Source organism: Lethenteron reissneri, chromosome 1 (genome assembly GCF_015708825.2).
Source record: "Lethenteron reissneri isolate LAM-NWPU_2019-01 chromosome 1, ASM1570882v1, whole genome shotgun sequence".
NCBI classification, from domain to species: Eukaryota; Metazoa; Chordata; class Hyperoartia; order Petromyzontiformes; family Petromyzontidae; genus Lethenteron; species Lethenteron reissneri.
Genome location: NC_083779.1, coordinates 5,514,124 through 5,583,786, shown reverse-complemented (window position 1 = coordinate 5,583,786; position 69,663 = coordinate 5,514,124). Strand labels below are relative to the sequence as shown.

The 69,663-nt window shown below is 51.3% G+C and overlaps 2 protein-coding genes across 8 annotated transcripts in view; one reads left to right on the top strand and one right to left on the bottom strand.

The window, feature by feature from the left end:
• The first annotated feature begins 20,188 nt into the window (after positions 1 to 20,188).
• On the top strand, positions 20,189 to 50,558 carry ZFR (zinc finger RNA binding protein). Of its 6 annotated transcripts, none has more exons than XM_061553104.1 (21): positions 20,189 to 20,312; positions 20,621 to 20,699; positions 26,362 to 26,674; positions 27,243 to 27,353; positions 27,479 to 27,593; positions 28,297 to 28,557; positions 29,442 to 29,680; positions 32,075 to 32,260; positions 32,798 to 33,080; positions 34,982 to 35,139; positions 35,910 to 36,029; positions 37,014 to 37,159; positions 37,302 to 37,437; positions 37,777 to 37,979; positions 38,432 to 38,624; positions 39,093 to 39,246; positions 42,217 to 42,314; positions 44,413 to 44,508; positions 46,000 to 46,111; positions 46,231 to 46,328; positions 47,538 to 50,558. In XM_061553104.1, the coding sequence occupies exons 1-21, from the start codon at positions 20,276 to 20,278 to the stop codon at positions 47,694 to 47,696; spliced, it is 3,297 nt and encodes a 1,098-aa protein (XP_061409088.1). In that variant the 5' UTR covers positions 20,189 to 20,275; the 3' UTR covers positions 47,697 to 50,558. The 6 variants fall into 6 exon arrangements, 5 of the variants coding, with proteins under 5 accessions (XP_061409088.1, XP_061409000.1, XP_061409244.1 ...); XM_061553016.1 differs by having other exon boundaries at positions 27,476 to 27,593; XM_061553260.1 differs by lacking the exon at positions 27,243 to 27,353.
• A 17,738-nt stretch (positions 50,559 to 68,296) lies between these two features.
• The window catches only part of LOC133349926 (synaptotagmin-11-like), a 28,769-nt gene continuing 27,402 nt past the window's right edge, over positions 68,297 to 69,663 (bottom strand). For both annotated transcript variants that reach the window (XM_061563851.1, XM_061563929.1), the window contains exon 4: positions 68,297 to 68,947. In XM_061563851.1, coding sequence (XP_061419835.1) covers positions 68,616 to 68,947 — 332 coding nt within the window. In that variant the 3' untranslated portion in view covers positions 68,297 to 68,615. The remainder of the gene's footprint in view (positions 68,948 to 69,663) is intronic.

The window sequence follows — 69,663 nt, the reverse complement described above, 5'->3', positions numbered from 1 at the left end:
CACCAACGCTGTGTGCAAAAATCCCAGTGGGATGCAAGTCAAACAACAACAACAACACAAGACAACTTAGATTAAGGCCATCAGTCTAAATCTGTCCTACAACAAACAAAGAGTGTGGGTTGCGTGTGTTGACAGGTCTCTGCGATCAGCAACCAGAGGTCGCAACCGGTTACCCGATACCCGTACCCTACCCGATACCCGGCTACCCGTACCCAACCGGGTACGGGTAGCCGTTTGCGACCCTGGTGCGGCCGGGTACGGGTACGGGTAGGCCGTGAGTCACTGGTGAGTAACCGTTTGTCACTCATTTCGGGTAGGGTATGGGTACGGATAGGGAACGGGTACCCGTACCCGGCCGGGTATGGGTACGTACGGGTACCCATTTGCGACCCTGGTGCGGCCGAGTACGGGTACGGGTAAGGAATCAAAACCCGTTTGCGACCTCTGTCAGCCACCACCCCGCCAAGACGCTCCAAGTTGACTTGGTCGTGGGTTTTCACTTTGCAATGTTTCGGCGTCGAGGGAGCGTAAACAGGAGTGGCTAGATCGTATATCTTCGTGTGTTGCGTGGAACTTTTAAGTGGCATTTTCCATTCGCGTTGTGCCCCGAGCCCCGGGTGGTACATGTTGTTTACATCGTTTATTGTGAAATTCGGTCACAGTTCCTATGACCACTGTTTCATTGCTTTTATGACTTTATTTTGGTGATTTTCGATACGTTTTTTGGTTTGGCCATGTTTGTTTATTGTAGTACAGCGTTAGACTGATGGCCTTAATCTAAGTTGTCTTGTGGTTGTTGTTGTTGTTGTTTGACTTGCATCCCACTGGGATTTTTGCACATTTTTGTGTACGGTGCTTTTTCTGCAATATTTTACTGTCTTTTCTTGGATTTTCTGTTTGCACTCAGTCACATATTCACTTTAAGATGTTTTATGTTTATGTTTTTTGTTTGTTGCGGTTGCACCCGATTCAAGAGCGGAATGGCTCACAGGGCTACACCAAATAAATGAGCTTGAACTTGAACTTGATCTCTGCGGTCTCGTAGTTTTGCGGGTTCACGGTGTCCCGTGGCTGAGACACTGACCCAGCCAACACGCCGAGACGCGACTGCGTTCAAGCCCTGAGGCTGGACGGGCACTCGTCTTCTGAGGATGCTCAGACGTGGTCATGATTGGGGGGGGGGGGGGGGCAGTGGTAGGCACCCAGAGGTTCTGTAGCCGCGCGCGACTCACTGAGGACCGCTTCGTTTTAAGTTTCACGTTTTCAAGTTTCACGTTTTCAAGTTTCATTTATTAGGTATATAGCCCTGTGAGCCATGCGGCTCTTAAGTCCGGTGCAACCGCAACAAGCGAAATATGAACACAGAACATCCCAAAGCGACGACGCGCAACAGAAACATCCTGGAATGAAGCAGCAAATATTCCAAAATAAAATAAAAAAACGTATTAAAATGCCGTGTGCAAAAATCACAATGTGGTGCCAACAACAACAACCTTAAGACAATTTAGATTAACCATATGTTTTCGAATCACCAAAATTAAGCTATCAAAAAAATGTAACAACAGTAATCATAGGAACTGTGATCAAAATTTCGTGACGTTAATTATTATAAATCCAAGGGGCCATCGCCGTCTCGTATTCAGCACCTAGGGCAGGGGTGGGGATCCTTTTTTCTGCCAAGTGCCATTTGGATATTTATAACATCATTCGCGGGCCATACAAAATGATGAACTTAAAAATCAGCCTGTGAAATTTGGTCAAACATTTAATTAACTCACCCCTAATGTGATGGCGGGAACTGCTTCTCTTTGGCGAGGCGTGTGATGTTAGCTGGTATTGATGATGTTGCTGCTACTCGCAACTGCTTTTCCAGGTTTGCTCCTAGATTTATTGAATTTCGAGTCCCGCCTGCGGTTGCCTTGGCAGGGCCAGACCCAAATGATTTCGTGGGCCTTATACGGCCCGCGGGCCGGACGTTCCCAACCTCTGACCTACACACACACACGGGTGCGTTGCGGCTCTTAAAAGTGTTGAGTTGTTTGTCTATCTTTCACCGAATTTCTCACTAAATGGCTCTGCTCGTTGGTGTTTTGGTTGCCGATTGCATGACCAGAGCTGTGGATAACGCCGCACAATTTTGTGTCATTGCAGTGTCCGCGGTGCAGGTGAGGAGCGGTGGCGTGGCGGTTAGCGCGCTACGCTGCGCTACGAACCCGGGCGAACCCGAGTTCGATTCCCCGCTCACGGCCAACACCGGTGACGATCATCTGAACCGGTTCGTGGACTCCCTTGGGTCGACTTTCAGCCGTAAATGAGTACCCGGTACGGTCTGTAAACATCTACACTGGGGAGACAAAGGCGGCCGGGCGTGGTGTTGGCCACCCTCGTGTGCCGTTCCGGCCTTAATAGGTGCTGCTCGCTAACAGCACTTTCCCCAACAGTCTGCTAAGGTTATACGGGGGATCTTTGCGTTGCAGGCGGGGAGCGGTGGCGCAGTGGTTTATTGCACTGCAATACAAACCCGGCGACCCGAGTTCAAATCTCCAGCTCACAAACAACGTCGATGGCGAATATCTGAACCGGTCCTGGGCCTCCACTCAGTCGAAGTGCACGGTTTGTAAACAATCAGCACCAGGTAAGGGCCGTCCATAAATGACGTCAGGCGATTTTGAAGATTTTTGACCCCCCCCCCCCCCCCCCCGTCGTCACACGGCGTCACAAAAAGTCAGACCCCCCCTCAAATCTGACGTCACAAAGCTCTGCCCCCTCCCCCCCAAAACCATATTTCCATTTTGAAAATAAAACATGCTTCAAATCGCTTTAAACTATTGTCATTGTAGTGCGTATTTAATGCACACCAGTGTTGGAGTGTCTATCCGTGTGGAGTTTTGTTGTGTTCTCGCTTCCCCTGTCCTGCAACAAAAAAAAATGTTTTAACCGGTATTGGCCAAAATTCCCAAATGACCTGAAAGTTACTCAATTGGGATTCCACATCGCAGCGTCATCCCCCTTGCTACCGAAACACTCGGCAGGACCCGCCCGTAGAAGACTCCGTGAGACCTGCCGAAGATCTCCAGGGTCATCCAAACAACAATCGCGTTTTCTTGGTTCTTTCGGTAAAGTCACGTAGAAGGGAAATAATAAAATAATAAAAATAAAACATAATAAAATAATTCTCACGACGTTTCGCCACAACGCAAGCAGCCGTCCTCAGGTGAAGAACAGGTCTGTCGGAAAGACAGCGTCTGACAGACCTGTACTTCACCTGAGGACGGCTGCTTGCGTTGTGGCCGAAACGTCGTGAGAATTATTTTATTATGTTTAATTGTTATTATTTTATTATTTCCTTTCTACGTGACTTTACCGAAATAACCAAGACGATGAATCCCTGCAGTCACGAAAGCTTTAAATCGAAAACAATCGCGTTCTTTCTGACTTGTCCTGAGATCCACAACAAAAAATCCCCTCGCGATCCACGCGTTGGCCACCGCTGATCATTACAGGATCATGCTTAGGAGAGTATATGTACGGAATGTACTGTGTGTTGAACTTCTTTCGCACCGTACTTAGCCAACCGTGCTAATCAGAGGTGCGGGGGAAGGATAACAAACTCAGCACAAAAAAGCAGTTCTAAAGAAATGAGTTCTCAATCGAGATTTATAAGTGCATAGCTCCAGTGGCTTCGTAATATCCAAATAATAAGTATAGTGCCCCCCCCACCCCACAGCCACCAATCGTTACAGACTGACTGACAGAGCAAACGCGTTCACGCTTTCAACCTTAGGTGGATCGCGTACATTTTTTTTACCGAATCGCAACCCGGAATCACAGCAATTCATCGACGGCTCGACCGCGACGACGTTCGTATGCTACTGCGTGATGAACCTCATTCGCCATTCGCACCGTCACGTAGCCAACCGTGCGAATCAGAGGTTGCGGTTCGTAGCTGCGGGTGACTGCGCGCTCCGCTGCTGGACGGGGTACAGGGGTCCCCTTTGCTGTCCTTGCCTTAGAGGCGATTACAGGCATAGGATGACAAAGGGAAGCCCTCCAACCGTAGACAGTCCTCTGTTCGCGAGACCCGGGGTGGGCGGATTTGGTGGATCGCGTACGGATGGACGACTTCGATCGATCTCCGGCTCCAGCAGCCAGCGGTGGTGCGCGTCGCGATGTCGACCGGCGATCTGTCGACGGTGGCGTCCTTGACGCACCCACCTGCCAGGGCGACGAGGTGGTGCGTTGCGGTAGGGAGTACAGCAAGTGGGTTACTTGGCGGGGCTCGCTGCGCCGCAAGGGATTGAGTGCCCTGTGCTGTTCCGCGTGATGGGTTTTCTCCCGGCATTTCGGTCCGACCTGTGGCACGCGAAGACACTCGAGCAAAGCAAAGTCACCGCAAAGCATCGCAAGCGGAAAGGCCTCTAGTCGTGGTCAACTTTGTCGGCTTTGTGAGCCCAGAAAGGCTTTGATGTTTAACTACAGGTGTTATGCATTTTTTTGTTAAATATAATTTGGACCGCTACTTAAACCACCTTCTAACACCTTACATCACTGATTTGTTAATCATCATTGCAACCTCATTTGCCAGTAAAAATATGATAATTGTTTTTTTACCCTTCTATCTGGCAACAAAACTGACACCTTTTTACAAGGAGTCGTGTTTGCATAGACCACAATACCTGCAGTCATAATGCAAATCATGTTTAATTTTGTTAATCATGTTTCATTTTTAAATTCTTTATATTAAGTTCGCTTGCTTGCTTAGGACCGTGCAAATCTTTCGGTCGTTTTTTAACTCACTTCCCGTGATCCAATCGAGCTTACATTTTGCACACAGACTCGTTGTGCGTGACAATGCATTTTCGTGAAAAAAGAATTTCCAAAATTTTACACTGTTTAGGGAAATTTTTTTAAATATTTCATTACCAATTGTTTAATGCTGCCAGACAATCATCTGACCCATAGGTGGCAGCCATCTCAAGCCAGATGACGAGAGGACTCTAGTCGCCCCGATGCCACGCATATAAAGGATTTATAGTGACGAACGTTTTTACGGGTTTATGTCTCTTGTAGAAAACGGCATCTACCGCCCTACTCATACACTTTCAATCTCACACATTTTACAACCCATGGTCAATCCACTGCTGAACGAAGACTTCTCCACGCCAGTCGTGGAGATTGCTTTGACCATACCTCACCACGATGGTCCTTGAGGGTTGCTGAATTGGGTTGAGGGGGTGGGAGCTGCAGGACTCACTCAGGTATCACTTGCCACTGATGTTAGCCGTGGCCAGGAATCGATCTCAGCTCACCGGCTTCGTAGGACCGTGCGTCAACCGCTATGCCGCCGCTCCGCTCCACACACATTGTCAAAAACGAACCTCAACACGAGATTTAATGAATCAAGCGCTGCTTTCTGTGCTGGATTGAACAGCAAAAACAAAGCAGCCTATCATTAAAACGTTTCTCGTCTAAGATTGAGACTTCATTTAGGGTAGAGTATTTTTTTGTTGTTGTCCATGTGTGATTAGCGTTAGGGGTAGGGGTCAGGGTTACGCATTTAAACTTTGGAGGGAAATCACGAGGTTAGGATCAGTGTCGTTATGGTTACAGACACAGCACGCATCAGCGAGCGATATCATCACGGACCAACACTCGTCGTTCGCTCGCAGCCCGCGTCTTTAAACCTTACCAAAGCATCCACCGCATCGGTGTTGAGCGTCCAGCGGCTTCATCGCTTTTTGACCCGTCGGAGTGAGCGCGCCCGTTTCGACCTCCACCAAATCTGATCCCCTGGGGTTTCACTACGTCTCGAATCCTCCTCTTGGCTGCATTTTGGAAAATAAAATCGAAGATAGTGCAGAATCTCATCGTAATAATTATTATGAAAATCATCTGATCAGAAGTGGAACGCGACTTTACCGAAGTCGGCGGCGCTACGACGTCTTTACGGAGTTGTACCGCCGCGCCGTTTGGGCACGGTGTCCGACGTTTCGCTCCGCACCCGCCGCGGCGGGAGAGAGAGAATTCGGCGGCGACCACCGAGCTCTCGACGCTGGCAGTGCCCTGGCAGGAATGGGCCTCTCCTTTATAAGTGCCCTCGAGTGAGGCTCATATGATCGTCATGTGAGACGTCTGTCTTTAGACAAAGCGAGGCAGTCTCATGACTCGGGGGGCTGGGTGAAAAAAAAATAACTCCTTCCACATTAATCCTTCTTTCATCCCAACGGCCGATTATGGTCAATTAGTGAGAGGGCCCATTTGCCAAGGGGCTTAATATATTATTAATATAATAGTTTGAAAAGTGAAACAAATAAATCTGACACCCTCCTCTCTCCGTGCGGGCGGTTTGTCTCTTCATGGGGTGGCGTTCGCGTTTATAATTTTACGCGCACGAGGGAGGCCCCCGAGTTTCCACCTTCGCGGCATAAAAAAAAAGTAAATTTTCTTGGTTCTTTCGGTAAAGTCACGTTGAAGGGAAGTAATAAAATAATAATAATAAAACATAATAAAATAATATTTTATTAATATTTTATTATTATATTATTTTAATATATTATTTTATTTTATTATTTTCTTTTATTATGTTTTATATTTATTTTTATTATTTTATTACTTCCCTTCTACGTGACTTTACCGAAAGAACCAAGAAGATGAATCCCTGCAGTCACGAAAGCTTTAAATCGAAAAAAGTCATTGTTTGTTTGTTATTCTTGGTTCTTTCGGTAAAGTCACGTAGAAGGGAAATAATAAAATATATTTATATTATGTAAAAATATTTATATTATTTTATTATATCCCTTCTACGTGACTTTACCGAAAGAACCAAGAATATGAATCCCTGCAGTCATGAAAAATGTGTTTGTTTGTTGTTTGTTTACTTGGCAGAAGTCTCACGCGGACTGTTGGGAATTCTCGAGGATGCGAGACGATCGTTGGTCCCCCCCCCACCACCTCCCCCCCCACCTCCCCCCACCTCCCCCCCCACCTCTCCCCCCCACCTTTTCCGTCGGTGGCTCCGTGCCCGGCGCGTCGGTCTCCCGTATGCGTCGCCCTGAACCGCAGACCCATGATGCCGCCACCCCGGGGGAGAGTCATTAGTTCGGAAAAAGTTCAGATGCGATCGGGAGATGCCAAAAGCCGACCCGAAGGCCGAGTTTTGTGAAGGCCAGAGAACGATCAGCGCCCTGAGAACTATTTTATTACTTAAGGGCGCTTTATACATTTCAATTATTCATTATTCGAGTCGTTCTAGATTTGAAGCTTTCGTGACTGCAAGGATTCATACTCTTAGTTCTTTCGGTAAAGTCACGATACGTTCCATTCATTGGCTACCACATTCTGATAAGCTCCTCCCCCCCTCTCCTCCCCCTTAACTTGTATTTAAGAGCTTGCATCTTGGAATCCCTGCCTCACTTGATACAGCAAATCTGGCTGTGACGGTCCCACTTGATGACGGAGACTTGTGTTGCCTCCGAAACGTCGTGATTTTTATTATTTTATTTTTATTAATTTTAATTTTAAATTTTTACCTACGTGACTTTACCGAAAGAACTAAGAATATTCGGGTCGTACCAACCGCACGGTAATCCACTGCCATCTGCACTCCTTCAAGAGAGGCGGAATGCCAAAATGACGCGAACTCTCTCTACTCTTTGGTTCTTTCGGTAAAGTCACGTAGGTATAAAATAAAATATAAAATAAATCACGACGTTTCGGGCGCAACACAAGCGTCCGTCGTGAGGTGGGAAAGCATGGTCTGCTGCTGAGGCAGACTGTTTTAAAGGTTTGAAATGGGTGTAGCCCAAGGGTCATAAAGAAGTGGCCGGGGCTAGTGATGTTAATGTGAGAAATTAGCATGTAACTGTAAGATAGGAGGAGAGCGGCCTCCTCGACGAGGACACGGAAGTGGCTATGTTAATGTGAGAGATTAGCGTGATGTTAACGTGAGAAATTAGAGGGCACGGAAGTGGCTATGTTAATGTGAGAGATTAGCATGATGTTAATGTGAGAAATTAGAGTGCACGGACGTGGCTATGTTAATGTGAGAGATTAGCATGATGTTAATGTGAGAAATTAGAGGGCACGGAAGTGGCTATGTTAATGTGAGAGATTAGCATGATGTTAACGTGAGAAATTAGAGGGCACGAAAGTAGCTATGTTAATGTGAGAGATTAGCATGATGTCAATGTGAGAAATTAGAGGGCACGGAAGTGGCTATGTTAATGTGAGGGATTAGCATGATGTTAATGTGAGAAATTAGAGGGCACAGAAGTGGCTATGTTAATGTGAGAGATTAGCATGATGTTAATGTGAGAAATTAGCATGATGTTAATGTGACACATTAGCATGTAACTGTAGAAAAGGAGGGTGAGCATGAGAGATCTAAGAGAGAGGCATAGAGAGAGATACACACAGAGAGTCGGAAATAACAGCTGACATAGGCAGGTAGGATGGAAACATCACAGTCAGTTAAGACCTTACCTGGTTAATAACGTCCTTCCAATGATTGCTTTGTTCGTACCCATCCTCTCCCGAATCCGCCTCCTCGTATCCAGCAGGACCTCGTCGTTGGCATCTGGCTCCTGAACTCATTGGCACACCAAGGCAAGAACAGAATGGGAACCCCTTCAAGAGGGACAATCCTCTGGACTGTCTGGACCCAGGTGTTGAGTGGGCCGACGAGACACGCGTGTCAGATGGCACGCCTCAATATTCGTGGAATTGCCGCAATTCGCGGGTCGCGGTTTGATTCGAGAATCGATTCTTCTTGGAGGTGGCCGGGTGGCTCAGAGAGTGCTGATCCGCCATCGCCGAGGGTCCTGAGTTCGAGATCAGGTTTCCAGTCAACCGCCCGCTTTTAAACCGGGTCCCCAAGTGGAGTGAGTTCATGGACTTAGCCTGGTCACCGGTCACTTGTGTAGAGACCCATAGACTCACATCGAGACTCACAGACTCACATAGAGACCCATAGCCTCACGTGAAGACCCATAGACTCACATAAAGGCCTATAGACTCGCACATATTCCAATAAACGCGCAGAGAGACCAATAGGTTCATATAGAGACCAATAGACTAGCATAGAGACCCACGCACTCGCACAGAGACCCATAGTCTCACATATAAACCCATGTATTAACATAAAGACCCATAGCCTTGCATAGAGACCCATAACCTCACATATAGACCCATAGATTCATGTAGAGACCAATAGATTCACATAGAGGCATATCGACTCGCACAGAGACCCATATGACTCACATAGAGACCCATATAACTCGCATAGAGACGCATAGACTCGCACAGAGACGCATAGCCTCACATATAGACCCATAGATCCACATAGGGACCCATATATTCACATGTAGACCCATAGACTCACACGGCCTGTTGATGACCGCACAGAAAACAACCCCATCATCCACGTGTGAATTAACCGAGTGCTGGAGATGATGTGCAGCGAGTCAATGGCTGCACGCACAAAGAACGGTCATTAGCAATGACAGTGTGCTTGATTGGGATAAATTCCGGTTTGGCGTTTTCATGCGACAATCAATGCCGTAGCAGAGTGTGCGGGAAAGTGCGCCGCCCCCTTCCCGCGTGAAGGATAAAGAGGCCACTTGAATTCTTCTTGTTTTTTTCCCTCCGTTATTCTCCGACAAATGGGGCACGTGGTTCCCTTGAGACTTCTGAAATGGACCTCCAAAATCTGCAAACAAGACGCCCAGAGCACAATTGGATATTTAAAAGAAAACTGGACGAATCCGTGTTTGCAGAGTAACTCGTGGCTGCAGTGGTCAGTCACATCGTGCAGTTACATACAGGGGTGGGGGGGGGGGCTGGGGTTGGAAGGAGGGAGCGGTGGCGTAGTGGTTAGCGCACTTCGTAGAAGCCTGGGAAACTCTTCGTACTATCACCAAAACTTGGCACCCTGTTCAGAGCCAGATTGAAGTCACTTTGGGACAGGGCAGAAAATACCCCCCGCCCCCCCCAATCTCCAACCACCCCCCCTCCCGTTACACGTACACATACAAAGAAAAAAGATCCCCCATGCAGCCTTAACAGACTTTGGGACAAGTGCTGTTAGCGAGCACCTATGAAGGCCGGCACGGCACACGAGGGGATAGGTGACCAGCACCATGGCCGGCCCCCTTTGTCTCCCCAGTGGCGATGTTTACACACCAGATACTCGTTTGAGGCTCAGTCGACCTAGGGGAGGCCCAAGACCGGTTCAGATAGGTGTCACTGGTGTTGGCCGTGAGTGGGAATCGAACTCGGGAGAGGTTTTCAGAGAGTGTGAGTGAGAAGCTAAGAGAGAGAGAGTGAGAGGGAGGTTGAGAGAGTGAGAAAAAGAGTGAGTGAGTGACAGGCTGAGAGATAGGGTGAGTGAGAGAGACTGACAGATAGTGAGTGAGTGAGTGACCGGCTGAGAGAGACAGAGTGAGTGGAGGAAGCTGATATAGGGTGAGTGAGTGAGTAACAAGCTGAGAGAGAGGGTGAGTGAGAGAGGCTGACAGTGAGTGAGTGACCGGCTGAGAGAGACAGAGTGAGTGGAGGAAGCTGATATAGGATGAGTGAGTGAGTAACAAGCTGAGAGAGAGGGTGAGTGAGAGAGGCTGACACGGATTGGGGTGAGTGGGAGAGGCTGATAGAGAGATAGGCTGAGAGAATGGAGTGAGTGAACGAGGATGAGAGCTGTGTGAGTTTCGATTTAAAGCTTTCGTGACTGCAGGGATTCATCTTCTTGGTTCTTTCGGTAAAGTCACGTAGAATGGAAATAATAAAAATAAAACATAATAAAATAATTCTCACGACGTTTCGGCCACAACGCAAGCAGCCGTCCTCAGGTGGAGAACAGGTCTGTTGAAAAGACAGTCGACCTCGGGGAAGCCCAAGACTATGTCTTCTCAACAGACCTGTTCTCCACCTGAGGACGGCTGCTTGCTTTGTGGCCGAAACGTCGTGAGAATTATTTTATAATGTTTAATTTTTATTATTTTATTATTTCCATTCTACGTGACTTTACCGAAAGAACCAAGAAGCCGTGTGAGTGAGGGGAAGCTCAGTGGCCGGGTGAGGGAGAGAAGCAGGAGACGGCTGGGGAGGGTGAGAGAGAGGCTGGGAAAGAGGGAGGGACGGAGGGAGAGAGAGGAACACGGTCTTGTGCATCGGTGGGGTTTAAATTGGGGACAGCGAGTGCCGTTGTTGTTCAGCCATGAACCGAGTCACATGGCAGTGGCACGAGGTGTTACCCCCCCCCACCCATCCACCCCCAGGGCATCGCTAATCCACCTCGATTTATTCTCTCGTTTTCACCGCGAATTCTTCCCAGAAATGAATTAAAGCGTCAATGTTCGTGGCTTCTTTCCTTTTCCACTTCAGTGCAACAAAGCAGCCGCGCTTCACCAGCTAACCTTACTTTTGACAAAGCCGTTCGTTTATATACAGGAGATATATATATGTGTGTGTTTGTGCGTATATATTTGTGGGGAGCGGTAGTGTAGCGGTTAGCGCGCTGCGCTATGAACCTGGCGACCCGGGTTCGATTCTCGCTCACGGCTAACACCAGTGACGATTATCTATACCGGTCCTGGGCCTCCCCTAGGTCGACTCAGCCTTAAATGAGTACCTGGTGCGGTGTGTAAACATCGCCGCTCGGGAGACAAAGGCGGTCGGGCGTGGTACTGGCCACCCACCCCCTCGTGTACCGTTCTGGCCTTCATAGGTGCTCGCTAACAGCACTTGCCCCTACAGTCTGTTAAGGCTATACGGGGGATCTTTATCTTTATATTTGCATGTGAAAAATAGTAAACGTTTGCTCAATTACGTTCAGAAAATGATGATGATGTAAGGTGACGCTGCTGCTGCTGCGTTGGCAGTGGCGCACAAACAACAACAAGACTCAACGTGTTTAGTGTCAACAAAAACACTGCGTGGGCTTAAGAAGGGGGTGAATGTTTAAGAGGTGGCGTTAGTTTATCACATTTGTTGAGTCGGCTGATGCCAGGAATTGGGCAAAGACTTCTCCCACTTTTTACCCAGACAACTGCAGAGCACAGACTTAAGTGTTACCTACTTAACATACGAAAAACAAATTAACAATCACATATTTAAGAATCAGTTAAAACATGATATACTTTTCGATTTAAAGCTTTCGTGACTGCAGGGATTCATCTTCTTGGTTCTTTCGGTAAAGTCACGTAGAAGGGCAATAATAAAAATAAAAAATAATAAAATACAATTCTCACGACGTTTCGGCCACAACGCAAACAGCCGTGCTCAGGTGAAGAACAGGGCTGTCCGAACAGGGTTGTATTTTATAATGTTTTATTATTATTTTATTATTTCCCTTCTACGTGACTTTACCGAAAGAACCAAGAAGACGTGATATACTATTAAAAAAAACACTAACTTAAAATCTCACCAATGGTCATCATACTATCCGAGACACTAGTGGTCCCACTGCCGAGCCAAGCTGCTATTATTACTTAATTTAAAACAGCATCTAATCGGAGATGCGATTGCCACAAGTCCTCAGCTATTAGGAACATATTCTAATTGTAAACACCCCACATTTCCCGGTGTACTTGCTTAGCTACGACGCGTGACTGCCTGTCTTAACACAAAGTAGTTTTCCAACTCTTATTATGCACGGTGTTAACCAGAGGTGTGGACTCGAGTCATGTGACTTGGACTCGAGTCAGACTCGAGTCATGAATTTGATGACTTCAGACTCGACTTGGACTTGCATAACAATGACTTTGTCCCACCTCTGAGGTGTGGACTCGAGTCATGTGACTTGGACTCGAGTCAGACTCGAGTCATGAATTTGATGACTTCAGACTCGACTTGGACTTGCATAACAATGACTTTGTCCCACCTCTGAGGTGTGGACTCGAGTCATGTGACTTGGACTCGAGTCAGACTCGAGTCATGAATTTGATGACTTCAGACTCGACTTGGACTTGCATAACAATGACTTTGTCCCACCTCTGGTGTTAACTACTCGCTGTTCGCAAACTGTGAGAGCAGATCGTAAACTAGGTTTTCCCCGCTCAATCAAACGGCCAGGGTCAAATGGGGTGAGGTAGGATCCAAACGCCAGATTGGGAAGGATCAATCAGAGGGTCCCACAAGGTGGCCGGGGATTGGACAACCCGGCCACGAACAGGTATAAAAGCCAGAGCGCTGAGAGCTCTGGAGGAGTTCTGCTACACGAAGACCCAAGTCGGCCGAAGACATCTAGGACCCTGGACCAAGCCCTCCAACCCTTATCAGGGCTCGGGCTCAGAGTAACCAGTGGTCGGGGAGAGATCCCCTAGGTCCAGCCAGAGGACGCTGGGAGAGCAGGGAGATTAGATAGCCTGCAAGGTCCGGAGGCTTGTACCTTCTGAGGGTAACGGGTGAGGGGACCATATACCCCTTAGTGTGATAGGGACTGTGTATTAAGATAATAAACAGTGTGTGCCATAAAGAAGTTTAGAAGTCCGTCCTTACAACACTACACATGAACGCAAGTCGTACGTAGCCAAACCGTGCCAATCGGAGGTGCGGGGGGGGGGTAAGGACAACGAACTAAACACACACATAAAAAGCAGTTGGAAAGAAATTGAGTTTCCAATTTAGATTGAAAACCGCAATGCTCCGGTGGCAATTTATACTCTTTGGTTATTTCGGTAAAGTCACGTGGGTAGAAAAATAATAGATCACCACGTTTCGATCGCAACACGAGCAATCGTCATCAGGTGGGACAACCACGGCAAGAACAACCTGCTGAAGGAGGCCTACGTGACTTTACTGGAAGAGCCAAATAGTTTTATGGATTCCTGCAGTCACGAAAGCTTCAAATCCAGTGGTAATATCGGCGGGAAGGTCGTTACGGGTGAAATCACGCCCCTTCAACCACCAACTACTCTAATTCTAAAAGTAACGACAACTTACACCATTGGAACCTCATTTGCCAGTAAAAATCTAATTGGTTTTTTACCCTTCTATCTGGCAACAAAACTGACACCTAGTCTCACATGGGTTGGTCCAACCCATGTGTGACTAGGCTCTAAGGAAAGCTGTCTCGGGTGTGGACCAATCAACTTCAAGGACAGTGCACATTATCAGAGTTATGTTTTTTGTTTGCATTATGACTGCAGGTATTGTGGTCTATGTAAACATGACTCCTTGTAAAAAAGGCGTCAGTTTTTGTTGCCAGATAGAAGGGTAAAAAACCAATTATCATATTTTTACTGGCAAATGAGGTTCCAATGGTAACGACAGCTTGTTGCGCGCGGCTGTCATCACCGCAGTGTCCACTTGCTCTCGAAGAGAGAGAGAGAGAAGACGAGTCCCGAGGCGCGTAGAGGAACAACAGATGAGCCAGGCAGTGAGCGGGGCACCAAGCTACCACTCCAAGCTCTGCAGTCCTCTGCGTATAAAGGTGTTCCTGCCCAGTTAAATGATAGTTTACGCGTGGGCGGAAACTGAAGCACCGGGAAAAAAACCCACGCGCGTGCGAGGGAGCAACGCTCTATCCCGTGCAGACGAAACAGACGGGAGTTACACATGTGTGCTGTACTGCCGTCTCCTGGCGAGCTAAGGTACTAGCTCCTCCTGGACGACCACGGGAAGGGAGTTTCACACCATCTGTGCGTGATCCATCAACCCTCGCCGTTGCCTCCACAGTGCTGGGTTACAGGCAGCGCATAGCGCATGACTACCACCCGGCTAATAAAGAGTATTTGAACAAGGATTATGGCGGAGGGAGAGGGTTTTCTTTTTTTTTGGACCACAAATGCTGCTGATCTGTCACCTGCCACGAGAAATTAGCCGTAAGAAATCCGGATTTACGGATTGTGATTAATAATGTCTCAGCACAAGCAAAATTGCACCACTCGCAGAAAAACGTCTCGCGGCACTGAAACACCGCGCATGGGGACGGGGTTTAGGGGCGCCACGGTGGCTGGGAGATGTTAACTAAACTACTTCGCCTGGTATACAGGAGGTCGTGGGTTCCATCCCGACCCTGATGCCTGCTGCTGCTGTATATTTGGAGTTTGCATGGTGGGCCCCCCCCCCCCAATATTTTGCTTTGTCTCGCAGGGTCGCACCTAAAAGCTTATTATACAGGGTAAGGCCGTAATTATAATATCTATTGGGGGGGGCACATCACCCCCCAATATTCAAATATGCTCAAAATGTGCCCCCCAATATGACGTCACAAAGCTCTACCCCCCCCCCCCAAACCATATTTCCATTTTGAAAATAAAACATGCTTCAAATCGCTTTAAACTATTGTCATTGTAGTGCGTATTTAATGTGGCGCTGCACTCTGATGTTGTAGGAGTATTGCTATAACAATTAGTGTTATAACAATTCTAGATTCATTTAAAGTTGCGCATTTTGATGTGACGTCACATTTCTAAACCCCCCCCCCCCCTCGTCACACATCGTCACAAATATCTGACCCCCACCCCCTAGGTGCGTGACGTCATTTATGGACGGCCCCATATAAGTGTCAACATCATCACGTCGTCGTTACACCCACGGTCTCCAACATTTGACGCTGTAGGGCCACGGGGTGGGGAACGTCCGGCCCGCGGGCCGTATGAGGCCCACGAAATCATGTGGGTGTGGCCCTGCCAAGGCAACCGCAGGCGCGACTCGAAATTCAATAAATCTAGGAGAAAACCTGGAAAAGCAGTTGCGAGTAGCAGCAACATCATCAATACCAGCTAACATCACACGCCTCGCCAAAGAGAAGCAGTTCCAGCCCATCGCATTAGGGGTGAGTTCATTAAATGTTTGACCAAATATAACAACAGGCTAATTTTCCATTTTAAAGCTTTCGTGACTGCAGGGATTCATCTTCTTGGTTCTTTCGGTAAAGTCACGTAGAAGGGAAATAATAAAATAATAAAAAATAAAACATTATAAAATATTTTATTATGTCTAATAAAAAATATAAACAGAATCAAATATTTTATTATGTTTTATTTTTATTATTTTATTATTTCCCTTCTACGTGACTTTACCGAAAGAACCAAGAACAGGCAAATTTTTAAGTTGATGATTTTGTATGGCCCGCGAATGATGTCATACATATCCAAATGGCTCTTGGCAGAAAAAAAGGTCCCCTACTCCTGCTGTAGGGGAACGTTCCGTCTTCTCAACACGCAGCCACTGCAGCTGCGTCGTGTGGTTCTTGTCAAGGGGGGCAGGGGGGGGGCAAATCGTAGCTTTGGTCACCAAGGGGGGTTGGGGGTGGTTGGGAGGTTAAGGCACCCCACGCTGATTACGCTGCTGCTGGGATTAGGAATAAATTATTGGGGGGACTCATTAATGCCTCCCCCCCCCCCGCTGATCCCTCCCCCACTAGATCTGGACCGTACCAACTCAGCCTAAGGGAGGGGAGTTTGGGGGGTAAGGCACCCCCACGCTAATTACGCTGCTGCTGGGAAAGGGAATACATTATTGGGAGGACTCATTAATGCACCCCCCCCCCCCGCTGATCCCTCCCCACTAGATCTGGACCGTACCAACTCAGCCTAAGGGAGGGGAGGTTGGGGGGTAAGGCACCCCCACGCTAACCACGCTGATGCTGGGAATAGGAATACATTATTGGGGGGACTCATTAATGCCCCCCCCCCCCCCCCGCTGATCACCTCCCCCACTAGATCTGGACCGTACCAACTCAGCCCAAACATCGACTCAGAGACTCACATTGTTTCGCCTGTTCAGCAGCGCGCTTGTCAATTATAATACGGCGATGTTGAGTGTAAATTCATTGATTATGTTTTATTATTATTATTTTATTATTTCCATTCTACGTGACTTTACCGAAAGAACCAAGAAGATGAATCCCTGCAGCCACGAAAGAAGCTTTAAATCGAAAAATTATTTATAGTTTACTTATTTATCCAGGAAAGACACTCTGAGTTACAGGAGTTTTTTTTTTGAAGAGGGCCTTGTGGGTTTTTGTTTTACTTTAAGATGTTTTCAACCAATAAGGTGTCAACCAAAACCACCTTCAATCATGATTTGAAGCTTTCGTGACTGCAGGAATCCATCCCATTTGGTTATTTCGGTAAAGTCACGTAGGTAGAAAAAAAAATTAACTCGTAAAAACAAAGTTTTTCACTATAAATCGTTTATATGCGTGGCGGCTAGAGTCCTCTCGTCCTCTGGCTTGAGATGGCTGCCACCTATGGATCAGATGATTGCCTGCCACCATTAAGTAATTGGTAATTAAATATAATTTTTTTTCCTAAAAAGTGCAAAATTTTTGAAAAAAAATTTCACGAAAATTAATTGTCACGCACAACGAGTCTGTGTGCAAAATGTCAGCTCGATTGGATCACGGGAAGTGGGTTGAAAAACGACCGAAAGATTTGCACGGTCGTAAGCGCGCAAGCAAGCAAGCAAGTGAACTTAATATTCAGATTCCAAAGAACACAGGATGAGATGTTACTATCCTTTGTGCAAGCACTTCCAAGAGTTCATGAACAGTGAGCCTGGTGAAATTTGGGGAGCGCATCGTCAGTAGTGACCCTTTGGTTCCTAGGGTGTTTCGGCCTTTCATACTATACACCCTCCCCAAAGGCGGCCAGCGACAGGGTGATCAATCCTACGCTTGCGTCCCATTCCCAATTAGTCATAGGAGTTGCCTTGTTGTTGGTAGCCATTTTAATAAATCACGACGTTTCGGGCGCAACACAAGCATCCTTTTCCCACCTGATGACGTGTTGCGCCCGAAACGTCGTGATTTATTTTATTGTATACCTACGTGACTTTACCTACTTATATACCCTTCGGCGTATTAAACGTTTAGTTCATTGAGTTACATGGGTTCTTAAAATGTATTTATAAAACATGAACAAGAAAATATCTTAAAGTGAATATGTGACTTTGTGCAAACAGAAAATCCAAGAAAAGACAGCAAAATATTGCAGAAAAAACACCGTACACCAACGGAAACAAGTCAAACAACAACAACAACCACAAGACAACTTAGATTAAGGCCATCAGTTTTACTCCGTACTACAACAAACATGGCTAAACCAATAAACTTTTCGAAATCACCAAAATAAAGCCATGAATTTTGATTTAAAGCTTTCGTGACTGCAGGGATTCATCTTCTTGGTTCTTTCGGTAAAGTCACGTAGAAGGGAAGTAATAAAATAATAAAAAATAATCAAAATAAAACATAATAAAATTATTCTCACGACGTTTCGGCCACAACGCAAGCAGCCGTCCTCAGGTGAAGCGCATCGTCAGTAGTGACCAGGTCCGTCGAGGCGACTCTGTCGCCTCGACGGACCTGGTTTTCACCTGAGGACGGCTGCTTGCGTTGTGGCCGAAACGTCGTGAGAATAATTTTATTATGTTTTATTTTTATTATTTTTTATTATTTTATTACTTCCCTTCTACGTGACTTTACCGAAAGAACCAAGAAGATAAAGCCATGAAAGCAATGAAACAGTGATCATAGGAACTGTGACGGAATTTTCACAATAAATTACATAAACAACATGTACTACCAAAACCCATCTACATGAGTCACTCCACAACAGCAGGTAGCATCAATCGGAGTATCCAAATTTTTCAATGCACCTTTAAGATCAGCACACTAAATCAAAACACAGGTCATACTTTGCAGCGATCATCCGGAGCGAAACATTTTATTTTAGGCCACTGAATAGCACTGGCAGCTAGGGGTGTACAACTCTTCTAGAGCAGTTTTGAGTGAAGATCTCATAGGTAGTGACTCAAGTTGCAATTTATTGGCAAGAGCATTCCAGACCCTGGGGGCATCAATAGCAAAGGCCCTTCCTCCAGTTGTTGTGAAACTTCCTCCCCGCGGGCGCGTGGAAGGTTGCAACATCCCGGTCTCGGCAGAAGAAGTCAGTAAACATTGGCAGTCCACTACCAATGAGCCACCCGTTTCTCGATCTGTACTTGGGGAGAAGAGTGTTGGGTCCTGTTTCGCTTTCACTTGCATACACACTCATCGTTAATTAATAATACTTCTTATTCTTTTCGATTTAAAGCTTTCGTGACTGCAGGGATTCATCTTCTTGGTTCTTTCGGTAAAGTCACGTAGAAGGAAATAATAAAATAATATAAATAGAACATCAAATATGACGTCACAAAGCTCTGCCCCCCCCCCAAAAAAAAACATGCTTCAAATCGCTTTAAACTATTGTCATTGTAGTGCGTATTTAATGTGGCGCTGCACTCTGATGTTGTAGGAGAAAACATTTTTTAAAAGTTTATTTAATTAAGTAGAACGTGTTGTCTATATTTATTTAAAGTTGCGCATTTTGATGTGACGTCACATTTCTCAACCCCCCCCCTCGTCACACATCGTCACACATGTCTGACCCCCCCCCACCCCCCTAGGTGCGTGACGTCATTTATGGACGGCTCCCTCTCCACAACGACAATACACGATTGCTGTGTGTGCTGCAGCCACATTGTACATCCCTATAGACATGACGTCATCACGCGGTGGTTTTTAAAAACCGATTACGTCACCGACCTTGCCGCGTCGCGACTTGAAAATGTACGCGCGCGGTGACGTCATCCCGCACAGCATATCGCGGTGACATCACCCTCCGCACACACGGGGGTAACATCATACCACACACATAGACGCGCGGTGACGTCATCACGCACACGCGGGGGGGGGGCGTGGTGACGTCATCCCGCAAAAACGAACGAGCATCGATCGACATCACGCTCCGCACACGCGGTGACGTCATCCCACACACGGAAACACGCGGTGACGTCATCGCGCGCGTGCGCCGACGACGTCATTCCTGCGTACGACCGCGCTTGGTGAACGTCGTTACCTCACACGCGGGGGGGCGGGGTGCGGGGGCGCGGTGACGTCATCCCGCGCAAACCAACGCGCGGTGACAGCGCGCGCGTGCGGCGTTGACGTCATCCCGCGCAAACCAACGCGCGGTCACAGCGCGCGCGTGCGGCGGTGACGTCATCCCGCAAACCAACGCGCGGTCACAGCGCGCGCGTGCGGCGGTGACGTCATCCCGCAAACCAACGCGCGGTCACAGCGCGCGCGTGCGGCGTTGACGTCATCCCGCGCAAACCAACGCGCGGTCACAGCGCGCGCGTGCGGCGGTGACGTCATCCCGCAAACCAACGCGCGGTCACAGCGCGCGCGTGCGGCGGTGACGTCATACCCGCACCTCGCCGACAGAGACGAGGTGGGGGGGAGAGGAGCGAGCGAGAGGGGTCAAAGGTCGCGCCTTCTCTGCCGGAGCCCATGATCCCCATATGCCCGCTTGTGTCTGTCACTTACGGTCAGTGCTCGCCCCCCATCTCGAACTCGCAGCAGCTCGGGACCCCCCCCGCCACGCGTGCGCTCGGCTGTCGCCGCGACGCCTCGGTCGGTCGGGCGGTCGGGCGATCGGTCGGGTTGGTTGGGTGGGTGGGGAGAGTAGTCCATCATCGTTGCGCGATGGCGCATTGATTTGTGACGAAGAGTTTCGCTCGTGTGCCCGCTGCCCTGCTGCTGCTGCTGCCCCTGCTGCTGCCTCTGCTGCTGCCTCTGCTGCTGATGATGATGCTGCTGCTGCTGCCGCCGTGGGTTGTTGTGTGCGTGGTGCAGTGTCTGGCCGGCTCGGGGAAGAGGCGAAAATGGCGGCCAGCAATTACTTCGGCTTCACGCACGGCGCTCCGCAGTACAGGTGACGAGACAACACGCACGCACTCACTCACACTGGAGAGAGAGCGTGTGGTGTGCGTGTGTGTGGGGAGAGGGTGGTGGTGGTGGTGATTGTCGCGACAAGAGGGGGGTGGGGTGGGGTGCCGCGTCACGGTGGTGGGATGCTGGTTGGGGAGGCCGCGCGCTATGCTGAAGGTGCGAGACGCGAGATGCCGCGGCTCTGTGTGTGTGGTTGTTGTTGTGGTGGTGGTGGTTGTTGTGGTGGTGGTGGTTGTGGTGATGGTTGTTGTGGTGGTTGTAGAGACGGAGAGAGAGACGAGTTCGTTGACACATTCGTTCTAATCGCTTTGGTCAATCGACGGTCCGCTCATGCACACACGTTCACCTACCAAATGTGCCTACCTACTCACTCACTCGCCCACCACCACCAAATCACCGACCTAATTCGCCCATCATTCATCTGCACATCTACTCACCTACCCACTCGCCCACCCACTCGCCCACCACCACCAGATCACCGTCCTAACTCGCCTACCTCATTCGCCCACCTCATTCGCCCATCATTCATCTGCACATTTACTCACCTACCAAATCACCTACCTGACCCCACTTGTTCACATTCTTGATCGGCTAACTACTCAGCCTTCCATTCATCCTTACACCCATCTACTCACGCACTCGCCCACCACCACCAAATCACCGACCTAACTCGCCAAACTCATTCGCCCATCATTCATCTGCATATTTACTCACCTACCAAATCACCTACCCGACCCACTCGTTCACATTCTTGATCGGCTAACTACTCATCCTTCCATTCATCCACACACTCATCGACTCACCTACCCACTCGCCCACCAAAATCAACTATCCTGTCGCCAATCCGCTCACCCACTGACCCGTTCATTCACACACACGTTCACGAATCTACGACGTTGCCTGGCTAAAGCATGTATAAAGCTCTTTTAACAGTCATACTTATTAAAGCACAGACATCTACTGACCTACATACTACACATCCATTCACCATGCAAATCATTTGCCTACCCACCATTTCCTGGATAAACTCACATATTCCTACCTTCATTCCTGGAATCACCAAATCCATCACCTAACCACAATTCTCCCATCCACCCAACCGGTCCACCTTCCAAACTCGCCCATCCACGTACACATTCACGCGACCAGCCACTCGTCTTAACTGATCTTCTAGCTTACTCGTTGACATGACCAGTTTGCACATTCACTCTACCATGAACTCGCCTACGCATTCACTCATCCATTTGCTCGTTTTTAACCACTCATCTATTCAACCATCCACCCATCCTCTCACCTACACAGTCGTATCTGCTGTGCATTCACTCGCCTAACCACCAACCATAGCATATACTGTGTACCCATCCACTCATCCCACCCTGACGCTCATCACTCTGCCACCTCGCTCACCGACGGGTTTGTTCGCTCGCCCAACCCAAGCGGTACACGAACTCGGCCACTAAACCGCTCATCATGTGGGTTCGCTCCCACTCGCCCATCATCCACCGTGTAACTGCATAACCGCCTCCATTCACCGAGCCATCAGATCCGCTTGTTGTTGTTGTTCGGAGTAGGGGGCCCCATTGTGCCTAGGCTCATATTGCCACAGGGTATATTAACTGGCGTGTCGCCGATGTTGACAGTGACAGTAAATTGTGTGACCAACGATTGCTGGTAGCAGGCGTCGTATGAATCGCGAACAAATTATCGGTGGCCAAAAACTCTCCTCCTACACCCCATTACGTTGCTTTTATTTTATTTTTGTTTCAAATCAACATCGATTTTCTGTGAATGTTTTTAATAATCATCGTCCGCTTCTTTGACCTTCACGGCAAATTATCTGTTGGTCGGACGTTGTGTTCCCTTTCACGCAAACTCTGTAATTGATTGCAGTCTGATTTGTGTTGTTGTTGTGGCTGTCGGTTGTTTTTTAGAAACCCGGCGATTCAGTGCAGCAATTCAATGATTGCTGCAAAAATTGCTTTGAGCTGCCACTGAAAATCCTGCCCACTGGCACCAAAAGCTTCACAACTGAGTTTAAGTAAAATGTTGTTAATGATGTTGATTTCCTGTTGGAAAGTTTTTTTTTTTAACAAATAAGGATCCGCAACTGTGAAAGGTATTTTTCTCGTCTAGAAAAGAGGGACCCATGCTTTCTCATACTTCATACTTTGTGCCTGTTATATTAGGCACGGTCATGTGTGGCGGTTGGTAAATTGCACGATGGACTTGAGCTTGATTCCCGGTCACGGCTATAACGTCACTGGCAATGAAGCCGGTGAGGAATCATCCCCAGTGGTGATCTTGTATCGGGCTCAAATTCCAAATGGCTCGCATGGCAGAGCCTAAACAGACTGAGAGTGGGTTTCGGCAGATGCAACTCTCATTAAATCGTGGGGCTTCTGCGCAAACCAAATAATGTGCTCGTAAGGAGAAGCAAACCGTGGATCACCTCGTGAGATGCCCTGCAGCGCCACGATGCACTCCTCAAGATTTGCCAATGACAACACCAGAAGCGGTGGCCTGTGCAGAATATTAGTAAAAGACCCATATAGGTTGGACAGGAGACGCGACAAAGAAGAAGATGTCTGGCAAGTGATAGCGGAACCATTTTTGGTGTTGCCCTTGACCAGCCCGAACTGACCCGCTGGTGCAGTATGGTCAGACCACCCCCATTCAGTACGGTCAAACAAACCCCTATTCATCCAGCACGGGAATGGCCGCCCTAAATAAATTATTAGTAATCGCCGTTTAGCGTCGAGTATTGCGCGCAACTGTCGCATAGTGAAGTCAAATTCACACCACTGATGCCGATGGTGATCTCAACAAAAATAATGGCTTGGTGCTCACTGGAACATTCCCATATTTGGAAAATTCTCCCACATAAAAAAACAATGTGTGCACCATCAAGCTGTTTTTATATGACTTTACAATTGATATAATTTTCTAACATTTAATGTTAATACAACTTTTAAGAGTAGTGCTTCAGCCAATCTGTATGTATACGTAAAATATGTAACACTTAATGGCATACTTAATTATTAATGGCATTGATGTTTGTGACTCAAACCATCAAACCCTTCAGGGTCAATACATCCTAAACCACTCTGGGGATATTGCCGGTGGCTGCGATGTGCAGAAACTGACCCCTGTCATAGGAACGTGGAAATCCCACCACTGATTCTGGGCCACCAATAGAGATAAGCGCTCGCTGCCTTGTGAGCCATTGAGCACGGGGCCACGCTGACTTTTTCTTTGTGGCTTTTTGAAACGAACGCAAAGCGTTTGGTCGCGTGAGGACAAAAGAAAAGTGGGCGAGGTGGCCCACACCCATGATAAGTGGCCATTTGTTAAAAATAGCTTTGTAGCTCATCAGATTCCTCCAGTAGAAATTAATATTCTGATTCTAGAGGGACAGAGGTTGGTGAATCCCACAGTTTTGTGAGGCTCCCAAAAGCTTGTGGGCTACGAGGTGGCCGGTAGATAGCAGCACAACAAGTGTGTTTCCCCCGATTCCACGCGTGATTCTTCAAGGGTTGTCCCCTGATATGAGTTTTTTTTCCCTTTCGCGGTAAAGCCGAACACTCGTCCTAAACGAATTGGCCAGATATTAGCAGGACCTGACCAGAAAAAGAGAGTCTTGAGACTTGGTGAGGGTTTCCTCTGTAAATGAATGACACCATTTGATAGGGAAAGCAATGATTTTCCCTTCTCACGATTCTATAAATTGTCATGATTCAGGTTCACGATTTCGTTTTGGTAATCGGTTGTTGGGGAAGGTGAAGATGCAGCCCTGCATTTACGTTCTCACACAACTTCTGGCCACAGTGTCTCCACTAGAGGGAGCTTTTGAGAACCACTCAATAGTATTTGGCGTACTCTTCCATGCTGCTCAGATTTCTCGAAAGCGGTGGGGATCTTTTGTATGGCCAATGAAGAACAACTATATTCAGTTATCAGTGAATTAGCCATTCAATTGCTTTGAGAGTTGGTGAGTTTCAGATACACCCACCCACTCTTGCTTGAAAATGTATTTTGAGCGCAGTGTGAAGTTGCATGGGCTATGGTGTGGAGTTCTTAGCCACAATTGCACACAGGAGCAAGTCTTTGAATTTCCGCTTGTGCGTTAGGTATCCGCATCTTCCGTGGTTTGTGCAGATCCTGTTAACCGCTGTCCATTGTTTCCGTGGAAGGTGGAAGCCAGGCATTGTGTGGTGGTGGGGTCGTTGATCAGCTGTATGTCGTGAAAGCCAGACAGTGTGGTGGTGTTTGGGTCGCTGATGAGCTTAGTGTTGTGGAAGCCAGGCAGTGGGTGGTGGGATCGCTGATCAGATGTTTGGTCCACGACATTTCGATGCTAAAACGCCCGAGTTCTGGACCTCAGCCATGGATGCGGGATGTTGTAGGAATCGTCGTTGATCGGCAGGTTTGGGTCGACTTCCGATCGGTGCAGTTCATGGAGGAGTGTTGCAGCGTCGTGGCACCTACCCGGTGGTGCGATATTTGAGAGTACAGGGAAGCCGAGGCACTGGTGTAGATGTTCAAGTTCCAGTGATGGTCCACGCGGCAATGTTCAGTTGGGTGTCACTGGGCCGACAGTTGCGGCTTTTTGTCAGAACTGGGGCAGCAGTTCTGTGCGGTTGAGTACGCCGCAAGGCATTGGCCAATGTCCGAAGCGCAAATCCATCTACCCCCCAGCTTGTACTGGCCGGTGTGTGAATGAGGTTCACCCTCGGTTTTGCCAGTGACCTTTTTTAGCCGGTCATTAAAAGCCAGCGTGCCGTCAAGTGTCTCGCCAAGATCAGTCCGGTTCGGGTCTCGTCACACCTGTTCCCCCCGCGGCATTGAGTGTGACTTTGGCACTGCTGCGACGACGATCGAATTCCTTGGGTTCGGTGTCGCTCGCCGCTTCCGGAAGTTGCTCCGCCGTTGACTTTGATTGAGGTCGGCGCGAGGAGTGGCCTCCGCTGCCCCGAGGCTGCGGGCCCCTTGTAGCCGGAGCCAGGCCGTCCGCGTACAGGGACTTGCGGGACGATGGCTCGTGTGTAGACGCTGAACATCATCATCCTCGAGCGCAGACCCCCTGGTGAAGCATGTTATTCGGGGTGCGGGGTGTGCGCTGACTTTCTCGCCAAGGTAGGCACGCGACATTCACTCGCTCACCATTGTACAGATCAGCCCGCAGTGTTCAGGCACAAACGGTAGGATTGTGGCCAGCTTCACCATGAGACCTTGCTTCTAAATCTTATTGTTGGTCGAAGACAGGTGGATGAAAGCGGCGCTGGGCCTGACTTCGCTTTCGAATCCGGCATCGATGTTTCGTTGTAAAAGCCGGGATTTCAGTCACTGCAGCTTCTTTGGGGCCTGAACCTAGCTTGTTGGGAGGATGGCTTCAATGTTGGGGCCGATTCTTCCCAGGATCAGGCACCGCTTTATACTGCTGGGTGGATAGAGGTTGGTGGATTTAAGAAACTTCCAACCGCCCGCACCCAGAGAACGAATCGAACCACCGACCTCTGCGTCGCAAGTCCCCAGCCGACGTTAAAGACCACAACGATGTCGTTTGTAACAAATGGTTACGCCGTGCAAACGCCGATCGTTAAACGCCTGCATTACGCGTGCCGGTGTCTCTTTACGCGGCTCCGCAGCCAGCAGCCGACGGCCGTGGCCTATTCCCACCCGTCCACGGCCGTTAGCTACACCATGCCGCAGGCGCCCACCGTCTACGCCCCGGCCGCTGCCGCCGCCGCTGCCGCCGCCCCGGCTGCCGCGGCGGCGGCAGCGGCCGCGGCCGCCGCTCGCGCCGCCCCCACCGTGGCAGCGTCGCCGGCATACGGCGCCTACGCCGCCGCCGCCGCTGCCGCTGCCGCAGCAAGCCACGGCGCCGACTACGGGTACGCACAGCGCCAGCAGGAAGCTCCGCCGCCCCCGCCGCCGCCCACCACCACGCAGAACTACCAGGTACTGCGCCTGCCTTGTGCGCTCGTACCACCGCCTGTGGCTGGCTGTCGCCTCTCCGTCTCCCTGCCTCTCCCGTTCTTCCCCATCTCTTCGCTGTCTTCCTTACATCTCACCATCCCCTCCACTCTCCCCATAAACCTCCTTTCCATCTCCCAATCTCCTTGCATGTCTTTCTGTTTCCTACGTCTCCTCGCCTCCCCCCCCCCATAGCCCCCACTTCTCCAGCTCAAATGCCATGTGCCTGCTCGTCTGGTATTGTGAGCGCCTGAATGTGTCTGGATTTGTGAATTCTATAGGTTAAGAGGCTCCCCACAAAGACTGCGACCCATTCATCATCATTATTGACGATTCACAACTAAGGTTAACATCCTCAATGCATTGGCTCTGTCTGACTGTCCGACTGTCCGAAGATTGGGGTCATGATAACTCTCACGAAGGTTGACCTCGTGTAGATCAGGGGGCGATTGCAAAGTTGCGTGTGTTTTTTTTTTATGAAGAACTTACCTCGCGGACGACCGGGTTACATTCGCCAAAGGGGTTGGCTAAAATGTAGCAATATATTCCACAGCTAATTCCGCAGGCCATGGCTGCCGTCATCGGCCATAGGAGGAACCACATGCATGATGTCACACACCTCCCTTTGCCTTGGGAGATGCAAGGACCCGGGCAGGGAAACCAGGTGAGGCAGGCCTGGTTTGCGTGCGTCGGAGGGGGCGGCGAGGGGTGATGACCAGAAGGCCTCAACCGCATTTGTGTTCAAAATTAATGAATTATTATTCCTCCCCTAACCCTTGACCCAAGGAGACCTACACCTATGTGCGCTCGTCGGCTGGGGTCGTCGGATATGACAAGCAATACTACCCACAGCCGGCCGTGTCTCAGCCGCAGCACACCGGCGCCGAGACGTACTATCAGAGCGGTGAGTCGCCGGCTGACGCGGCCAAACGTCCCGGGGTCGGCCGGGACGTACGTGTGTTGAACTTCTTTCGCACCGTACGTAGCCAACCGTGCTAATGGGAGGTGGTGGACAGTCCCGCATACGCTGCACAAACTATGACAGTAAATGCGGATACCTGATGCACAACATGGAATATTAAAAACTCTCCAGTAGTAATGTGTGTGACCGTGGTCATCCAGAACAGACCATATAACGACGCAATGCCCCGATCCACAAATACGAAGGAGACATCACGGCGATGATGCACTACTCCGCTGCTCCTGACGCGGTTATCTGGCTTGACCACCTGAATGTGACATGGCAGTTGTTGCTCTGCGTCTACATCAGCAGCCACACGACGGTGAAGAAGACCGTTATAAAAGATCAAATAAGTTGAACCGCTTAGAAACAGCGTCCGGTTATGCCTCTACGGTGATTCGAGTAAGGATTGATCGCGTTGGGATCTACGGATGAAATGCGCCTTACAAATATAAACGACTGCCATCGTCATCGTCATTATCTTCATTATCTTCTTGGTTCTTTCGGTAAAGTCACGTAAAAGGGAAGTAATAAAATAATAAAAATAAAATTACTTCCCTTTTACGTGACTTTACCGAAAGAACCAAGAAGAAATCGAAATTTATCTTCATTATCTTCTCGTTTCTCCGCTTCGTTGTTTCCGCAGTGATCCCGCCGATCACGTCGAGCCTGTCCGTGTCGGCGGCGCAGAAGGTCGGCTTCAGCCAGGCGGCGCCGCAGTTCACGCAGACGCAGCAGCCGCGCCAGGTGACGGCCATCAAGCAGGCGACGCCGAGCACGGCGACGAGCACCTACACCGTGTACCCCGTGAGCTCCGCCGTGCAGCCCGTGGTGGCGGCGGCGCCCGCCGTGGTGCCCTCCTACACGCAGAGCACCAGCTACAGCACCACGCCCGTCACCTACACGGGTACGCCGCACCCGGGATTGCACGCACACGTGTGTGTGTGTGGGATGCGCGTGCGTGGGGCGCGTTTCAGAGGTCGCAAACGGGTTTTGATTCCTTACCCGTACCCGTACCCGGCCGCACCAGGGTCGCAAACGGGTACCCGTTCCCTACCCGTACCCTACCCGAAATGAGTGACAAACGGTGACTCACCAGTGACTCACGGCCTACCCGTACCCGGCCGCACCAGGGTCGCAACCGGCTACCCGTACCCGTGCCTGGCCTGGTACGGGTAGCCGGGTATCGGGTAGGGTACGGGTATCGGGTACCCGGTTGCGACCTCTGGCGCGTTTGCGTGTCTGAACGAGCTACGGCACCGCGCCCTACCCTTGCGTTTGTGAGTAAGCCACGGCATCCGTGACGTGAATGTGTGTGTGTGTCTGTCCCGTGACCTGCAGCCAGCAGGCGTTCGACACTCCGCGTGGCTTTAAAGTGTACATGGCCTGGCACAAGCGCCATGGTGACGTCACTGCCACTTAGTAGCAATTGGCTGCTGTTGTTGTTGGGGGTGGTGGTGCAGTAGTTGGTGCACTGCATTACGAACCTGGCAAACCGTGTTTGCTTCTCGTTGATGGCCAAAAACAGTGGCTTCCCCTCTGTCAACTCAGACTTAAATGAATGCCTGGTGTCGTGTGTGAAACATCGCCACGAGGGAGACAAAGACGGCCTAGTGCTGGTCACCCACCCCCTTGTGTCGTCGTGCCGGCCTTCATAGGCGCTCGCTACCAGCCCTTGCCACAGCAGTCCGTTAAAGGCTACGCGGGAGATCTTTCTCTATACACGCCCATCTGCGCTGTACGCGGCTCTGCCCTGACACGCGCGCGTGACTTGCGTGCGCGCGCTCGCAGGCGGCGCGTACTCGGGCTACGAGGCCGCGGTGTACTCGGCCGCCACCTCCTACTACCAGCAGCAGCAGCAGCAACAACAGCAGCAGCAGCAGCAGAAGCAGCACGTGTCCCCCTGGGGGGCCAGCGCCTTCAACAAGAGGCCGGCGTTCCAGGGCAAGCCGTCGCGGCCCAAGCTCTCGCCCAAGCAGCCGCAGCTGCACTACTGTGACGTCTGCAAGATCAGCTGTGCCGGGCCGCAGGTGATCCGGGCCGAGACGGTTTGCGCCGTGCGCCGGCGGTTCCTCTCCGTTTGGCCGTTTTCCTTTCTTAAGTCGACCCGGCGGCGCCATGAATCCGGTGACCCGGAGTTCGATTCCTAGCCACGGCTAACGCCAGCGGTGATTGCTATCTAAACCGGTCTCAGCTCTCCACCCACCCACCCTGCCCTTGACCGTCGCGTACGTGCACACCAGCGTGGTCACACAACGCACGTAATTGACGTGACGTGGGGAGGCCTTCATCCAGCGGTGGATAGAGCTGTAATTCTGTAATTCTTTGTTTAAAGCATTTGTATATATATGTCGCTTGCTAAATTACCTCCGCTGCAGCCCAGGACTCATTGCGTTTCAACCCATCTCGACCAATCCAACGCTGTGCTGCAGTAGAGCCTAGGGGGAACTCCAGCGGGAGCTGTCCCTGCTTGGCACAAGGTGTACGCAGCGCTCTTCTCCCGTCCAACCCTTTGTAGAGGCCACTGGGTCCGTGAGCTTCTAACAGCAGCAGCCGCCACTTTCCCCATTTTACACGCTTTTATTGAACTCACTCTGTCTGTTGTTGTTGTTGTCGTATCCTCAAATCTTATAACTCTATTTTAACCCACTTCCCAATGTGCTATGGACTGCAAACTTGGTACACTTATGTCATACTGATGACAATACTATATTCTATAAAAAAAATAAAAGAAGTATTTTTAAACATAAATTTGTTATGTTATGTTTCCTGGAGTCGTGGAGTTCTGCCATTACGAGTAGGGTACATTTCATTAAAGCGTGTTTAAAAAAAAGTATTTTTAAATATTACTTATGCAATCGTCATCGTCATATCCCCTGCTGATATTTCCTCATCACTGCTCTCCTCTGGTGCCTCCTCCCGTTCATTAGTCCATGTTTTCTTGGTTCTTTCGGTAAAGTCACGTAGAAGGGAAGTAATAAAATAATAAAAATAAAACATAATAAAACAATTCTCACGACGTTTCGGCCACAACGCAAGCAGCCGTCCTCAGGTGAAAACCAGGTCCGTCGAGGCGACAGAGTCTGAATGAAACAGCACACGAGCTTGGAGCATATATATAAGCTGGGCGCATTGACAAAGGAATTTGCATATCAAAAGGAATTTAGCATATTTATGGGAAATGCAGGAATGTGATTAGTACTGCATATGCATGTGCATTATGCAGGATTAACAGCATCAAAGGGAGCTGCAGTTGCTGCTGCTGCAGTTTCTGCTGCTGCTGCAGTTGCTGCTGCTGCAGTTTCTGCTGCTGCTGCAGTTGCTGCTGCAGTTTCTGCTGCTGCTGCAGTTGCTGCTGCTGCTGCAGTTGCTGCTGCAGTTGCTGCTGCTGCTGTTACTGCTGCTGCTGCACTTGCTGCTGCTGCTGCAGTTGCTGCCTTATCCATTTTAATATAACACTATGTATTATTCTACCCACCCTAATGTGTATCACACTGCTATATGTTTACGACACCATACATTACTCTGCACACTGCACCATGCCAGTGAGTGCACCATGCCAGCAGTGTGCAGAGTAATGTATGGTGTCGTAATTGTATAGTAAACATATAGCAGTGTGATACACATTAGGGTGGGTAGAATAATACATAGTGTTATATTAAAATGGATAAGGCAGCAACTGCAGCAGCAGCAGCAAGTGCAGCAGCAGCAGTAACAGCAGCAGCAGCAGCAACTGCAGCAGCAGCAGCAACTGCAGCAGCAGCAGCAACTGCAGCAGCAACTGCAGCAGCAGCAGTAACTGCAGCTCCCTTTGATGCTGTTAATCTTGCATAATGCACATGCATATGCAGTACTAATCACATTCCTGCATTTCCCATAAATATGCTAAATTCCTTTTGATATGCAAATTCCTTTGTCAATGCGCCCAGCTTATATATATGCTCCAAGCTCGTGTGCTGTTTCATTCAGACTCTGTCGCCTCGACGGACCTGGTTTTCACCTGAGGACGGCTGCTTGCGTTGTGGCCGAAACGTCGTGAGAATTGTTTTATGTTTTATTTTTATTATTTTATTACTTCCCTTCTACGTGACTTTACCGAAAGAACCAAGAAGATGAATCCCTGCAGTCACGAAAGCTTTATATCGAAAAATAGTCCATGTTTGTCAAGGACACCCTCTGCCTGCCTCTTCCGCTAGCGCTGCCATGGCCGTTTGGTGCCATTCTTCGTACACCGTCGCGGTTACTTCACTCCCGTCTTGTTTTTGTTCGCTCCATCTTCAAGTTCCCCCCCAGTGTCTTCATCGCTCATTCCTTCTCACGTCCATTTCTGCCGAGCGACGCACAGCACCGGGCCTGCGAGGCTGGCTCTCGGTTGCATTCCCCCTCTCTCGCTCTCTCTCGCTCTCTTGCCCTCCTCCCGACAGACGTACCGCGAGCACCTGGAAGGGCAGAAGCACAAGAAGAAGGAGGCGGCCGCCAAGGCGGGCACGGCGACCACCACGACGGCGGGCCGCGCCACCCAGCATCAGCTGCGCTGCGAGCTGTGCGACGTCACGTGCACCGGAGCCGACGCCTACGCAGCGCACATCCGCGGTGCCAAGCACCAGAAGGTGCGGGAAGCCTGCCGATTGGTCCGTGGGGAAATGTTATGAGGCCGTGAAGGTTTCCCGAAGGTGTTGTTCTTTGTGTAGTCGATTTCCTTATTCGGGCACCTTACTAACCACTGTAGTAAGACGATCGCACTAAGCATGGTCTTTTAACAATAAAACTCTTTTATGATAAAAATGAAAAACGCCGACAGCCACGAAGCACGGCCTCCGACTCACGCTGTCCCAAAAATGGCGGGAAGAGAAAATGGCTCCGTCCCTCTTAACGTGACGGCAAAATATAAGTTGCCTGCATTTGTGAGTTGCGGGCGTTGCGCGTGACCTAATGGCGGAGGTGCTCGCGTGCGCGTTAAGGTGATATTACACTTAAACTAACTATGTTTTACACCAGGTTGTCTTCGCACGAAGTTTGCACGCTCATTTCCCCCATCCCCGCGCCGCGACGATGAGCCTCGCGGTGACCCATGACCAAGATTCTGACCAAAGCTTCCGCGCTTGAGCCGTGATCTCTCTCCTCCCCAACACCCCCTTGCGCGCCAGGTCGTGAAGCTACACACTAAGCTCGGCATACCCATCCCGGAGCCCGCTCAGGACAGCCAGCCCGCCGCCACCGCCACCGCCACGGCGGGGGCCAAGGCGGTTTCCGCCACGGCCAGCGGTGTCGCGGCCGCGACGGCGGCGGCGGCTAAGGGAACGCCGGCGTCCACGCCGGCCGCTGCCACCGCCGCTGTCGGCGCCGCCGCTGCCGCCGCTGCGTCTGTCGCGTCGCCAGCAGCTAAAGTGTTGCCCAAGAAAGTGGCGACCCCCAAGATCACGTTTGTCGGCAAGTGTCTCGTGCGTGTGTGTTGTGTGGGGGCAAGTCGTTGAGCGGTCCCTTGTGTTGGTGGTTATAACGCTGGGACGTTGAAAGAACCGCGCTGCGACTTCGGAAACTTCTCCAGCGCGGTGGAAATTCCACGGGACGATGTCACCGAAAGTTTTCTAGAAATCCATAATAGAGGTTTTTTGTGGTTAGATCGCCACCACCCGACACAGCCAACGAGTAAGGGTTGTCACGTAGACGGAACGTGCCATTCGTTACGAGTACATTCATAATAGGTTTTTGGTCAGATTACGTTATTTATAAATGTGTCGTAACCCTCCACCACCCGACACGGCCAATCAGTAAAAAATGTGTCACGTTTTTCAAAGGACAAAATAATTCACTTCTTTGGCCCACCGGTGTGCTGAAGAGAGAATCAACAGCATTTAAAAAAAATTGAGTACGACGTTTCGCTGATAATTACAATCAGCTTTATCGGGCAAGAATGGTGAAGCTCTCCTGTTGCTTCCGGTCTTAAATAGAGCAGCATCAGGGTGACGTCATCATTTAATTCAATTCAATCTGGTGCAGTGATTCGAGGCAAAGAATGGGAGGGTATTGTACAAGTACAGCACTAACCGGTGTGTTGGAGGGCCAAGCCACAACATTTACAATCCGAGTACGACGTTTCGACCAGTAATTACAATTAGCCTCATTAGCCAGATTTGTGGAAAAATCCTATTTCCTACCTTAAATAGAGGGGTCGATGTTACGGCATCACTTGTGAGCACTTCCTGTGTGAAGTGGGGTGGGGGGGATTAATGAATGCATAGAAATACAATTGGTATCCATTGGCGGTTGGGTTATTTATAAGGTAATCAACGTATATTATGCATGGACATTATGCATGCACATTGAACTTGTGAATCGTGTCAATTGTGTCGACTAAAATAGCTGAATTGGCAAGTTCTGTTTACGTGACAAACCTTGCCGATTGGCCGTGTCGGGTGGTGGTGGGTTTAACGGCACATTTAGATTTTTACGCAATCTAACCCAAAGCAACTTGTATCATGGATGATATTGGTCGTGAAAGCGTATGTGTTAAACCGTTCTCTAGAAAGTAACTTTTGTCTCCTTTGCTAACTGCATTACGCTTTGGAAAACCCCGTGGATATAGCCATTCTGCTTCCGTAGGAATGTGGAATTTCTGCCGTTGACTTGGTAGCCGCCGATAGGGATCTGCGTTGTTCCAACGCTTGTTTCGCTATTGGGGGAAGCCGCGAGTCGCTGGATGATGGTCCTCAAATCGTTCGGATCACGGGGGTTATTTGCCATGATAGAGTTGTTTTTTGGGTTGGAGCATTCAAATATAAATGTGTCATTAACCCTCCATCAGGTGAATACAGCCAATTACTAAGGTTTGTCGTGTAAACGAAATATAGAAATTGGTTACTACTTCAGCACACCGGCCGTGTGTTGGAGAGTAAACCCACACACATTTACAATTTGAGTACCCGTGACATTTCGCTGGCGATTACAACAACAACCAGCTTCATCGGACGATATGCCAGAATTGCGAGGGTCATATGTGGCCATGCTCCATCACGTATGAAGGCGGGGAGCGTAGACTTGGGAGCACGACAACGGACTTTGCTGCACCGCTCTCCGCTGACATTGTACGTACACATACGTACGTTATGTTCAACTTCTTTCGCACCACTGTACGTAGCCAACCGTGCTAATCGGAGGTGCGCGTGAAGGACAACAAACTTTAAAACAGGAAAAGCAGCTCTAAAGAATTGTCTTTTAAAATTGACGCAGCCTCACAACCTAGGACGTAGCCAGATCTGACGCCAACGATGCCGCCGACGATGACGCCGACGATGTGGTGGGGGGGGTCCGCGGCATGGCGCGCGGGGCAGGTGGCAGCAAGCTGCAGACGACCGGCGGCAAGATGGAGGAGGTGAAGGTGGCGGAGTTGAAGGCGGCGGAGCAGCCCATCGTGTGCCAGGGCGAGGAGGCCGTTGAGTCGTCGCCCGTGCAGGACGTGCTGCCCGTCGGATACGACTACGTGGAGGAGGTGGGCACAGGCGCTGGCAAATGCCGCGCGTGTGTGCACGCACGTAGCCTTCGTGTTGCGTAGCCTTCGTGTACGTACGTACGTGAGTATGTCGAGCGTGTAGCCAAGCGTACTCATCGGAGGTGTGCGGCAAATCACCGGAATGGGAAAAAATCCGGTGGACGAAATATAGTCCGGTCTTGTAAAGACCGGGTTTGTCTAGAGATGATGATTTAAAAGTTGCATAGCTCCAGTGGCTTTCTAATATAACGGAAGGAAGGGCGTTGCAGATGGCCACAGTAGCGCATCTGAAAACGCCACGCGGTGCAGGGACCAGCATCGTTGTTCAAAAATATACCGTCGGGGAAAGTGCTGTTAGCGACTAGCACCTATGAAGGCCGGTAATGCACACGAGGGGGTGAGTGGCCAGCCCCGAATCTGGCTGCCTTTGTTTCCGGAGTGGCGATGTTACACATTGCAACGGGTACTCATTTAAGGCTGAGTTGACCTAAGGGAGGCCCAGGACCAGTTCACATAATCGTCCACTGGTGTTGGCTGTGAGCAGGACTCCATCTTAGGTCGCCGGGTTCATAGCGTACACTCTAACCGCTACATTACCTGCAGTGTGGTGTTGGTGGGTTCTGGTTAAACACGTTCTTCTGCATGAGCCTACACAAGCCAGTCTGGTAGGCCCAGGAGGGGTTGGGGGGGGGGGAAATCAAAACGTTCACACAAAAAAACAACAAACGTAACCAAAGATAACTGGAAACGCCAATGGTCGCCCTACACAGGTCTGCAACGACGACGGGCGAGTAATCCGATTCTACTGCAAGCTGTGCGAGTGCAGCTTCAATGACCCCAACGCCAAGGAGATGCACCTCAAGGGGCGCCGCCACCGCCTGCAGTACAAGGTACGCTGGGGTGCTGGGTACGCTGGGGGCGCTGGGTACGCTGGGGTGCTGGGTACGCTGGGGGCACGGCCCAGGGCCGCTCCCCGTGGCTTTTCTCCCGTGTGTTTTTACGTCAAAAAAAGACGAAAGCCCAAAGTGTTTTAATACAGTTGATCATCTATTATCCGGCACGCGATTATCTGGCTTCCAGCGTTATCCGTCGGTCGATCCGGCGGAATCTGCAACACCGCTCCAAAGGCTGTACACCAGTCTGGTGATCAGTACAATGTGCGTGACAAAAAAGTAGCTGTGCTTGATTTCAGTGTAAAATATATACAGTGCATTGTACACCAATACAACAACTTATACAATTAAAATACTGAACGTATATACACATCATCCCGTGATGCAGAGTCTTGGATTGGAGTGGTAAATACGGTACAGTAAATACGGTAACTATTTGTATGTCTACGCCAATTTCATTTAGTTAACAAATTTAAAACACAAAAAACACTTAACAACGCCGAAAAACATAATGGCATACAAGAATGTGCAAAAATAATCTATTTTTAATAATGATGATGTAGCGATTATCCGGCATTTTTGAAAATCTGGCACCCCCACGAATCCGCCGGATAATCGATGATCGACTGCGTGACACTTTTATTGATTGGCTGTGTTGGGTGGAGGAGGGTTAGCGACACACATTTCTGGATGTTGCATGTACATATGTTGAACTTGTTCCACACCGTACGTAGCCAACCTCGCTAATCGGAGGTGCGAATTTCTACGCGACCTAACCCAAAAGAAACCAATTGTGAAACGTACTCCCCCAGTCCGTCGTGTTAATCTTATCTCTGGGAGGCGCACATGGTGTGATGAATCGATGCAAGCCTGCTACTGCTACGACTGCTGCATTGTATCATCATCATCGTTATCTCTCTTCCTCTCTTCCCGGCTTTCCTCCTCCGCCGGCCCTCCCTCCCTCGCCCGCCCCGCGCGCAGAAAAAAGTGAACCCGGAGCTGCAGGTGGAGGTGAAGCCGAGTATCCGCGCCCGCAAGTTCCAGGAGGAGCGCGTGCGCCTCTCCATGCAGAAGGAGGAGTACTGGCGGCGGCGCGAGGAGGACGAACGCTGGCGCCAGGAGATGAGGTGAGCGGCGACAGCGGCGACTGACTCACGGTCACATTTCAGTTTCCCCCATCTTAGCCCGCGCACAGCCCTGCCCGCTCACCTGCCCGTTCGCTCACCTGCCCGCTCGTTCACTCAGGCCGTGCGGCGCCATCTCTCGCAGGCGCTACGAGGAGGAGTTGTACTGGCGCCGCGTGGAGGAGGAGGGACCGTACTGGGAGGAGCGCTGGCGTTTTGACGGCTTCCCGCCAGGACCCATGCACCGCCCGGGTCCCCCCATGGCCCCCCCGGCTCCCATGGTGGGTGCTTGCGAATTGTATCGGGGGAAATCTTGATTTAGACTCTAAGAATTCGATGGGCTACGAAGCCCTTTTTCACGGATGTCCAGTAAAGCGAGGGTCGTCCCCGGTCTCGCGAGTTCTCGCGGCAATCCGTGAGACGGTTCGGTGCAGTTTATTTTGAAGTGCCCTACGAGCCGAGAAGCTCTTAAATCGACTTCCATCAACAAAAACAACACCACCGCTTCGACAAACGCAGCAAGTCACAGTCAAATAAATCAATAAGACACTGTAACAGATAAGAGGAATAAAAACAATTGAGAGCAAATCATGATGCGCTGCCGTTGTGCCGCGCCGCAGGCGATGCGCCGCCCGGACTCGCTGGAGGACCGGCAGGTGATGGGGAAGCACACGCTCATCTACCCGACGGAGGCCGAACTGTCCGCCGTGCAGAACATCGTCTCCCACGTGGAGCGCGCCCTCAAGCTCGTCTCCGTCCTCTACAGCCTCCCGGCCGCCACCGCCGCCACCGCCACGGCCGCTTCCACCGCGCAGGAGGGCGCGTGAGTTACGAGCGTGTACACCGCGTGTGAGCACCTTGGCGGCAGAGTCGCGAGTGGGAATCGACGCCAAGGGGGGGAGCCAAGCGCCACCTGACGTGTTGGCCGCCGCCGCGCAAGATGACGCGCGAGTGCAGCACTGCGCGGTGCGTCAGGCAGTCGCGATAACAACTTCTTCCCCTCTGCGTTATTCCCAACTGGGGGTGGCTTGGTTGTCGTTTTTGTGATCGGTGAAAGTCGTAGAATTGACGATCGAACAAAAGTTCTGTTTTAGTCGCGGTCGAACCAATTGGGCACGAGCGACAGTCCGTAACGGCGCGTTGCATTCGATCGCGGTCGGTCAGCGCTACCGTCTTGTCGCTTGTGAAACGCACGTTGGAACCCGTCGCCGCCTAATCCGTGCGCACGCTGCTCCCACGCCGTTGCCGGCTCCCTCTCCCCCCCGGCGCTTGCAGCGCGCCGCCGCCGGCCGACAAGTCGGACCCTCCGCCGCAGCGGCTGCTGAAGGGGGTGATGCGCGTCGGGCTGCTGGCCAAGGGGCTGCTCCTGCGCGGAGACCTCAGCGTGGAGCTGGTGCTGCTGTCCGTGCAGAAGCCGACCAAGTCGCTGCTGCTGCGCGTCGCCGACGCGCTGCCTGCGCAGCTCGCCGTGCGTACCCCATCGCCCCAACCCCCCTCCCTCCCTCTCTCTCTGCACACGCACGCAGCGACGCATGCAAGCACCCACGCACGACCGCCGTCGATTTGTGGGGTTGTGAGACGACGGCGAGAGGAGACACGAACAGTGACCGTTCTAGACTAAGACTCAAAGTCTAGAGCAGCGGTTCCTAAGCGTGTGAACACGGTGGTCCGTAAATTGTATTTGAGGGTTGACAGTGGCGCGCGCCGGGTCTAGAGCGATCGGGAACCGCAGGTGTGGTGAACAACATCCACACCTCACCGTGTGGAATTCACGTCGACTCTTTGGTCGGAGGAGTCGAGCGAGAGTCGATTCCAGATGCGAGTGGCGCGCGATGTTTGCCGCGTTGTTACGCATCTCTCTTTGATGTCGCGCTCTCGACCTCTGACCCCGGCCGCCCTCCGCCCCCACCCACCGTTCCCCGCACGACGCCGCCAGTTGGTGACGGATAAGAAATATGAGGTGACAAAGAAGGTGGACGAGGCGGCGGTGTTGATCAGGGCGGTGGGCGAGCCCAAGACCGAGGTGATCGTCCACCTAACGTCCCCGGACATGCGGGAGCTGCTCTCGGACACGCGGGACAAGGACGCAGGTCGGTGCCCCCGTCGGCGTCCCGTCCGTCGTCTGCGGTCTCGCAATCCGAGCAGAGTTGATCCTGGTCCTCGCTCGCTCGCTCGAAAAGACTGTCTGGGAATAGCCCCCGATGCTGTAGGCCGTGGGATGTGTGAGGCGGCCAAGAGATGGGAGCGCAGTTATCGATAATTATCGAATCATCCTCATTAGCGGCGTGGGTTTTTTGCACAAAGCCAAACGCTCATTACTGCAATTGGCCAAACATTCCAAGGCAGCAGGGACCCTAACTGACAAAGTGAAAACGCCTGGATGTTGAATGCAGGCGTGTTGCCATGTAATCTCGCCAACTGCCACACAGGCAATTCCGTGACAGCCCTGGCTCCGAGTGTGCGTGCGCGTGTGTGTGTGTGATCGCGTGTGGTTCGCGCCACTGTGCGACAATTGCCGGTCATGGCTAACATCGGTGGTCATTTTTGGAACCTGTCCTGGGCCTTTCGCCTAAGTTGACACAGCCTTGAATGAGTACCCGGTGCGCTGTTTAAATATCGCCACTGGGAAGACAAAGGCGGCCGGGCCCGCGGTGCTGGCTTAAAAGCACCCATTGTCGTGCGCCGTGCCGGCCTTCATAGGTGCTCTCTAAGAACACTTGCCCCAACGACCTGCGTAGGCTTTACGGGTTATCTATGCGTCTCTGTGCGTGTGTGTGTGTGCATGTCCGCGCCTGTGTGTGTGTACGTGCGGAAGGTCCGGGTGTGACGTTACTTGCCTGCGTAGGAGTGGGCCGCCGTGGCTGTGAATGGTACATGGCGGCCCGCTTCTCCGCACACGTTCGTTCTAGCGGGAGGGTTTGTTTTCTCCGAAATCTCCCCCCACCTCCTCCCTTCCCATCACCCCCCCTCCCCTTCACACAACAACCCCCCCCCCTTCCCCATCCATCTGGTCGATCCACTTTGATGAATCTGTGTTCAGCTTGCAGGTGACCAATCAGGAGGCTCCTTGCTGCAGACCGCTCCGATTGGCCGCCGCTGCTGCTGCACTGTGGAGGATTTTTGACCAATCAATCACGAGTTTCCACAAGGCGTTACTGCCACTATTGAGCCCCCGTGCCAGGGAGGGCGAGTCTGTGCCGTGGGATGGTTTCCTTGGGCCTCTGGACAGTGACAGTGACGGACCGACTCCACCATGAACCATAGACCCAGACTGACGCACCCGCCTCTGACGGCCTCTCTAGAGCAGCGCTTCTCAACTCGTGGGCCCCCCGGGTGGGCCCCCCACTCCTCTCCTCCCCCCGCCCCACAAGGCCGTGGGAAGTGGTCAACAGAACGGTTGCAGAGATGCTCCGATCTCTTTCACAAAATGTTACGTATTTTGCTACCCATTACGCAGCTGATTTAGTTGACTGAAGAGGATGCAAGTTTATTAGCTTTTATTCCAATTATTTGGTGATGTGTAGCATTATTGATGGATTTGCTGAGGTCTTTTGTTCATAATTTGTACAGCTTTCCCATGAACACTTTATGGCACTCTTAGGGTAGTTTTAATTTGGGGAAAATATCTCATTGTTGCATGGGCGATCCGTGAAAATCATTTTAGCATTGAGTCATCGACACTGAACTCTAGACTGACTGACGGCGCCGTCTTTGTAGTCTTCCGACAATGATAGACCGGCACGCTAATTTTAATGCCGTCATCGAATGTCCACGTTTGACACACACACAACACATCGCCTTTGCCTACGGAAACTTTCCCATTGGTCAGGCGCGTCGCTCCTGGCCGCTTTCTAGACCGACGAGCTGCGTCCGAAGGGGGGGGGGGGCGGTCGGGGCAGAAGCTCCACTTGGGAGCCACATTTCGCAGTCGCTAACATTCAGCGATTCCCGACTGCCGAGATCACGACGGCCCCGTAAAACACACCGGAGGGAACTGCCGACGCGGCTAAGAGCGAAGAGACGCGACGACGATAACAAAAAAAATAGCTTTTTTCAAAACCCAGCCGGTGTGCCGTTTTGGCCAATGGGAGGGTGGGGGGGGGGCGGAGGGGCCCTCTCGTCCGTGGCCTGGCGGTTGGTGGCGCTTGAGCCCGTGTCCGAGATGCGCTGGCTGGCTATCCGCGTACGGGGGGGTACGTCCCTTCCCCGCGGTGTCCCGAGCCGTCCGGAATCACGGGGCACCGTGCGGGGAGTGGCACCAACTTTGCCGTCCAATTTATGAATGATCGGTGACGATGGTGAACAGAAGGGTGGTGGCGGGGGGCCATGAAGGATGTCGGTGTTTCATCACCGCCAGCCTTCTTCAGGGCCGATATCGTCCTTCAGCAGAAGGCCATTTGGTCGAAACGCCGGCATCCTTTTACCTCCCACCGCCCCCCCCCTCCCCATCACGTGTCCGCAAATGGCTGACTTTTTTTGCGCTAAAACCCAAAAAAAAATCTTCAAAATTCGACCCAAAACAACAGCGTAAGCTCCGGGGGTCCGCGCGTCGCGCCCGTAATTACGTACGCCCGCCCGACAGTTCCCGTTTGCAGAGAAAAACAAACCCCCCTCACGACGGAATGTTGCCGTAGACGATGCCTCAAAAGTCAGAGCTGTATTCTGATGGCAGTTGAATCTGCGGCAGTAGCGTTTGCTTTATTTTTTGTCTCGACGCTAAACCAAAATGAAAAACAAAACACCATTATACCATATTCTTGGTTCTTTCGGTAAAGTCACGTAGATAGAAAATAAAAATAAAAGCTAATAAAATTTAATAAAATAAAATGTAAAATAAAAGTAATAAATTGAAAATAATAAAATCAAAAAACCCACGACGTTTCCATTGCAACACAAAGCGGTCTTCTTATCTTCTATTTTTATTTCATTTTCTATCAGCGTGGCTTTACCGAAAGAACCAAGAATATGAATTGCTGCAGTCACGAAAGTTTTAAAGTCACCATTATACCCAACTGGTCAAACACCCGTCCCTCACCAAGGCTGTGCACAATCCGTTTTAGATGTAACCACCGGTACGGCGAAAGACCCCCCGGACGTCTTGGACAGGCAAAAGTGCCTTGACGCTCTGGCAGCCCTTCGCCACGCTAAGTGGTTCCAGGTTCGAATTCCGTTTCTACTCCTGTGGCCTTATGAGCGCATTCTATCGCTAAGAGAGTAAAGTAACAAAGAAAATAAGCGTTTAAAAACCAGATACCCGCGCACTCCGATTTTTGGGTTTTTCCCCACCACCCGCGTTGGTGCCATCCTCTTCGCTCATTCGAATGGAAACAGTTGAAAGTGTCCTTGCCGTTAAAAACGGGTTTAGTTTCCCGTCGCAGTCATATCTGTCAACCCCTTATCAGTGCCCTCTTTTATTACAGACCAATTCAGACCTTATTGGTCACCCAGTGCCCCTTATAAATATCAATGTTCTTCCTACAAATCCTACCACAAGGGAGAAACACAAACAAATAGACAAAAACATGTTCTTGCTTGTATTGAAATGGCTGTAAGCCGTATGGACCTCAACTCAATTTCCCTGTGCAAGAATTCGGGTCGAACCGTATGGGTTGACAGGTATGCAGAGTGACGCGACGCTCGAGTTTGGCACCCACCCTGGCTCACTCAAGGACTGTTTCATTCGGCGCGAAGGTTTTATTTGTTGCAGAAACTCCGTCAATTCAGTTGTGCGGTCCCTTCCGGGTTAGGCTGAGCGTTCCGCTTCTGCCCGGGCGCGACTGCGGGCATCTTCGGCGGGCGAAGACGCTCGCGGTCGTGCTTGGGGGGAGATTCTGAACCGAGGCCTCGCCCGGGAAAGGCGAAGCTCACGAAAGGACGTTCGGTCGACTAGGCATTATTTTCAGCCCAGTCGCGAAGTCCCTTTGGCTCACGGAGTTTGAAGTAAAGTAACACTATAGTCGTGCAAAGCTTTAGATGTGAACATTTGAAGCCGAATTGATTGAAACAAAAAAAACATAAAAACCCAAAAATTGGATGCGCGTTAATTGTTGTATTAAAAGCAAGCTGTTTTGAACCCGTTAATGTCATTAAAAAATGACCAGAAAGTAAATCCAGTCCGTAGAAACTTTGACTAATCGTTGATGTTAACCATGCTAATGATAAAACAGTGAGTTGATGTTAACCCTTGTAACGAGTAACCGGAGCCGGCTGTCCCAACCAGTGACACGGCGGCGCTCCGCCGTGCAGCAGATAACGACGAGAGAAAAAAAAAATCTGTTTTTGTTCCTTATCGAGTGAGATGTTTTATTTAATTTCGTTTTATTTTGCTAATTTCTGGTCATTGTATGTGCCAAATCCTTTAGCTATGTAGTCGTTTTTTCCCCCCATGGCAATTTTTCATAAGGCTGCAAGCAAGTAGCCCAGTGATTAAAAGCGCGTGCTGCTTCTCTACGTGAATATAAATATTTGCTTTCTTTCCTTTGACCTTCAGTTTCTTTATCCGTATTGCGATACTTAAATCTCAACGTGATGGCGCGCAGTTTTTTTTCGTGGTGTTGGCGATCGGCAGCAGCCGGCATGGAGACGAGGAACGGCGGACCAGAAACGGAAGCACGCGTTTTTATGTTCGTTAAACCGGCCGCTTTTACAAAAGTTTAATTTGCAATACCACGGCCAGCTACATAAAATAAAAAAATAAAAAGAATAGACCGATTTCTTAATCCCGCCAAACTAAACCCCCAGTCGGCAACAGCCCCGGATCAATCCGGTGACGGCACGGGCGATCGGCATCGCACTCGGCCATTCAAACGTTCCCCCCCTCCCCTCCGGTTTCCGCACAACTGGGATCGGCGGATCATCGGTTTCGCTTGGCCGTGTTAAAGGAGCCGTCGATGCTTCCGCCGGATTGTCTGGTGTGCTTTGCTAAATCTGCCGAAGCGCGTTCTGGTGTTTATTCCGGAAGGACGGCCACACGGCCGGATAGCCGCACAGGCAGGCGAGCAAACGAGCTCTCGTCTAAGAGGCTCCGCCGGCTGCTGCCGCCACCGCCACCGTCACGAACACCAGCGGCGAGAACGTCGGCACGAGACCGCCGCGGTGGCGACGCCGCGGTAACACGGCCGGCGCGGAGCCGCGGGGTGCACGCCCGCCACGGCGCCGTTAGCGACGATGGATTTGTGTTGTTTTGTTTTCTCGTGTGCGCGCTTCTTTGCGTTGGGTGGCGCCCCCCCCCCCCGCTGTTCTAACGATGGCGACAGGCTAGGGCCACGGGCCTGCAGTCGTGCGTCGTCGTCATGCGCGTCCTGCGCGACCTCTGCCGCCGCGTGCCCACGTGGGGGAGCCTGCCCAGCTGGGTGAGATCTCGACGACGATGATGACGATAATGATGATGATGACGATGACGGTAACGACGATGGTGACGACGACGATGATGATGGTGACGACGACGATGATGGTGACGACGACGACGATGATGGTGACGACGACGGTGACGACGACGGTGACGACGACGGTGACGACGACGATGACGACGACGATGACGACGACGATGACGACGACGACGATGATGACGACGATGGTGACGACGATGATGATGACGACGACGGTGACGACGACGGTGACGACGACGATGACGACGACGATGATGACGACGACGACGATGATGACGACGACGATGATGACGACCGCGCTTGACACAAGCCAGGAGGAGAGGCGGGGGGTTAAACCTGGATCTCTGGCACCTCTTGCCAGTATTAAAATAATGAAAAAATAAGAATAGGTTTTACTCTTTCTGACAATAAAACAGGGTGTTTTTGGATGTTTAAACAGTGTTCGACTTTACGGCCTTGCCTCACCAGTGTTCGCCTTTTGGCGTTGTTCTCTGTTCTAACACTGGTGAGACACAAGGCCATACAGAAGGCTGTCCTCTGGTGTCGGCCAATTGGTTTCAAAGACAACGCATATTTTATCAGAGCGTGTTTGTTTGCATGTTTTTCCACAAGTACTGTGGTTGATGCAGACCTGATTCCTTGCAATCGGTAGATATTTGGATTGTTTGTACATCTCAACACCTGTTTTATTGCCAGAAAAGGCAAAGCCTCTTCTTATTTTTTCATTAAACCCTGACTTCGTCCAGAGCTCACAACTCCGCAGAGTGGGGGGGGGGGGGGGGTGTAGGAGGGGTGGGGGGCGGGAAGGGAAAATAAATAAACATGCTTACTCTTTGAAATTATCATTTCCGTTTGAGCTCTGTAAGCTTACTGCCTCTACTGGGATAATGTGTTAAAGGCGTAGCCCTGCAGTTGCCGGCTGCCACCACTGCTGGTACAAGGACCTTGAGGGAGCTGTGGAGAGGGGTGTTTGGGGGGCTTTGCCACACTGGCCCAGATGTCTTAAAAGACGTGACATACCAGTTTGGTTAACCGTGGTGAACCCATTTATAATGATGTTAATTTCCTCGCTTGGTATGCAGAAGTTTGTGGGTTCGATGCCGACCCTGACGCCTGTTGTATATTTGGAGTTTGCGTGGATTTTTCCTCCGGTTTTCCCCGCCACATTTAGAATCAGCATTACGCATTGGAGAGTATTTGGCTGCTATACATTTGCACGTGATAAGCCACTTCGTTGAGTTCTCATTTGTGGCCAGGTCGCTTCTGAAAAAGAGCTGTGTAGCTCGGTACGCTGTGGCCAACACCAGTGACGATTCCCCTAGGTCGACTCGGCCTCAATTGAGTACCCGGTGCGGTGTGCAAACAGCACTTGCCGCAACAGTCTGTTAAAGCTACACGGGGGGGGGAGGGGGGATCTTTGTCAGTGTCTCCTGTGTCTTCGTGTTGTCTCCCCAGGCCATGGAGCTTCTGATTGAGAAGGCCATCAGCAGCAGTGCGGGGCCGCTGAGCCCCGGAGAGGCCCTGCGCAGGGTCCTGGAGTGTCTCGCCTCTGGGATTCTGTTCCCCAGTGAGTGATTCCGCTCGTGTCAGCGCCCACTCCCCACCCCCCCACCCCCCCACACCCCCACGCGATGTTGACCGGCCGTGACGCCGCCGGCGGCTTCATTGTGGTTCTTTTGCGCGCAGACGGCCCGGGCCTGTACGACCCGTGTGAGAAGGCCCCCACGGACGCGCTGGCATCCATGAGCATGCAGCAGAGGGAGGATGTTACCGCCAGCGCTCAGGTACCGATCGCACGGCGACGCGGGGGGGGGGGGGGGGGGAGAGGCGGGGGGGGGGTGGACAGCGGAATGGGGGAGGTGCTAACGGCGGAGGTGGTAACGGCGGAGGTGGTAACGACGGAGGTGGTAACGGCGGATGTACTGTAAGTTGAACTTCTGTCGCACCACCGTACGTAGCCAACTGCTAATGGGGGGGGGGGGGAGGGGGAGGACAACAAACGGAAAACAAAAGCAGTTCTTAAGAAGTGAGTTTACAACCTCGATGATGATGATTTGAGAGTGCATAGCTCCCAGTGGCTTAGTAATGTTGGCAGGAAAGAGGGTTCCAGCTCAAAACGACCTTGGTCCCAGAGGTCGCAAACGGGTTTTGATTCCTTACCCGTACCCGTTCCCTACCCGTACCCTACCCGAAATGAGTGACAAACGGTTACTCACCAGTGACTCACGGCCTACCCGTACCCGGCCGCAACAGGATCGCAAATGGGTACCTGTACCCATACCCAGCCGGGTACGGGTAGCCGGGTATCGGGTAGGGTACGGGTATCGGGTACCCGGTTGCGACCTCTGCTTGGTCCTCAGCAGCTGCAGTCCCGTCTGGCCCCCCAGACGTCTGGTAGTACAGCGTGCTTCAAAAAAATGTTAACACTCATATGGGACTATCGTTTTTAACGGAAAAAGAACGGATAATAAATACACTGTAACATGATAACAAATGTGTGTTAATCGCTTCAAAAAGTCAGTCTTTCTCCACTTGTTCGCTATCGTTGCCAACGCGTGCCTGGAATCTTCTCCAAGTGGTCTCCAGAGCTCGGAGGCACATTTCTCGTGGTGTTGTTAACATTGTTTTGAAGCACCCTGTGTAGTATATACCTCGTGCTCCGCAGGAATGGAGAAGCGCATCTAAAAGCGCCGCGCGATGCCGTGACCGTCTTAAAAGTGAACCGTGATGGTCACTGGCGTTGATGCTTTGGGTGGTCATTGTTAGTGGTGTTTGGCAACGATGGAGTTGGTGGTTTTGATGGTTGTGGCGGTGGCGCTGTTGCTGTTGGAGTTTGGCGGTCGTGGTTTTGTTGGCGGCGGTGTTTGACGGTGGTGTCGTTCGCGGTGTCGGTAGCGGCGATGGCGTGAGCCGTTCGTGGCGTCGGCGGAGTTGGCGCTGCGTTCGTTCTAACCCCACGCGCCGCCTGCCGCCCCCGTGTCTCCCCCCCGCAGCACGCCCTGCGCCTCATGACGTTCCGCCAGGTGTACAAGCTGCTGGGCATGGACACGCCGCCGCTCAGGACGCAGGCGCGGAGCCACAACCGCAAGCGGCGCTGCGACGGAGGAGAGGAGGGTGACGGCGACGGCAAGAAGGACAAGAAGGAGGCCTAGGCCAAGGGTGGCGGGGGGGGGGGCGGTGGTCACCCTGCTGCCCACCCGGCACACCCGGCAACACGCTGCCCGCCCACACCGCCCTGCCCGCACCACCCGGTCCCTGCCCTCGTCCTCTCGCTCCTCGCGTCTCTCGCTCGGTTCGACCCCCGTCCTTCCCGGCTGCCGTTAAAGGCGTCGGCAAATGTCGCTCGCGCAGCTTGCTCGGCTCGCTCACTGTGCGCCGGGGTGGACGACCGCGGGGTGAAGAGGAGGAGTGAACGGAAGGAAGTCCGTTAAGAGTGATGATATTTTTATTTAAGGCCGCAGCGGCAGCAGAAGGATGACGATCATACGAAGGTTTTATTATTGTCGGCTTACGGTTTGTCACATTCCTCTGGCTGCTATGCCGGCGAGTCGCTCATCATTTACAGAGTTTTAAAATTGGTTTGGGAAGTCTCGTTTCAGGCAGCGGCGCGCCGTGTCTTCACGGGCCTTGGCATCTGCCGATGAGACCCAGAAGTTCAAAACCGGTCCATGACTTGCCTGCTTAAAAAAATGCCCCTGGAAAGCATCGGTTCCGGAAGGCCGGATGTTGCCGACGGAAAAAAACGCTGCGGAGGAATGAACTTCCCGTGTGGCTGCGCTGGATTAGTTACTCGGTTAATTAAGCCTGCGGTCCGCATATGCAGCCGCGGTTGCAGAGCGAGCGGCACGAGGGCAGCAGCAGCAGCCCTTGCCGTCCGTCCGTAGCTCCGCGCGCTTCTGCTCTTGGCGACCATAAATCACAAATAAATGGCGTGGGCCTTGGTGACTAGCCACAATCGGGGGAGCTGACCGTGAGGTCGTGTGTCACCCCCCCTCCCCTCGATTGCACCACCCCAACCACCCCCCTCCCCCCCCCATACACCAACGGCAATATCGCGGGGATTGCCCTCCGTCTCCGGAGCGAGTCCGTTAGGTTTGAGCGGATGACTCGGTAGGGGCGGCGTCGCGCTCCCCTGCGTCGCTCTGCCACGATGTGTTCGTGCTGAGCGGGTGCAGTCATCGTGCGGAACGCCCCCCCCACCCCTCACCCTCCCGTGCGCCCACCACCACCACCACCACCGCCGTCCGCCGTGGCGGCGCGGGTTGCCGTTCTACCGTAACCGGTGTTCACCCGCCGACTTCGGCAGCATCCCAGACTCGGATATCGGCTAGACTTTTCATTCTAGCTGTACACACACGCACGCGCGCGCGCGCTCGCTCGCTCGCACGCTAAGAATGTTAATGTATAATAAATGAATAACCACATACGTTAGTGGACGCAAAAAACCTCGATGTCTAGATGTTCTGAAGATTCTGTAGGACGGTGAGTTTCGGCTCAAGTGAATTTGTGTTACATTTTGTTTCTCATTTCAGTTTGTGGCTTCCCGTCGTGAAACCGGTGATTAGCTGCTTCGGCAGCGCTGCTGCGTAGAGGAGGGGGGAGGAGGAGGGGGTGGCTCCTGCCGCCGTAGAGGAGACCCCCAGCAGTGCGTTAGGGGGTGTAGAGCGTGACGCATAGAGGCCCCCCGCCAACCCACCGCCCCGTGGTTTCCTTCGCAGTGAACTCATCACGTCGCTCCCACTTCTACCAACGTTTTTGTTGCGGGTCGGATCTCACGTTGGGAGCTTGCCGATATGGCCCTGCCAGTTGCACTCCAAGCGTCGGACAGTTGAGTGTTTATTCGACAAGTTCTGAATTTGGTTAATATTTATTTGTTAATTTTAACGAAGAGAACCCCCCTAAAACCTAACACGAATCTTTTGCCTAAATTCAATCTGCCTTGTTGATCCAGTCCAGGTTGTGTTTTTGATGCTGTGGCTGCTGCAGCTGCGGTTGCGGCTGTTACTGCAGCTGCTGCGGCTGCTGCGTGGATGGCCAGTGGGCCTACCCAAACACTGCCAGGGCTGGCAGCAAAACGTGGGCTGGATTGATGCGACCTACACCTGGGCCAATGCAGAGTAGCAGCCCGAGCTAAAATCCCAGTCTCGGTCCTTCTTGAGCCCCCCAAGTGCTTTCAGGGCTGCCACTGGCGCGTTGTTCGCCTCGGTGTCCGACGTTTTTCTCTCCACGTGTCGGCAGCTCTGGGAACGGAATTCGTTTACCCTCACCCCACCACCCCCGGGAGCGCAAACGTGTAGGATGTTACGGAGCCCGAAGACGCGCCAGGAGAAGGAGGAGAGAGTCGTCCAAGCACGAGCGCGGAGACCGACCGGCTCGTTGGGGCCCAGACAGTGTCCCGCTCGCTCCAGGAGCTTTGTTTTCTAAGAACGTTGTTGTTGTTTTTATTTATTTCACGTATTTGTGCGCGCGACGGCTTTTACTTTTGCCCAGTTGTGTCCAGTTTGTTGACGTCGTCGCGAGCGACGCACACATGCGTTCCGCGTGTCCCTTAAACTCCACTGCCGGGCTTTATCGCGACTCTCCTTGCTCCACGTTTTTCGGCCTTGCCCGGGGCGGCCCACGTGTGGCGGTGCCGCCGAGCACGTGGGCATTGCAAAAACGTGGCATGGAGTCGCAAATGCCCAGGACGTGGCTTTTGTGGACAGCCGGTGGCTGAATTACTGACTTGACCTTGCATGCTTTCAGGCTTTCAAAACTCACCGCGTAGTAAGAGTTACCGTTGTTTTTTATTTTTTTTAGTATTATTATTCAGACGATGCTTGTTGGTTCCAGAGCTCGCCCCCTTTGTTCTTGAAGGTAACGCGATTGGCAACACCTTTTTAGTTTGTGACACAAACAGGACACGGGGGGGGGGGAAGCTGCGTCGTGACTTCCGTGTACAAGTGCAGTGTTGTGTTTGGATGTCGGTGTCGCCCGATGTAGAATTAAAAACCTCGAGAAATAAAACAACAAGTGCTGACACCTTCAGAGTTTGTGGGGGGAAGAGAAGAAACACTCCTCGAGGTCAAATTGGTGTCACCGGTCATGTCACCACCGGTCATGTCACCGGTCATTTCACTCGCGGTCTCACTGGTCGTGTCACTGGTCATGTCACTGGTCATGTCACTCGCAGTCTCACTGGTCATGTCACTGGTCATGTCACTGGTCATGTCACCAGTTATGTCACTGGTCGTCTCGTCTCACCGGTGACCTCACTGACCAGCCAAATGGCGTCGGGCTGCATCGGTTGTGAGGCTGTCCCTGGCTGAACTCCCGTGACCCGCACAAAGCTTCATCGATTACAGCGTGGAAGCGGGTGGGGGTAGGGGGTGGGGGTTGTTGGGAGGATGAAGAGAGTTACTGTTGCGTGGCCGTCTGTCGGGAGGAATACAATATGAGTGATCGATAGTGGGTGGACACGCGTGTGTCGATATGAGGCCATGCCTGGTTATCTCGCGAAAAACAGACGAGCTGGGATTTCAAGTTCTTCCCGTGCAGTGGTTCTTCTTCGCCCTGGGGGGCTCGCAACACGCCCTGGGGGCTCACAACACGCCATGGGGGCGCGAGAGTGGGGTGCGAGAGTTTGTGCGAGACATGGCCCAGATTTGTTTTTTTGTTCGAAGGGAAATCATCAAAAGACTCGAATTAAGCGCGGATTTAACGACACGTCCATATTTAGATTTAAAGCCTTCGTGACTGCAGGGATTCATCTTCTTGGTTCTTTCGGTAAAGTAACGTAGAAGGGAAATAATAAAACAATAAAAATTCTCACGACGTTTCGGCCACAACACAAGCAGCCGTCCTGCTGCTTTTTTCATTTATTTTATTTCCCTTCTACGTGACTTTACCGAAAGAACCAAGAAGGACACGTCCATATTTACAACTTGCATCGCTTCATAACCTCCATCTCCCCCCTCCCTAGACACCCAGAGACGATCGAACAGAACAAGACACCCAACAATTCTGAATCGTGTTTTGTTTATTTTTTTCTTAGTGGGATGGCAACTTCCAATCAGATCACGGGTCGACGTCACGCGGCTGCACGAGGTCGTGTGCTCTCTCGACCAATCATAGCACGCCCTTCCCTCCCCCCCTGGTTCGTGCAACATGCGCTCATCACCGTCAGGACGCGACTCCGTCAATAATTGTCACCCCCAGCGTGCCAGGGCCCTGGTCAACTGTGAAGTGCCGCCCAGACACCGCTGACATCGCCACCACGACCACGACAACTATCGAACAAGACAAAGATCCCCCGTATAGCCTGTAATAGACCGTTGGGGCAAGTGCTGTTAGCGAGCGCCTATGAAGGCCGGAACACGGCACACGAGGGGGTGGGTGGCCAACGCCACGCCCGGCCGCCTTTGTCTTTTTTGTGGCGATGTTTACGGGGCCGTACATAAATGACGTCACGCACCTAGGGGGGGGGGGTCAGACATTTGTGACGATGTGTGACGGCGGGGGGGGTCAAAAATCGTCCAAAATCGCGTGACGTCATTTATGGACGGCCCCAACACACCGCACCAGGTAGTCATTTGAGGCTCGGTCGACCTAGGGGAGGCCCAGGACCGGTTCAGATAATCGCCACTGGTGTTGGCCGTGAGCGAGAATCGAACTCGGGTTCGTAGCGCAGCGCGCTAACCGCTGCACCACCGCTCCCCACACCACAAACTATTCATCAGCAGCAGCATCTCCACAACCAGCCACCTCCCTGCGCTCTTCCCCACCCGTCACCTGACGGCCGGGCCCAGGTATGTTGACGGCTTTGATCCGGCACTTTGGAGGCAAGGGTTGGTGGTTCACGTGGAGAGTTGTCGGGACTTGTCAGGTTCGCTGGGCTCCCAGGTGGCCAGGAGATGGCAGAGCTCCATAGAGAGAGACAAAACATAGGCTCTATGTATCTCTGATATCTGTCTGCATATATGTCTGTCTATATGTCTCTGGTTCTGTTTTATCTCTCTCTCAAATTTAGCATTCTCAGGAAGAACGCAATCAACCAGGTCGGGTGTTGACATGTTATCCGACTCTCTGTTGTATTACATTCCATTTCTAAGTATACTAGATTTGTGTTTCTATTTCATTTATACCTGATGATGATTGCTTGTGTTGCAATCGAAACGTCGTATGCTAGTATTTAATTTATTATTTTATCTTTATACGTGACTTTACCGAAAGAACCAAAGAGTAATTCCTGCAGTCACGAAAGCTCCAAATTAAGTTAGAGCTCCACGTTAATTAATCAAATGCACGGACATCTACGGTACCCGCAGTCGGTTTAACACGGAGGCTTTCGCGACCAATATTCATAATAAAGGTTTTTTTCAACACACCGGTGGGCTAAAGTAGTGAACTATTTGTCTTTTGTCAACGTGACACATTTTTTACTGTTTGGCCGTGTCGGGTGGTGGAGGGTTACGACACATTTTAAATAACGTGATCTAACCCCAAAACACTTTTATGGTACTCGCAGTGCCGGATTAAGGTAGTGCGGGGCCTGTAGCATGATGTTATAAAGGGGCCATAAATAAATAAACAACGTAAATATTTCAAACGCTACATTTTTTTAATGCACAGTCAAGTAATTGTATTTTTTCATTTGCTATACAGCCAGATAATACGACAAATCGCTCACCTTAAACACCCAGTCGTTCATAAAAGTTGAAGGTGGTATAGTACTATAGTAATAGAGCAAGTGCAGAATCAGCTGAACCGTAATTGATGGCTTTAAAAGCATTTAGCGCGGGGCCCTTGAAAGTGCGGTGCCCGTAGCATTTGTAGTAGCTACTACTACATATGTAGTAGTAGCTACTACTACACGTGCAGTAGTAGCTACTACACATGTAGCTACTACACATGTAGCTACTTTTGTTACTGCGATAATCCGGCACTGCTACACGGGGGCATCTTTGTCTTGGGTAGTAGTGATAATAGTAGCTGGTGGTGGTTGTATTGATGTCCAGGCGTAACAATGTTCTTGCTCCTGCTGTTGCTGTGTGTGTGTGCCACGTTTTCCACCTTGGACAGTGTCGGGATATTGAATTGAAAGATGCCGTGCGAACGTTGACTTCAAATGCTGCGAGCTTGGGAGGGTGAAGAGACAGAGAGACAGAGAGAAGCGGCCGCTCGTGGCGTCGAGCTGCTTGTCAATTATTGTTAGGTTTTTAAAATCCTTTATATTAAGTTCACTTGCTTGCTTGCGCGCTTATGACCGTGCAAATCTTTCGGTCGTTTTTAACCCACTTCCCGTGATCCAATCGAGCTGACATTTTGCACACAGACTCGTTGTGCGTGACAATTTATTTTCGTGAAAAAATGTTTCCATAACTTTACACTTTTTAGGAATTTTTTAAAAATATTTAATTACCAATTGCTTAAGGGTGGCAGGCAATCATCTGACCAATAGGTGGCAGCCATCTCAAGCCAGAGGACGAGACGACTCTAGCCGCCACGCATATAAAGGATTTATAGTGAAAAACTTAGTTTTTACGGGTTAATTTTTTTCCGGTAAAGTCACGTAGATATAAAAAAAATGAAAATAAATCAATTAAATCACGACGTTTCGGAGGCAACACAAGCTTCCTTCATCAGGTGTAAAAAAGGGCACATCGTGATATAATAGATTTATTTCCATTTATTATTATTTTATTATTTTCATTATATTTTTTTACCAACGTGACTTTACCGAAAAAAACCTAAGAGTTTGAATCCTTGCAAGTCACGAAAGCTTCAAATCTAGAAAGAATGCTTGTCAATTCTTGAGTTGCCTTCTGAGCACGGAGGAGATCTCATTTCTCAGCTGAGTGCTACGAACCCGACATGCACCGCGGCGCAGTACGATGGCTTCCCTGCCAATGCATCCGCGTGGAGTCGTTTGATGTCGCAGGCTGTCAATAAGCGAGTGTCAGTCACCACGTGTAGTGGGGGTTGCCTGGGGAAAGGTGATTCACTCCACAGCGCGCGTCACCGACATTGAGTGCCCATCACTCACCCATCACTCACCCATCTCTACCATCACTCACCCATCACTCACCCTTCACTCACCCATCAGCCATCACTCACCCATCACTACCATCACTCACCCATCACTCACCCATCACTACCATCACTCACCCATCACTCACCCTTCACTCACCCATCAGCCATCACTCACCCATCACTCACCCATTACTCACCCATCACTCACCCTTCACTCACCCATTAGCCATCACTCACCCTTCACTCACCCATCACTACCATCACTCACCCTTCACTCACCCATCACTACCATCACTCACCCATCACTCACCCATCACTACCATCACTCACCCATCAGCCATCACTCACCCATCACTCACCCATCACTACCATCACTCACCCATCACTCACCCATCACCACCATCACTCACTCATCACTACCATCACTACCATCACTCAACCATGACTCACCCATCACTATCATCACTCACCCATCACTCACCCATCACTACCATCACTCACCCATCACTCACCCTTCACTCACCCTTCACTCACCCATCACTACCATCACTCACCCATCACCACCATTACTCACCCATCACTACCATCACTCACCCATCACCACCATCACTCACCCATCACTCACCCATCACTACCATCACTCACCCATCACTCACCCATCACTACCATCACTCACCCATCACTCACCCATCACTACCATCACTCACCCATCACTCACCCATCACTACCATCACTCACCCATCACTCACCCATCACTACCATCACTCACCCATCAGCCATCACTCACCCTTCACTCACCCATCATCTCACACACATCAACTATTCACCCATCACCCTTTGGTCACCCTACAGCACACAGCAGCCATCAACTATCACTACCCACCAAGATAATCCCGCATAAGCGAAAACACACACTTCCATCGCCTCCATCACTCGCCGATTATTCTCACATCCACATTCATCACCCTCCTCCACACTCGCCCATCACTCATCCCACGCATCACTCCTCCACACTCCCCCATCACTCGCTACTCGCCCCACGCATCGAAATGTAGTTTTGTAATATCTGCTTCCACGGGCTGCTTTTTGCAGATACGACAGCGACGAGTTCCGTTTGTCGACGCGAATAACGAGACGGGAAGCCAGCGACTCACACGGACATCGCTTTTGTTATTGTTTTTTTTAAATATTCTTAGTTTTACTAATCAGGTGTTAATGACATGCATGACTTGACCATACATGTACACGTGTTTACACTTAAATGCTTTATAAATTTGAATTGTGGTGTGTGTTTTCCTGTTATGCTATCATCATCATCGCCGTCGTCGTCGTCGTTACTAATCTTGTTATGTGTTATCTTCACGCATACTTGCTACTTAAAATCAATAAAAACCAAGCAAGTACAAGCTGGTCCCTACAAGGGCACAATTACAACCTGTTATTTTAAAACAATCATCGGTTTAGCAATCAGGACACGCACACAAACAGTATCACAGGCAGGATCATCATCATCATCATCGACATCGTCAACAACATCACCAACACCACCATCATCATCATCAAACATTGCCACAATTGCATCATCAACATCCACTGCAGAATGGGGTTACCACCCGTCCCGATTTTCCCAGGAACGCCCTCGCGTCGAGGAGGCCAGCTGCTCGCAGCCCTGGGAAACCAGTCACTCTTCCCCACGTTTTGTCATTTGCTCAGCGATTATAACATCATCATTATTATCATTATTAACAATGCACCAAACTCAAGATAGCAACGCGTTCACGCGCAGTGCTCCCCTCCGCATTCGCGAAGTATTTTGCCTCGCACGGCGTGTCTCACGAGGTGGCAACCCCCACCTGGTCGTTGTCATTAAATCCTTTATATTAAGTTTGCTTGCTTGCTTACGACCGTGCAAATCTTTCGGTCGTTTTTTAACCCACTTCCTGTAATCCAATCGAGCTGACATTTTGCACACAGACTCGTTGTGCGTGACAATTTATTTTCGTGAAAAAAAATTCCAAAATTTTCAACATTTTAGGGAAAAAAATTATATTTAATTACCAATTGCTTAATGGTGGCAGGCAATCATCTGACCCATAGGTGGCAGCCATCTCAAGCCAGAGGACAAGAGGACTCTAGCCGCCACGCATATAAAGGATTTATAGTGAAAAACTTTGTTTTTACGGGTTAATTTTTTAATTATAGTGAACCATCGAGGAGGCTGCTGCTGCTCCTGCTGCGTCCAAGGCATTGACGCCAAACCAACCTCAATTCACGTGCCCCCCGTGCCCCCTATACCCCCTACACCCCGTGCCCCCCATCCTGAACGGATCAATCGCTGCATTCGCTCGCCTCGTCACCAATTGTCTTCAACGCCGTTCAAGCCCGACCCTCGTTCAAATCATCACCACCATCATCATTACCACCACCATCATCATCACCATCACCCCGTCCTTCACTGATTATAATGATTATAGTAGAAACTGAGACACCACGCTCCGCCTGTGTGTGGAAGCGACTGTGATGATGATGAGTAGTGTTCGTAGTAGTAGTAGTTGTGTACACCACGCAACACACGCGGTGTGTCTCCTCGGGGGGGTGGGGGGTCACACTTGAGGCCGACAGAAATTCGGTATCGGCGCTGAAAGTTGCCAAATTGCCTCTTTCGGCAGTTTCAGTTCCGGCCGAAATTTTATTTGTAACTTTCGGTTTCAGCCGAAAGTATTTTTTTTATATAATAATAATAATAGGGGGTTTACCCCTTTTTCTGGCAACAAAACTGAAACCTTTTTGCAAGGATTCATGTCTGCATTAACCACAATACTTGCAGTCAAAATGCAAACAAAAAAAACACACTATGATAATATTATATGCATTGTCCTTGAAACTGATTGGTCCACACCCAAGGGACGGCTTCCTTTTGAGCCTCGACCCAATTGGTGCTCGACCAGAGGACGCCAAAAGGCGTACAGCTCAAAGACAATGCATTATCGATTTTTTTTACTTTCCGCATACTTTTAATTAAATCCTTTATATTAAGTTCACTTGCTTGCTTGCTTGCGCGCTTACGACCGTGCAAATCTTTTGGTCGTTTTTTAACCCACTTCCCGTGATCCAATCGAGCTGACATTTTGCACACAGACTCGTTGTGCGTGACAATTTATTTTCGTGAAAAATGTTTCCAAAATTTTACACTTTTTAGGAAAAAATAAATTATATTTAATTACCAATTGCTTAATGGTGGCAGACAATCATCTGACCCATAGGTGGCAGCCATCTCAAGCCAGAGGACGAGAGGACTCTAGCCGCCACGCATATAAAGGATTTATAGTGAAAAACTTTGTTTTTACGGGTTAATTTTTTTCCGGTAAAGTCGGTCGTCAACCGAAGATCTATTTTTAGAATTTATCGCTAGTGGCTACGTCTATCACTCTGCCTATCGGCTGGTCAGTCGGCGCTAGGCAATCCTATGCGATAGGCTGCCAACACACATACATCAGCTTTGGAGCGAGGTTACAGCCGCAACCATGGTCTGCTAATGTTTATACGACCGGTCAACAGACTGTCTGGCTGAATGCGGAAAAACTGAGGACGGCTGCTTGCGTTGTGGCCGAAACGTCGTGAGAATTGTATTTTATTATGTTTTATTTTTATTATTTTATTATTTCCCTTCTACGTGACTTTACCGAAAGAACCAAGAAGATGTTGTTTCTTACATACAACATTCGTTTGTTTGGATATAATTACTAGGTAAGTAACACCTACAGATTTGATTTTTTGCGACTATTACTGCAGGCTCTGGATGATTTGTTCTAGATTTATTTTTAATTAAAGTAGCATTGCATCATGACGTATTTCATAAATATTGTGTTCGGTAACTTCAGTTATATGCCTTACTGTTTCGGTCTCGGTCGAAAAGTGTCGTTAAAGTTTCGGTTTCGGTCGAAAGTTTAGTTAGACTTTCGGTTTTGGCCGAAAGTCAATTTTTACTTTCGGTTTCTGGTTTTCGGTTTCTGGTTTTTGGTTTCGGCCGAAACCAGAAATTCCGTTCGGTCGGCCTCAAGTTCACACGGTCGGCCGGCTGGGAGGGTGACGTGGGGGGTGCGGTGGATGGGAGGGGGGGGGGGTTTGAAGTGGGGGTTGGGGGGGGCTGTGAAGTGGGGGGGGGGCTGTGAAGTGGGGGGTAGAATGGGGGAGGAGATGTGAAGTGGGGGTTAGGGGGGGGTTTGAAGTGGGGGGGGCGGGGCTGTGAAGTGGGGGGGGGGGGCTGTGAAGTGGGGGGTAGGGGGGGGTTTGAAGTGGGGGGGGGGGGGCTGTGAAGTGGGGGTTGGGCGGGGGAACTGTGAAGTGGGGGGTAGGGGGGGGTTGAAGTGGGGGTTAGGGGGGTTTCAAGTGGGGGGGGGGGGGGGGCTGTGAAGTGGGGGGTAGAATGGGGAGGAGCTGTGAAGTGGGGGTTAGGGGGGGGTTGAAGTGGGGGGGGGGGCTGTGAAGTGGGGGTTAGGGGGGGGTTGAAGTGGGGGAGGGGGGCTGTGAAGTGGGGGGTAGAATGGGGGGGAACTGTGAAGTGGGGGTTAGGGGGGGTTGAAGTGGGGGGGGGGGCTGTGAAGTGGGGGGTAGAATGGGGGGGAACTGTGAAGTGGGGGTTAGGGGGGGTTGAAGTGGGAGGGGGGGGGCTGTGAAGTGGGGGTTGGAGGGGGGGCTGTGAAATCGGGGCTAGGAAGGGGGGAGGGTGTGAAGTGGGGGTTTGGAGGGGGGAGGGGCTATGAGGTGGGGGGTTAAGAAGAGGGGGGGGGGGCTGTGACCAGGGAAATGATAACACGGGGTGGGGGGGCAGCAGTACAGTACAACAATTTACGTTTCGCGTCGTCTTCAAAGTCGGACGTCGACACGCGACGTAGCCCCCCCTCCACCCCCAGTCCCAAGCGGTCGCGTCACCAACCCAATAGCCCACGTGGCATCCTCGTGTGTGCGTGTCCGTGTGTGACTGTGTGTGACTGTGTGTGTGTCTGTGCGTGTGTCTGTGTGTGTCTGTGTGTGACTGCGTGTGTGTCTGTGTGTGTCTGTGTCTGTGTGTGTCTGTGTGTGACTGTGTGTCTGTGTGTGTCTGTGTGTGACTGCGTGTGTGTCTGTGTGTGTCTGTGTCTGTGTGTGTCTGTGTGTGACTGTGTGTCTGTGTGTGACTGTGTGTTTGTGACTGTCTGTGTGTGCGTGTGTCTGTGTGTGTCTGTGTGTGACTGTGTCTCTGTGTGTGTCTGTGTGTGACTGCGTGTGTGTCTGTGTGTGTCTGTGTGTGACTGTGTGTGGGTATGTGCGTGACTGTGTGTGTGTCTGTGCGTGTCTGTGTGTGTGTAATTGTGTGCGTGTGTCTGTGTGTGTCTGTGTGTGTCTGTGTGTGTGACTGTGTGTATGACTGTGTGTGTGACTGTGTGTGTCTGTGTGTGACTGTGTGTGTCTGACTGTGTGTGTGTCTGTGTGTGTGTGACTATGTGTGTGTCTGTGTGTCTGTGTGTGACTGTGTGTGTGTGACTGTGTGTCTGTGTGTGTGTCTGTGTGTGACTGTGTGTGTCTGTGTGTGTCAGTATGTGACTGTGTGTCTGTGTGTGTCAGTATGTGTCTGTGTGTGTCAGTGTGTCTGTGTGTGTCAGTGTGTGTGTCTGTGTGTGTCAGTGTGTGACTGTGTGTGTGTGGTATCTGGGTCTGCCCCGTGACCTGCCAGCGGGCGTTCGACACTTCACGTGGCCTCAAGGTGCACATGGCCTGGCACAAGCGTCGTGGTGACGTCACCGCCACTTAGTGGTGAATGGCGGTTGTTGTTGTTGTTGTGTGTGTCTGTGTGTGTGTCTGTGTGTGTGTGACTGTGTGTGTGTGTGTCTGTGTGTGTCTGAGTGTGACTATGTGTGTGTCTGTGTGTGACAGTGCGTGTCTGTATATGTGTCTGTGTGTGTGTCTGTGTATGTGACTGTGTGTCTGTGTGTGTGTCTGTATGTGACTGTGTGTGTGTCTGTGTGTGTGTCTGTGTGCGTGACACTTTCCCATCGTGGAAAGTGCCCTCCACAAAGCGGCAGTGGAGAGAGCCTGCCAACGATCGGGCCGCCGGTGACCGATTTGGGGTTGAGTGGGTCGTGGATTAGAACTCTCTGGAACCTGGGGGTGCACACATCACACCCCTGGGGAAGTGAGAGAGGCCCTTTCTGGAGTGATGATGGGGTGGGGGTGCGAGACGTGGCCAGATTTTTGTAGAAGTTAAATAATCGAGAACACAAATGAAGCCACGGGCGCGTTAAGTAACAACTTACTTTGTTTCATCGAGCCCTGTGCAAGTATTAACATTGTAGCTATTTTTTTTTACGACTGATAACCAGTGGAGGAAGGCAGTTGCAGATTATCACAGAAGCAAAAGTAGCTACAAATGTAGTAGTAGCTACTAAATATATAGTAGTAGCTACTACTACATATGTAGTAGTAGCTACTACTATATATGTAGAAGCTACGGGCCCCGCACTTTCAAGGGCCCCGCGCTAAATGCTTTCAAGCCACCAAATCCGTTTCAGTGATTCTGCACTTGCTCTATTACTATAGTACTATACCGCCTTCAACTGTTATGAACGACTGGGTGCTTAAGGTTAGCGATTTGTATTATCTGGCTGTGTAGCAAATGAAAAAAATACAATTACTTTGCTGTGCAAGTTAAAAATGCGTGTGTTTTAACATTTACGTTTTTTTTATTCTTTAGTGCCCCTCTATAACAACATGTGCTACAGGCCCCGCAACTAGTTTAATCTGGTGCTGGAGGAGGGTGGCAAGGGCAGTGTCCTCCACTCGGCATCAGAATGTGGAGCCACTTTCGCCGACATCATCAGCGGACTTCTTGGTTCTTTCGGTAAAGTCACATGAACACCACCAAGCTTGGCAGCGTATATTTAAGCTTAAATATATGCTGCCAAGCCTGGTGGTGTTTCATTCAGACGCTGTCTTCCCGACAGACCTGTTCTTCACCTGAGGACGGCTGCTTGCGTTGTGGCCGAAACGTCGTGAGAATTGTATTTTATAATGTTTTATTTTTATTATTGTATTATTTCCCTTCTACGTGACTTTTACCGAAAGAACCAAGAAGATGAATCCCTGCAGTCACGAAAGCTTTAAATCGAAATCATCAGCGGTGTGTTGAAGGTGCCGCCGCACATTTGAAAACCACTGTTGGCTTAGACGACAGCACGATGATGACGATTAGGGGGGGGGGGTTGTTGTCATGTGAGGGGCCCCCCGCAAATGTCTCACGTGGTGTCCTTGCAATGAAGGACGCCGTTCCACGTGTGCCCCCCCCACCACCACCACTCCGCACTCAGCGTCGTGATTCTCGCTCGCGATTCCACTCCGTAGTCGTCTCTCTCTCTGTTGTTTGTACATTTTGGTGAATGTCGCGCCTCTCGTGGGCTTGTCAGGGAGGGGGGGGGGGGGTCACGTCAAATCATTCGCGGCGTTGAGTCAGCCCCGGGCCCCGCAGCCCCCCTAAAGTGACGGCCCCCCGCCGGTTTCCACGAGGTCCTGGCGCAAGGAATGAACCACGGGGGGGGGGGCCCCCCCCCCCTTCCTCTCCGTGGCTCAGCGCGTGGGCCTCTCTGCCCCCCACAGCCCCCGGGGTAGGTGATGGGCACAGGGACAAGAGGGAGCGGACATGCCTGGTGGGGTCGCTGCCACCCCCCCCCCCTCCTTCTCTCTCTCGGCAACAACAATTTGTGTGTAGGCGCACAACGGGGTTCATACTCCACGCTCCAAGCGCCGACGGAACGCAATCCTCCATTCGTAAAACCGTTGCAGTGGGTTAACGGTCGGAATTGTTGTTGTTTTTGTTTTTTGTTGTTTTTTCTTGTTTTTTGTTGTTGTTGTTGTCCATTGGCGCCGTTTTTGTTATAATCCTGACGGCGCTGCGCTCAAACAAACGAGTGAACCGCTAAGCGCGAACCTTGTCTCTGGGCAAACGACGTTCCGCGCCCACGGGCTTATTCCAGTGAGCGGCTGGAGCGGTCACATATGGATCCCGCCGGGCGGCCAGAAAGTTCAGAGTTCAAATCGTGATTGGGGAGGGGGGGGGGGGGCTTGACTCACGCCATCGGTCATCCACCTTGCAGTCGAGGAACGTGAGTGCCAGAGGAAGTGAGCAACTTCCACCACTGCCCCCCCCCCCCCCCCTGCTACATCAGGAGCTGAGCACCAAATGCCTCGATGGTCATCCGGGCCACGGGTCGCTCCAACTTTCTGTTCGACTCGCGACGAGGGCAAGGGGTGAGCGCCGCCATCCTCCCGGCCACCGCCTGTGCCCGCACGACGAGAGATGTCCCCACATCGAGATGACCGCAGAGGGATTAATCTAAGCTGTCTTGTGGTTGTTGTTGTTGTTTGACTTGCATCCCACTGAGATTTTTGCACACAGCGTTGGTGTGTACGGTGCTTTTTCTGCAATATTTTTGCTGTCTTTTCTTGGATTTTCTGTTTGCACTTAGTCACATATTCACTTTAAGATGTTTTTTGTTCATGTTTTTGTTTTTTGTTTGTTGCGGTTGCACCCGATTCAAGAGCTGAATGGCTCACAGGGCTTTACCTAATACATGAACTTGAACTTGAACCCTCGTGCCGGATCGCTCTCTCTCCCAGCAGCACTCTCCACGAGCACCTCGTGCCCTCTTTTAGCCCCGCCCCCCCCGCCCGATACGTTCCATTCATTGGCTACCACATTCTGATAAGCTCCTCCCCCCCCCTCTCCTCCCCCTTAACTTGTATTTAAGAGCTTGCATCTTGGAATTTCTGCCTCACTTGATGCAGCAAATCACTTGATGACGGAGACTTGTGTTGCCTCCGAAACGTCGTGATTTTATTATTTTATTTTTATTAATTTAAATTTCATTTTTTACCTACGTGGTGACTTTACCGAAAGAACGAAGAGTATGTACCCCCCCCCCCCCATCACGAGCCCGGCGCGTGGCAGCCGTTCGGCACGACGTCGGGGGGACGTTCAGCACCCACGTGCGCCGGGGGGGGGGGGGGGGGTGGAGGGGGTCTCTTTAATTGGGGTGCCTGAAGGAAGCTCTTGCCCCCCCCCTCACCTCCCCCGTGGAGTAAACTCGTCGCGTCGCGCTCGAACGAGCCGCAGGCACGAGCCGGGCGTCAGCCGCCGTGGATTTGTTCGGGGAGCGGCGCGAGTTGGTGATCGGTGGGTTCGTGGGTTGGTGGGGGGGGGCAGTGAGAGGCCGTGGCCAGAAGCGAATTGTCTTCCATGTGAAGCGCAATCGACAGCGGACGAGCGAGCGAGCGGAGCAGTGGAGCCGGGACAACGGAATGCACGCACGCACGCGCACACACACGCGCGCACACACGCACACACACACACGCACACACACACGCACACACGCACACACGCACGCAGGGCCACGGCAATGGGAATTATGCCTGCGGTGGTCAACAGCATGCTCCGCATTTGTATCAGAACCGGAAATGGGTTCGGTGGCCACCGAAGAAAACCAGATTTTAACGTAAGTAACTAAAATCTGGCCTTACAGAAGGGATTTTACAGTTCTTATCTGAATCCTGACTTAAAGCTTTCGTGACTGCAGGAATTCATCTTCTTGGGTCTTTCGGTAAAGTCACGTAGATAGGAAATAAATTAAATAATAGAATCGATTGCAACACAAGCAATCGTCATCAGGTACAAATGAAAGAGAAAAGAAACCTGGTAAACTTAGAAATACAATGCAATACAACACGGAGAGTCGGCTAACATAACCTCACCGAAAGACCCAAGCATATGAATTGTTATCTGCCATTGGAACCTCCTTTGCCAGTAGCAAAATATGATAAATGTTATTTTTACCCTTTTATCTGCCAGATAAAAGGGTAAAAAAAACAATTACCAATTGTTATCTGCTTTCGAATTTTCATAACGATGCAACTTTCGAACATTTTTTTTCGTTTTTTTCATTTTTTTTGTAAACACTCTCACCCTTCTCTTTGGGGACAGGCGGCGGGGGGGGGGGGGTGCCGTCGTGTGCCGCGTGACAGAGTTGACGTCGCAACCCGTCCCCATCGCTGATGTCCCCATTGCACTCACTGTGGCGGTGTCATCATTAGCGGTGTTACCCTTAGCGGTGCCACGGTTAGTGGCGGCGGTGTCACTGTGCACACCACAGGGAGGTGCTGCCCGCTGCAGTTTGTTCAACGTTGCTTGAACATTGCAGCGTCGGCCAGTGGCAGTTGGCCAGTGTGTGTGTGTTTGTACGTTTGTTTTGTTGTGGGCCTCCCGTCGGTAGACTCGGCCTCAAACGTGTACCTGGTGCGGTGTGCAAACTTTGCCACGAGGGAGACAAAGGGGGCCGGGCGAGTCGCTGACAACACACCACGTGTGCCACGTTGGCCTTCGTAGGTGCAACTCGTTAACAGCACTTGCCGCAACAGTCTGTTCAGGCTATCCGGGTGATCTTTGTCTTTGTGCGCGCGGTGTGTGCGCGTGGGAGGCGGGGGGGGGAGTACCGGTTAGTGATGATGCACCCGGCGCCGCAGTCACGCCGACGGTGACCGCCGCTGCGTTTCAACTTTAAACTCATTACGCCGTTCACGCGCCCAGGGAGGGGGGTCCCATCGAAGGAACGTGGAATTGACGCGACACGATCGTCGCAAGCGCTTCCTCCGGCGTCCATCCGGAGGGCGGCTTTCGCCTCGCGTGGCGAGCGACATGGGGGTTTACGCCACCCCAAAGCCACGGGGGGCAGAGGCGCAGGCCTGAAATTCCTTTGCTCGCGCCCGCCGCTGGCGGCAGGGGGGGGGAGCCTTTCGCTGGGGGGCCGGACTTTTTCTTCCACGCCGGTCAGACGTCTTTGGAAGCGGTGGGTAGCAACCCACGTGCTTTACCCCACCGCGCGTGACCCGCCGATACACCGGCTGTGACCGGGGGGGATTTAAGAGAAGATCGCCCCCATCGTTTCAACTCCCGCTCGGGGGAGGTTGAACCGGCGACCTCCCGACTGAGCAGACCGGCTCCACCGTGGCGCCACGGCAGCCTCCCCCACGCAACTTTCTACTCCCCACCGACTGAGACATTTCGACCGCAGCGCGGGGTTTCCGAGGTCTTCATCCGACCGACGGAGGGACGTCGCGTTCGGTTAAAGGTGAGACCGGGAGGGGGGGCAGGGCGCTTGTGGACTTGCGCGACCCGTCCGTGTTCGTGCGCGCAGCGCCACTGTTGGTCCCGTCGCTGTTGGTCCGGGTCCTGCCCTGCGCTTTTCGGGGTCGCGAGTAACGAGCGCGCGTGTCCCCTACATTGACGATCGGCGTTTGTCAAGACGGTCACGTGACCGCGCCGAAGCAGTTCCTGTCATCCTCGCGGCAGCGGCGACTTTTGGGCAACCGTCGAAGAAAGACGGCGGTCGCCGCATCGCGGCGTTTTCAGACGCGCTTCTGCGGCCGTCTGGAACGTTCTTCTCTCGGATTTTAGGAATCCACTAGAGCTATGCACTTTTTAATCATCATCTAGATTGTAAACTCATTTCTTCAGAATTGGTTTTTTGCCTTTCGTTTGTTGTCCTTCCCCCGCACCTCCGATAGGCACGCTTGGCTACGTACGGTGCGAAAGAAGTTCAAAATACATACGTACAGTCCCGACCTCTGACCTCAAACATCCGTAGACGTTGATGATCGACGTTCTGCTCCCACCCGAATGGAAAAATCACAAAAAAAAATTTGAGCGGCGGGGAATATTGTGTTCGTTATTGTAATTAACGACAACGAGAGGAATATGTTTATATATATTTTTTTTTGTTTCACTCGTTAAATGGTAAGATGCATTTTTCTTCGTCTCCTGCGCAATGTGGCGCAAATGAACGTGCGAGAAATGGGGCCTGAACCGGTCAAGCGGCGTGGCGGGCACAAACGGTTTGACGCGCTCCGGCAATGCGACCCCCTGACCTCCTGACCCCCTGACCCCTTGACCCCCTGACCCCCGACCACCACCCCACGCCTCCGATTTTCGCGTCGTCCCCAACGCCGATCGACGGACTTCTTTACTTTGAACTGCGATTGATCGCGAATGGGTCAAAAATAAATAAACGAGGGGGGAAAAAAAATAATCTCGCGTGGGCCTACGCGCTCGCACATTCGTGCAGGCGCCCCAAACCCAGATGAATTTGCATAGACGATCGGTGATTAAATCAAACGCAAAACATCCCCATGAGTGATGATCGTGGCGTATTTTTTTTGGGGGGGGGTGGGGGGTGGGTTATCAATATTTTTTTTTGTTTCGTCAAAATCTTTCCTCTTAAGCTTCCTTTCCCATCGCTTCTGAACTCTCTCTACGAAAACACGACCGCGCGCGCGCGGCCATGACGCACTTCCCTACGTGAGAGAGAGAGAACAACAAAAACACATCGCAAACATCACACCACCCCCTCCCTTGCTGGCAGACACACGCACACACGCACACCAATACGCAGGCAGGTGCCGTGCGAAGCTTGCGCTAACATCGGGAGTCGTCACCCCCCCCCCCCCAGCGCCCGCTACCCTCGAAGCTCCGGCTGCGCTAGGGCAATGGAATGCTCGAGATGAGACGCGACGCACCGCGCGCATCGATGCCGCCGAGACGTTCAAGCAAAAGCATCCGGCGGAAATGCGAATCCCATCCTTTAACCCACCCCCTCCCCCCCCCCTCCTGGTTCAATTCCAGCGTCTCTGGACGAACGAGGGAACGGAGCTCTGGGACCACGACGGCCGTGCCCGCCGCCGCCGTCGTCCGACGCCGAACGGCGCTACGCAGCCGGCAGTTCTCGCTCGTCTTTTGATTGAATTTGCGGGAGGCCACGCGGCCAGGCTAGCGACGAGACGCCCTCCGCACGTGGGCAAAATCGGTCGGCGGCGTTCGAGGTGTCGCGAGGTCTTCGCCCGCACGCTGCCAGCCGCGCTAATCGTAGGTGCGGATGCGAGAAATTAGAGGGTGCGATTACCCGTCGTTTTGAATTCTTACTCGAAAGGTGACTTTCGTGTCACGTATACTGATGCCGAGTACAATGGCAGCGTGGATCCTATCCACGTAAGGTTTTGAGAGAGGCCGATGCAACTGCGGTAACTGCTGCAGGAGAAGCGAGTGTGGCGGTTGCCTACAGATGTTGCTGCCGCTGCTGTTCCCACTGTTGCTGCCGCTGCTGCTGCTGCTGCCGCTGCTGTTGCCACTGTTGCTGCTGCTGCCGCTGCTGCTGTTGCTGCTACTTCTGTGGGTTTTTAAGGGTCCCAACAGGCGGAAGGCTTCGGAGAGCAGTGGCCAGCAAACTCACCTCGGCTGGATTCTCAGGCACGGCTAAAAGTACTTAACGCAGGTGCTAGGTGGTGGCATTTTCAATCACGTGGTTTATTTTTTTAACAAATTTTGCAAGTGATCGAGTATCAATAGCTACTGGAAGCGGCAGTTATATTGCGCACTGGTTCGAATTTCTTCGCGTCCATGACGGTTTCATAATTTACCAGTGAAAGTGAACGAAGATATGAATATCGGTGAATATAAAGTGCGATAATGACTAACGGGACACTTCAACAATGACCAGAAGTCGAGGAAATCGGCGGACGCAACGTCTGCAAGAGGCGAACGCAAACAGTGCCGAGAATCCAGCCGCGGAGTTTTACTGATGACCCTTCGGAAGGGGGGGGCAGGGGGGGGTGCCTACGACGCCCCCCCCACCCCCCCCCCCCCGGGTCGGGAAATCAACAAAAATTATTTGCTAAATCAACAAACAGAAGAAAAGTAAAAAAAACCGAGGGAAGCTCAAACAGAGAGCGACTCCCTCCCTCCCTCTCCGCGAAACCGTTGGGGCAAAACCGAACAATTTGCACGACGCCAAATCAACGCCGCGGCACGGACGAGAGGAGGAGAGGAGGAGTGGGGGGGAGGGGTGCAGGACGCAACCAAAACAAAACATTGTTAACAAACGTCGCCAACTTAAAGCGCACCCCTCCACCACCACCACCACCGCCTCCTCCTCGGACAGATCGATCCTCTCGCGTCGCCTGCGCCTCCGCGCCCGCCCGGCGCCTTAAAACTCACCGAGGCAATGCCACTTGGCGACCTGGCGCCGCGGGTTCTCGAAGATCTCACGCCAGTGCTCGGCAGCTGCCGAGACGCCGGCGGCGGCGGCGGCTGCGGCGCCGCCGTGGCCCAGCACGAGCCGCCCGATGACCTCGCTCTTGGTGACCCGGTCGGAGTTGACGACGAGGCACTCGACCGAGAGCTCGGAGAGCCACTCGCCGGGCGCGTCGAAGGCAAACGACTCGTTGTAGACGGGGTTGAGGGTGCAGCGCTTGACGTGCGTGCGCTTCTTGGCCACGCGCTTGTTGCCCACGTGCACGTTCACCTTCACGTAGGGGTCTGCGCGGAGGGAGAGGAGGGACGGGGGGGGGGGGGGGGGTGGCGCGGAAATGTACGAAATGATGAACGAAGCAAAGTGGCGAATACACCGAGCATCTTCTTGTTTCCACTGATTGTAAAAAAAATAAAAAAATTTAAAAAATACAAATAAAAAAAAGAGAGGGGAGCGGTGTGGAGAGGGAAGGGAGGGAGGGGTGAGAGCGATGCGAGTGGTTTGTGGTGAGGCCGGGTGTCTTGGTGGCCACGTTGGGCCGGGAGGAGGGATGTGAGGTGGTGTCTGATGGAGGCAGTACAGCAAGTAGGCCACTGGCGTGTCCGCGCGGCGCTTGAGCGCTATCCGTTCGTCGTTGCATTGATTAAACCCACGAATCAATTGTACGTATAAAATATTGATTAATGGATAAACGAAGAAAAATTAGATATATTTTTTTAAATCTGTTCATCGACAACCGGTTTAAAATGGTGAATGTCCGAGTCGCTTGAAGCTCATTGCAGTGGCCGACTCCTGAATCTGCTGAGAATTCTCCACCGTGTCTGGAAGGGGCGGTGGAGGAAGATGAGTTGGAGGAAGAGGAGTTGGAGGAAGATGAGGTGGAGGAAGAGGTGGAGGAAGATGAGTTGGAGATGAGTTGGAGGAAGAGTTGGAGGAAGAGGTGGAGGAAGATAAGTTGGAGGAAGATGAGTTGGAGGAAGAGGTGGAGGAAGATGAGTTGGAG

Coding starts and splice junctions, on each gene's coding strand:
- ZFR (XM_061553016.1), top strand. CDS start 20,276: ATGATCCCCATATGCCCGCTTGTGTCTGTCACTTACG. Junction 29,681..32,074: donor TCAGCTGTGCCGGGCCGCAG/GTGATCCGGGCC, acceptor TCCTCCCGACAG/ACGTACCGCGAGCACCTGGA. Junction 37,438..37,776: donor TGGCCCCCCCGGCTCCCATG/GTGGGTGCTTGC, acceptor GCCGCGCCGCAG/GCGATGCGCCGCCCGGACTC.